General features: G+C 39.5%; 1 protein-coding gene across 2 annotated transcripts; it reads right to left on the bottom strand.

Annotated features, from left to right (window-relative positions):
* Positions 1-24812: 24812 nt before the first annotated feature.
* Positions 24813-55539, bottom strand: CHIC2 (cysteine rich hydrophobic domain 2). 2 transcript variants are annotated; one of them, XM_033059308.1, is made up of 7 exons: positions 55330-55539; positions 48632-48686; positions 48342-48497; positions 35097-35153; positions 34871-34930; positions 32411-32465; positions 24813-31977 (listed from the first exon to the last, which is right to left on the bottom strand). In XM_033059308.1, exons 1-6 carry the CDS (start codon positions 55446-55448, stop codon positions 32412-32414), a joined length of 501 nt encoding a protein of 166 aa, XP_032915199.1. In that variant the 5' UTR covers positions 55449-55539; the 3' UTR covers positions 24813-31977; position 32411. The 2 variants fall into 2 exon arrangements, with proteins under 2 accessions (XP_032915199.1, XP_032915200.1); XM_033059309.1 differs by lacking the exon at positions 32411-32465.
* Positions 55540-72089: the final 16550 nt, after the last annotated feature.

Below are 72089 nucleotides of genomic sequence, written 5' to 3'. Positions count from 1 at the left end.
CACAGTCAGAGATCACAAGCCTTATCTGTGCCGGGAAGTTTAGATAAATAGTGCAGTCAGCTTGCTAGAGAGAACCTTGGGTTTACAAAAAATCTAATTTTAACCATTTTGAACATTTGCAACTATCAGAGGTGGTACTGCATAGATTTAGCTCGTCCTTTATTCTGTGATGGAGGAAAACACCTCTGACCACTTTCAATCAGTAAAACTCATGCATTTGGAGAGTTAATAACAGAGAAATACAGAGAATAAACCCATCCTGCACAAAGCTTCACTCGACAATCTTTCTTATTATGCATTCCCTTGTCCTTATTGAAAAGTGCAGACTTAAAGCACTTAAAGTTAGTTAGAGGCCCATTATTCTCTTGCAACACACTCATTTTGTCACTGCCATTTTTAAACTGCTGGCTTCGATGTCCCAGCGTCAGATACCAGACAGCTGTATGTATTTGGAGTCACACAGGCAGATAAATTTGGCCTGGCATCTTCATACTTCTTTTGATGCTGAAACCAGCGAATTGCAGAGGAAGAGCAGGAGAACTGAAATCAGTCAGTTACTTCTGTGAAGCATCTTTCCAGCAACTTCACTCAACAAAGTGTTATTTCTGGCTTCCATCAACTGGCAAATGGCAATTTAGATAGTGGCAATTTAAACGACCTGGCCAACCATTCAAAAACTGTAGAGTGCTCACACTAGAACTAACACATTAAAAAGCCTTCAAAGGCTACACCTCTTCTTCCAAAAAGCAGAAACCTAAAGCCAGGCATAAGGGATCTCTGAACCTGCTAGAAAGGGACAGGTCTGTGTTTTCTTTCCTTCTTTAAAGTGGGCTTGAATCAAAATACGGCACAATTTTACAACTTCCACTATGTGCTACTGTCTTAATGATTTACAAAAGCACAGAAAACAGAAAAATACAAACGTATTGTTTATTGTTAGAAGGCAAAATGCATTGTGCGTTAGGGAAAACATTGGCAGAAGTAGGACTTTTAATCGAGAGGGCATTTGAGCAGTTCTGTAACTCAGTAACCCACAGAGTGGATCATAAAAATCAGTGAGAACCAGTAACAGCAAACACCAATGGCCAGCCAACTCAACCTAGATATTATTCACCACCATTCTTGCACTACAGTCCATTTAGCCCAGTTTATAAAACAGCTATTCTCCAACATTACATATTGTTTAAACACCATCTTCATTTTAAAAAAACCCTGTTTTATGGAATTTTCACATCCCATTTGGACATCTCTATTTATTCATGGTCCCAGTAGATAGTTTTGGCAACCAGAACCATGTCTTACACGGATAAGCAATATTTGGAAGGCATCAGTAAGTTTTCAATTGTTTCCAATACAACTAACATCTGGAAACATGCAGAGGAGCCAGTTCAAGAGAGACCACCAGCAAGTGCTGCCCACCAGAATTTCAGGGCTGTTGACACAATTATCTCAGCCCCCACAAACTGAACAGACTGCTGCAGGCTTGTGGGCACTGCCAAACACCCCATTTCCCTGGATGAACATCCTTCCCCAGGTACTAGCACCAAGTCACCCAGCGCAAGGGCTTATGGCACTGCTGTTGAAGGTTCTGCCTTTGGACTAAAAATAACCCTTTGATTGCTGGAAGCTGTGACCCACCAGTCTTTAGGGCACTGAGCTAGGTTCTGCTCTGGATGAATTTGTTCATGCAGGAACAAAACTGAAGCACTGAGAGGTTTCAGCCCATGTTATTAAGGAAGTTTTTTACATGCAAGTTTGAGGTCTCTAGAATCTTCTTGGCCTCATTTCAGACAGAAACCAAATTTCTGAAACTTTCAGGTAAAATTTTCCCTAAGTAGTTTTTCAGTTCCTCTAAGAGCTTGATAAATCAAAATGGAAAGAAGCACTCAAAAAAGGTGCATTTCAACTTCACATTTGAGCCAATTTGGGCAGAATTACAAGCAGAGTTCAAAAGTTGTCTGAACGAAGGCAGGAGGAGGCAATAAACTCCTTGCTTCAGGAGCAACAAGAAGTCACTACCCCCTTTCTTATGCAAGAATGGGTAATGTTGTCATTCAGTCTCTCATAACAACAGGATACTGTTAGCAAGGGTGGCCTGGTACAGTATAATTAGAAAGATGAAGCCTGCCCCCAGCCCATGCCAGACCCACATTTATTAGTAGGCCACGGACTGTGCCTTTAGGTGGCACAAACTGGCAGTGCAGCATGGAAGCCCAGAGTGCCCCGAGGGTGACTCACTCAGCGTAAGGGGATTGTGTGCACGGCTGTGCTCAGCAGAGAAGCCGTACGCGCTTTCTACTAAGAGGATGCTTGTTATGCTTTCCTAGAAGATCATTGCTTTCAACTTTAGACCTTCCTAATCCCCTGACAGATGCTTTAACCACAAGTTTGCTTTCATGCCTCAAGACATGCAAGCGACCACCAAATTCAGTTTCATCCCCAGAGTTTACATTATGGGCTGTTTGCCCATGCTGGAAAGAGTGCCTGACATCAGGATTAAATCAACTTCAAGGACTTCGGTAGCTGGCAAGTCAACTATACTTCCCTTCTCCAGAGTTTTTCAGATCTGGCTGATATCCCTCCCTCTTCCCCCTAGGAACAGTATCCTGCCCACAGGTGTGCTTACAAGGTGTCTGTATCTATTTTTTAAATCTCAAGCACCAGTTAGTTTTCTATCAAGACAGTTCTTAATTTCCAAAGGACAGAACTGCATTCCTGCTGAACAGCCCCAGGGCTAACACCATTGCTTTACTGATTTCAGGTACCACATAACTAAAGGTTGCAACAACACTGAACACCACCCTGCACACCACACTTGGAGAAGAGCAATAAATGAATAAAAGTGCAAGCATCAAAGAGCTGATAAAAGAATAAACACTGAGCAGCAGTTCATCACATGGTTTCCACCCCAGTGATCCAAGATTACTTAAAGCAACTGTTTTTACCCATGTACAGACCTAAGAATGCAGCTGTTATGCTGCAGCTCTGGAGATAAACTGGATTCACATATAACCTTCCAAAGGTTACCAGCCCAAGGGATAATGCAGCTTCAGGGCAAAAGAACGTAATTAGATTTAGAGAGAAACATAAAAGCTAGATGGACTGGGATGTGGAGATATGTTTTGCAAATATATCATAATTTCTTCACTTAAAAGACTCATTTGTGTCTGTGAGTGAAAATAGGAAGACTGCTTTTTTAAGTGAAAATATTCACTTGGGAAGAAATTTTTTAGTCAGGATTAGCCACCCATAACTGAAGGACTGATTCCAAGGAACATCAATCCTAGAATGGTTAACTTCAGACTATTGAGCCTTTCTAAAAAATATCTCCTCATAACTTATTATCTAGACATATCAAAGCATTCAGCTGCTCTAATTAGCCCAATTATCCTTAAGCACCTCCTGCTTCACATGGGTTCTTCAAGCAGGGAAGTCCAAGTCAGAATGCTGGCACATGAAATGTCACAGCACAGAGTGCTCAGTGCCACTGTGGGCATTGGCGTTAACTTCCATTGTAGACTAAAAAAGATGAATTCTCTCAGGCTTGGCTGAGGATGTTCAGCATCTCAGAGGAGAGACCAAAGACTTCAGCAAGAGACTAAGTCAAATGTTACCCAGAAAACTCAACACCTCATTCGATATGCTCTTTAGTTTAAATCCCCAGGTTGACAAGATGACTGGGACAGAGATGAAAATCCAGAATCCAGAAGGCCCTGTTCATCACTGCTTGCAGATTAAAGTCTGTGGGAATATTCAGCTGTACTGAAACAGCCATTCCTCCATACAATCCTCCATACATCAACTCCTTACAAGTCTTTTGATTGCAAACTACTGCACAATGCCTTCTCTGCAGCAGACAATCTTTATGTTTGTTCCCAAAAAATCCATCCTGCTTCTACATAAACTACATCATCAACTAAGAACAGTTACTTGAATCAATTTAGGGAACTGTAAGAAATGGGTCTGGGGAAAAGCAAATGCCGTCTGCCATATTATCTCCTTTTTCAGTGGAGCTGACAGGACAGCTGCCTGTTATTACAGTGCACCCCAGGAAATGCTTAGCTGCCAAAAAAGTCCAGAGCCAGCAAGGGATTAGCAGACAAACAGAATTCATGCACCTGGAAGTCATGCAGCTAGATATGCCATCTTTGTAAGATACACTTCAATCTCATTTGCAAAGAAACAAGAACAAACAGAAATTACTTAATATCATCATAATTATGATAAATCTAAGAATTAATATACAGTTTTGTGACTAGATTGGTGGGAGTAGTTTTCATTTAACTGCAGTAATCTGTTGAAAGACTTGTATAACTCTCATAAATATAATGCTCTCTATTTTACATTTAAGCTGTTCCTCATTAATGCAGCACTAATACCAGGTTAAGTGACCAGAATCCTGATGGCTCTAGAGATGAATGATCCAGATGGTGCATAGGACTTAATGATTTCATGTACCTGTGTAAAACAAAACTTTCATTTCCTTCACTAATATCTTTTTAACAGCAAAAGTTCTGCTAGACAGCCCTTTCCTCCTCCCAACACTGCATTTGTTCTTCACAGGCATGCTCTCACAAGCTGCTGGATCTATGTGTGCTGGGTTCAGGTAATGCCTAGTGCCACCCCCATGTGCCCAGCCTGTGTGTGAAGGACTGGACAGCAGCTGAGCTGTGTTCTAAGCAACTCCTTCACTGCATTCCCACAGACCCTCCTGCTCACTACCACCAGTTTAAAGTGGAATCAGCTTACCTCCACAAAAACAGCAGCAGCAACACTGACAACCTAAAGTGTCTTTTCTGGCATCAAGATGGATGACACACATCCATCTCAGTGTCAATGAACTTCTACCAAAGCTGCTGCACAGTTCACTGGGAAGTATTATACAAGCCTCAGTGTGCACTGGGGGTCAGACAGCCCAGGACAGGTCAGATGGGGACTTTTCCTTACAGTTATGTACATATTTATCATACCAACAGAAACAAGTCAGTAGAAGAGTCACTGAAATATTTAAGAAGTTAATAAATTAATTCCGCCCTTATTTTAGAAATACCTTCTCAGCAGGCTTATGGACAGAAGTGAGAAATGCTGTAAGAAGTCTGAGGAATGAAAATTCAGAAGAGCTGTCATGCTCTAGGAAACAACAGCAGAGAATAGCTGGAGAGCACCAGAGTTATCCCAATTGTGGCTTGAGAGTGGCTTTCAAAAATGAGCCACTACCAACTTGTCAAGGCAGTAGTTAAATCATCAGTATTGAGATTATGCATTACAGAAACTCCTGGGAAGAAACCTGTGGGAGAAAGCACAGTGCATCTTAACAAAATAGAAGATTTTTCTAACAAAGGCTACCAATGCCTTCAGTCACTGACTCAAACATCAGAAGCAGAAAACAGAGTCCGATGGATCTAACATAACTGTTTACTGGATTGTTTTGAGAACAGTGTCTGTGCACAGTAATAGCTCAAGGTTTAGAAATGGAAGTTAACAAACAACTCTTTCCTCTATTTTTCTGTAAGTATAAGTAAGCTGTAAAAGTTTTCTTGTATAATTTCAAGCTTACTGTTGTTATAAACTAAGAACTGGATCTACTGGATCTGAGCTAGCTCAGAGGGAGCTAACTCCCTGCTATGGGGGTGGGAGACCTTGAGGTCATATGTACAGAAGGGATAACAGCAGTGGAGAGCTGCAGCCGATTAAAAGTGCATTCACATCTATTGACCTTCCTTGGGAACTCAAACAAGTAAAATGAGTGGTAGCAATTCACAAACTTCATCAGTCCCATGAGGATTTTACAAGCAGCCTCTTCTCTTCATGAATCCCTAGTGTTCAATTTGTTTCCAGTTTTCTTGCCCAGACAAAATATTGAAAAAACAGAAAACTCGAGTCTAAAAATAACTTTCCCAGTTCCTTAATTCCACTAAGCAATCCCCCAACTGCAGCTTCCTCTTCCTTATGCAGTAGCATGACTAATGTAAATGCACTCCAATCTTCACAGATAAAACAAAAAAAAACCCCTAGCTTTATTCCTAAATCAAATTTAGTTTCAATGTAACATAGTTGCAATAAAGAACTTTCTCAAGGTATCTATTGCTCCACTCTTTAAAACCAGAGACAACCACAAATCAGTGAAAATAATACGTGCCTAGATGTTCTATATAAGCAAATTTTTTCCTAGCAAAATAATACTTAAAAGTCAAAGCAGATGGCTATTCTGGATGTAGGCCATGTAACACAATCACTGTATCAGTTTTTCTTGTCACTATTTTCAAGGTGCAATCACAAGCAATACCAATAATCAGTAGATAGAAGCCCTCACACATGTAGGCTTTTGGTGGTGATTTCTGCCCTGCCCTACTCCCTTGGTTTCACTTTGTAAAGTCTCTCTCTGGAAGCCTTGTGGAAGCAGAAGATTGACAGAAACTCATCAGAAATCAGCTCAAACAGTGATTACAGGGTGCTGATCTGCCCACTATCTTTCTACTCATTTTTCCATTTCCAGAAACCAGCCTCCTGCATGATGCCTGCAGGAAAGAGCTCCAGACTGCATCAGTCACTCTGTTTGCATACAGAGTGCTGATGAAGCAAAGATTTACCTCTTCTGAACCCATCACTCCTCTGCACTATTCTGACATAGAAATAATCTGGAGTAAAAACTCTCTCTGTGACAAAAAAAAAAAAAGGGCAGCTACACAGGTCTCGTTGTTAAGCAGTAAATCCAATGGTAAACAAAAGATCATCTTTCTCAAATTATTCATGTAACACAACACAGAAATAGTCATAAAAGTAGACATAAAACACAAGCCTTTTGACATTCCAGGACAAATGTATGGCTCCGTATCTTGTTGCCTCATGAACTTTACCTGTATTGCCTGAGGAACCCTGAATATTCTAAAATGTTGTCAAGTGAATACAGAGGGGGCGGCGTGTAGACGTGCATCTGTAGCACTCTCTATGCAAGTGGGATACCCCAATTTCAACCTCTCCTATACATACAAGATTTCAACCTTGGCTTCCAAACCTTATTCTGGCTTGTAAAATGAAATTGGAAAACTGGGATATTAACTGCAGTCCAGAAGAAGCAGAAGTGGCCCCGGGGGGGAGAAGTAATCTGCAAAGGGGGGCCATTATCCACAAGAAAAACATGTAGCCACAGAAGAGGTCACAGCTGCCTTGCATTTTGGAGAAACAGGAGCTTTTGCATCATTTGCATACACATACACACACCCCACACCCCCTTATCTTCTTTTATTGTTTCTGTGGCCATAAAATGCCTTGGTCTGGATTTTCAAGGACTCTCAGCATGTCTTGGATCAGGGAGAGACATGCAAGGCAGCCTACAGTAATTTCACTTGGGTCCTGGTACAGCTGATAAACCACCTCAACTCAGCATCCTCGAGCACAAGCACCTGAGCCACTGTGCTGGAAGCTACAGTGCCAGCTGAGAGCCCATGGCACTGTGTGGTGAGGTGGGCACCCCGAGGGCCTGACACTGGGACCAAAACCTTCATGTTTGTAGTCACCCATTGCTGATTCCTGACCTAGTAATCCTGGCCTCCCCTCTCACATTCTGCTTTTGTAATTGCATCTGCAGTGGATGCTGGCCCCCTCCTAAAGCTGTTGAAAATCAAAATCTTGGGTCCTGAAGCTGCTTGGAGAGAATATCATAGCAACTGCAATCCTGGATGTCGGTCCAACACACTAACTCACTTCATGCTACTAGGCAGGAAACATCTGTTTCTCTTTGCTCAACCAAGTTTTCCTTATAAAGTGGTCCTGAATGTGCAATTCTGGGTCAGTTTGGACATACACTAGCAGATGAGATATTTTTACTCTATTATATAAGTTGGAAGTGAATTATACTGGAATAGCTTGAGGAGGTCCACCTAGAAATGGTAGAACACACATGGAAGCAATTTATTTCAAAAATAGGAGAGGCTGAGTAAATTTACACAGTTCATAGGGGTTTTTTTGAAAGGCCTTTTTCTGCACTATTCCCAAGTAGGCATTTACCTAGAAATTACTTGGTAGACAGATGCACACTGTGCTTGAGAGTACAACTACTGATGTTTTGGTATCGCCCTTTAATTCCCTTTTCTCCCCAGTAATGAATTTGCATATGTCTGGGGAAAGATGGAGAAAGACAGCCTTTTACTTCAAGCAGAGTGATTCACACAGATGGACAGTACGTGACAAGTTATGCTAGATATCCTTATCCTTACTTTACTTTACCCTGTGCTTATAGGTAAGACTAATATATAATCACTACTTTTTTGTAATATTGACACTCATTAGGTAAAGTTTCAACTTTACACTTCAACTAGTGTAAAACTAGACTGCTGACACATAGTTTGAGAAGTAACTTTTAAGACCCTAAAGTAGCTGGAATCTTTAAAAATAATCAAATAGAAGGGAAATTTGAGCACTAAATTATGCTGTGACCTAGATTTTTTACATATCTATAAAATAAAATTTCTGGGTTTTGCACCAAATTATGCACATAAATTACCAAGTTATTTTTAAATTACCTAGAATTTAAAGTAGTTTTTCATAGATTTACTTCACAGAACACACCCGTTCACCTACTGTAGAATTCCAAGCTCACAGACAGCAACTGAGATGCTACCAGATTATGTTCCCAGCTACTGCAGGGAGAAAAAAACACCATGAGGGATGTGAAAAAGATGCCATCCTATAACCAGACAGTACATAATCTTTTTTCCCCCTCAAATAATAGGGGGTAAGGCACCTGCCCAAAATGCTAGTCAGACCATCTCTGGATCCATTTTAAAAATCAGGTAATTGCTATCATTTCCAAAAATGCTTAAGCTTACACAAGCATGGTTCCTGGAAAACCTTACAGTACAAAAAGGCACCAATGAATCAGTACAACAAATATCAGGAGTTCAATATCAATTTCATGTTCTGTTGTGAAAAGACATCAAAATTGCACAATCACAAGCCACTGAGAAGTAAAGGATCTGCAGAAAATATTCCTTTCTAAGGCCATAGAAGTCCATGCATAGAAAATTGGTAATAATAATTTAAAGTCAATAGAAGTATTTAAGATAAATTACATGTACAAACATGCATTATACCCTCCTGTTTTCCAAAGTAGGCAAATCAATATACAGAGCCATTAAGTGGGGAAAAAAGAGATCACAAGCCAAAAGACTTAGGTATTTTAAAAGAGAGGGAGAAAAAAAAAATCCACCTTCTCTTAACAGAATTTCTCATTAAACTCACTGCACTTCTCTATCAGGGTTTATTTCTCAAACTGGTAGAATCAGATGTCAGATTATTCTGTTGTGATATTTAAACTCATGCACCTTCATCCTGTCAGTGCCATAAAAACTGAGTATATCAAACACCTTTCAGTTAACACACAAAAGGGGGAAAGCAGGTCTTCAATGCAGCTTTCTGCCTTTCTCTGAGCCTTTGCATTTGTGACTGAGAATGGCATACCAGTTTTCCCAAAAATCATTCATGGTAACTCTTTTTTTTAGTATTCAACCTCAAACCATTTTTCAGGGCATGCTATCCTTTTAAACATACATTTACTATCTTTATTTTTAATCCACAGGACCCTGCTCTTCCTCTAGTGCATGGGATGAACTTTCTAGCAGTGCCACAGGGTCCCATAGTAAAACAGCTCTTAGAAGCAAGGTAAGTGCAAGAGAAAAGACAGTCATATAATTAACAGTACTGAATATTCCTGGGAACACCAGATTTTTTCTCTAAAGTTCTGACATGAAACAAGATTTTATGCTATAAAGGCTAAAGTATTTTTCAGAGTGTACCAAGCAAGGATGAAGAAAAAAATAAACAGTGTGTAAGAATAAATCATTTGAGAGCTCCAGAACAGAAGCCTAATTATGCAATTTTAGGTCAATCTTTGGACTGCTTGGCATTGGACTTTTGACATAATTTTTTCAGTGTATTTTGTGCACAGTATACATGGATAATCAGAGAACAATTTCCCCAATGTTATTCAGGTAAAGTTTGATTGCTTCTTTTGTTTCCAGATGGTGGCCAAAAGCCTGCTCAAATGCTTGTAAGTAAACCTGCTGAAGAAACATGGCATGTGTGTCTGATTACAGGTTAGCATATGCATCTCACAATAAAACCTTATCCTGTACCTTTTTCTGCTGCAGATGCGATGAATCCTTTCCTGCTTTGTGAAAAACCTTGCTTAGGACCAAGGCACTTTCACATCCTCAGTGAGGTGCTCATTGCTTTGCCAGTAGATATCAGGGTACAAGGTCAGAAACTAAGCACAAGGGAAAAAGAAAAACCACATCAGCCACTTTAAACCTCAACCCATCCCTGAAGCAGCTGTGGAAATGCTGGCAATTACCTCAGAAACCAGAAGCAGCTGGGTTCAGTTCCTGAGCCTTACAAAGCAAACAAGGAGAGGGAGGGTCTTATATAAAGAAGTGGGTTGGGAGTGGTGGGAGAATAAGTGATACTTGGAGAAAGTGTAGGGTTAACAGCCTGTTAATGTACAGTTGGACAAGCTGTCTAAAGGGCCTTGTGGTTAGTTACTGAAGGCGTGGGGGAGAGTATAGCCTCAATTAAATAAAAAAAGTGTGTTATCCAAGTAGAGATACTGAATGTGGATGTGTGGGTTAATCATGGTTTCTTTGGGAAACAGCAGTAAGAGCCTGGTGGTAGCAATGACTGAGGAAAGACAGTCTGGTGGTGGATCTGTGTATTTTGTTCATTTCATCTGCTTCTTCCAGTGTACCCTGCAGATGGAGGGGAAAAAAAAGATCAGAAGAATTTTTTATACCTGCTCTTTATCTTCCTGGCACAGGGTCATATATCTGTAGTTACCATGTGTATGGCTAAAAATGGAGCTTTGAAAAAAAGGAAGTTAAGATTAAAAGAATCACCTAGCAGAGTATTATCTATGTTCACTTTGCTTTTCTTGGTTATTTGCAGGGACTGAGCTTGCATGCGTAATGATACATTTGCAAGTTTGTCACTGGAAATACAATTTGTACAGAGAATGCTTATTTTGACTAGTGTAGGGTGCCAGACCAGTTGTAAGACCACTATGAGCTATTCAGGACCACATGATACTGCAGACATACACATGCATGCAGAGGGGATTCCCCTTTAAAAAGTGAGAGGCATTTTTACCTTTGTTTCAAATATGACTATTCTGTGTGATCCTTATTGTCTGCAACTGGTAATTATGCATTCAACATCTATGTATCCTACACTTTCATAAGGAGAATTGTGGCATGCTGGGGTGCATCAGGAAGAACATTGCCAGCAGGTCAGTTCCTTGTAGGAATTCAGACGCTCAGGTATTTCTATCCTTTCTGGTATACATTAGTTTCACAACAGGTAAGCAGGAATGTAACACTTCTCATTGCTGAATGGACTACATGGTCTTGATTGAATAAAAATATTCTATCCCTCTGTCCTAAATTTTTTAAAAATGTTGTAAATGTACACTTGCAAGAGGTTAAGAAGACAACTCCATAATGGGTTTCAAACACCTTGTAGTAGTACTTCCTAAGAATAGAATGCTAAAGATTATGTGAGTGGTTATGGGTAGTTTTCCCATTTTTTTTTTATTTCTATAGAGTATTTCTCATTTCCACCAGGCAAGTTAAAAATATTTATCTGCTCATATATACTGCAGATTCACACCACAGTTGATGCTCTTTAACTATAATCAGCTGTATAGCACATTTTACAAAGAAACAGGGAACGTATAGGCAAATCAAAAGACCAACAGTCTTCATTTAAAATAACACTGTCAACTCCAGGTCATTTGGTCTTTTATAGAAGAAGGGGAACTTGGGAGATCTATTTTCCATTCTCTGGCTTGATACAGCTGTTAGTGCTGTGGCTAAAAGCTGGCATTCATCTTTGAAGATAAGCTGCCCACATGTGTCTCTGGGGTTAGCCAGATGGTCGGAGCATGCTGCTGGTGCACAACTGCACTGTTAGTACAGGCTGAGTGGAACTAATGGGCAGGAGCGTGGGTGGGATACTCAATGACTTAAACATTTGTTTCTTCTGGCCTCTTTAGATGATACTGGTGGTCCATGCAGGCTAGCAAGCCTTAGCTTCAATTGAAGTTGTAGGTGTAGGTTTCACACTTCTTTGGCGATGTGTGAGTACAGACAGCTTGCCTCGTTGCACATCACCATCAGATATGCTGTACTCTCAAGTACCTAAACCACATGTAAATTTACATTTTGTACTTCCTACGAACATAAAATGGGGCTAAGACTTCTCATACAGTTAACATGTTTTTAATACGCCCTTTAGATGGTACATACGCAAAACGTCATTTAACAAGGATATACTGAATATTTATCAAAACAGCCAGTTAGAAAAGAACCCTGCACTGCACATTACAAAATTGATGCAATTTTTTCTGCAATTGGTGCTTCACTGTTCTTTTACCTAAACCATGTTACGACCTTTAAGGATGCTACCAAAATTCTGAGAGACAGCAATAGGGAAGGGAACAAGAAATCTCCCAGGATGACAAGAGCATAGAAACCCAGCACTGAAGAAAGCAAACAAGAGCCCTAAAAATCTGGTGGCTTTCTGCTGGAAGAAGGCTAAAACTGACTTCTAAAAACAAACCAAACCTTTCTGTTCCTCCAGCATTCTGCTTCATCATTACAGAATCTGTTCACATTACAGAAAGTTTCTTGAAGAGAAAATAAAGCTTTCCTAAGCATCAAAGTCCATTAATTCTAGGGAAAAAACCTCTCCTTCTGGGTGTTGTTTAGACTTGTATAAATCACTATTTTAAGCACTTTACAACTTAGCACTTCAAAATGGCATCCTACAAACTATCAGCTGAAATACAGGAATACTTACTTAGGGGGTACTTCACAGTCATTCAAATTTCATTCATTATACTAAAAATTAACCTATAACTAAAACAATATGTCCTTCAATTCCCTAGATATTTTATACTTTTCCACAATTTCTCTTTTCTAAACTAAGAAAACATGAAAAGAGTTAGACTGATTTCTTAGGAAAATGAACTGTCTACAGTCACAGCAGATCTACATCAGCTTATAGCCTGAACCACCAAACTTACATTCTTCACTGTCACTCATAACTCTCAGCTTATGTTTTCCAGAGTTAAATTCCTGAGTTAGACACCATAGTCCCAGCAGAAAATAATGCAATACATTGTAAAGGGAGAATTAGGAGTTCTTGAATGGGATTTGCAACTTTGAGTAGACTGACTGGAGAGAAGCTGAACACAAGACCCTGGGAACACCAGAGAGAAGTATGGCTGTAATTCAGCCATCTCTGAGACAGACCCTTCCTTGCAGCTTGAGTTAATCTCCTCTCTCTGAGGCTGAATTTCACAGCCTAGAAATTCTCCCCAAGATACTGGCCCCTGGGCGACATTTCTCATTTCAAGTTTGGCAGAAGAACAGCAGTGGGTTGTGGTTCTTCTTTCCTCCCCAAGGACACAGATACAGTCTTATGGCTTAAGCCTATTTCTGAAAAGTATTTTTCTACTTTGATTCCACTCTTTCAGCATACATGTCTGCCTCCTGCATACAAAATCTGATTTATCACATCTGAGATTATCTCCTAGCCCTCCTTTTGCCTTCCCACTACCCAAATACATGGGGCACAGAATAAACACATTTGCCTTGGCTCCTTTTTGTTTTCTATGGCCCCAAAAAGAAACCCCATAAGGGTGTGTTGTCACCTTTGACTACTGTAGCAATGGCAGCATTTATTTTCTGTACTGTTCATAAGTAAACCTCCAGTAATGTTAGTCTTTTGTCTGTTCTCACACTCTTTTATTAAACATGAGGAATGTGGCAAAAGCCTGTCATATTTACATGAGTTGCAATAACTTTATTCTTTGTTTTTCTATCACAGACAAAATATCTTCCAAACCATTCCTAACATTGACAGGAGGACTGGGTTCAAAACCCAGTATTTTTCTAAAGTTTTCAGTTTCAGATAAATAGCACTGAAATACTTGGTATATATCAAAGCAATCAAAACTACAAAGACCATCAGTTTTGAAAACAACAACTGTCCATATGATATGTTTTAGTCTTAGTTTGGATAATGAAAATTACCACAAGCTATTGCAGGGAAGCACTTATTTTTGAAATTCTCTGTAGGATGCCAATATGGTAAAACACAGGTGTCACCATAAAGCAGGAATCCATCTGGCCCCGCCTCCTACTGGTAGGAAGTTTTCCAATTACCATGAAGGGTGGCAGGCCTGCTCCTGAAGGTGATGGCTTCAGAAGATACAGACCCTGTGGTCAGTAAAAAACCTGAGACACGGCAGTAGCTTTTTACATAGTTTCATACTATACTAGATATCGGTAGAATTTTCCAGTTTTTGGAAGAAAACTTTCATCAAACTCATCCTTGTGGGGTCCTGCTGATGTCAGAGGTTAGAGTCATGCAGCTAGGTTATAGTCTTACTCATAATTATATCTGTAACCAACAGAGGTTGGTTATTACATGAGACTTATTTGCAGTCTGTTGAAACAAGCAAAATCTGATGCCCATAAAAACCCACTGATACTATATGATGTTTCCAAGACATATTATTTATGACAAACAGCAGCTGTGAAAGTGAAGTCCCTCCAAGTAAACGCAGAAGGCATCTTTCTTGGCAATTTGTCAGACTGGACTCTGGAGTCAGCAGAGGCTTGAATGCAAATGATGAACTGCACAGCAGCCCACTGTGTGTCTGCAGCCTCAGGAAGGGCAGGCACAGCCCTGACTTTTAAACAAGGACACATAAACAGAGCCAAAATGCTGAAAGCCATCATTATAAAGCCTGAGACAAAATGTAACAACAACAACAAACAGTTGGGTAACCTTTTTGAAGTGGATATACTCCTCTTTCTGTGTTTTCTGAATCTCCTTAAATTTTGATTGGCTTTAGATTTGAAAGCAGTTGGCAGACAGTCAAAATTTAAAATTGATGAAGTACAATTGGTCTGTTCATGGGATGCTTGGAAAAGAAAATAATGATCTTTCAGACAAAAATGTTCTGAGGAAGCTAAGCCTCCATGTCAACAGATAAGAAAGCAAACAGTGGTACTGGAATGACTGGAACAAACAGTATTTAAAAGAAGGTTTTGTCCTGGAGGAATTATAGCAAATTCAGAGGGCTCTGTACTTGGTGATCTTTAGGATATTCTTTTATGCTGCCAGGACATCCTGGCAATATAAAAAAGTCCAGGGGTCATACCTAATTTGTATAAATTGCATTAATCCAAAGGGGAGACCTGAAAATCTACAGCATATAGCATAGAGGGATGATGTGCCCTGTATTGATCCAAATTTTTTTTAAATGTCAGACCTAATTAGTACAGTCTTTTAGACCACACCCCCCAAAAAGGGAAAAAAACCCAACACCAAACCCACAGATGAGATGGCTTTGACTTGAGACAAATTCAAGAAGGCATATAAAATACATGTAAGTTTGCCTCATCTTGGCAAGGTGTGGGGCACTGCTGAATCACTGTGTGCCTATTATTACTGTCCTCCCTGAATGAAAAGCAGAACTCAATGGGACGGCTGCTGGGTTCTGGCTCAGCAAAGTGCTTGGCTTCCTAATCTCCCCTGGGTCCTGAGGCAACCTGTGAGATACTAGGAAACTGAAGAAGCTCATGGCTTCTGCAGTACTGGGGCTTGAATTTGTATATCAAATTTGATCTACTTTTGCATCTTGATGACGTGTCATTGTTGATGTTAAAGCAAAGCAATGTGTCAGAGAAAAATTAGAGGTGTGCAACTACACCACTCAAACTCTCAGCTACCTGAGGATTCAGAAGATTTGTCCTGTCTTCAATAACAAGGCCAATAAGATTTGGCAATCAGTGGGACCAGTGTGAAAGAATGTAAATATAAGGAAGAATTTGTTTTGTGAGAGTGGTGAGATCCTGGAACCTGTTGCCCAAAGAAACTGTGGATGCCCCATCACTGGAACTGTTCAATGTCATTTCACAGGGCTTTGAGCAATCTGATCTAGTGAAACATGTCCCTATCCATCCTGTAGAAGGAATGGATTTTGGAAGGTCCCTTACAACCCAAACCATTCTGTGATTTTTCTGTGTTGGATGATGAACTCTGTGGTACCTTATGGTGAAGTATTTGTGACATGGTGTTACACCTCTTCAGCAAATCCAGGCCACTTATTGGCATCTGTCAGACAATAAAGGGGTAGTTCTTAGAGTAAAAATCACAATAACAGCTTCCTTTCCCTTTCCTGACAATACATGATGTTAAAAAAGAGGACTTCAATTTATAAGCCTAGCCCAGGTGAATCAATGTCCCTTTTGATCAGCCAAGTTAACAGCTTGCAGGGGCACCAGCCAGTATGCTGAGCCAAAGCCTGGCTTTTCTTCAGCAGGAATGGAGGAGCAGGGACAGGATTAAGTGAAGGATCTATTCTTATGGGCTTATTGGTTGTCTGCTGGAATAATTTGAACAGGTTGGGGCAGTAAAGGGAGGGCAGCAGGCAGTGTGTGTAGTGTGTGGGGAGCTGGGAGTGGATGGAAAATCTGTAATTAATAGGCATCTTTTCATCTTTCTCACTCTGTTTTCTTTCCAGTGGAGCCCAGATAGGGAACAAATCTTCCCATAAACAGTAATCCTTTAGAAAGTGCTCAAGTATGGCTATTACTTAACTTCCTGATTAGTAGCAATCACCACCTGCTACTTCTGCTCCACATTGTCCAGCATAATGGAAGTGTTCATTTCCCTGGCTGTGAAAAAGTAACAGGAGGGGAGTCCCTCTTCCCTGTTTAGGAAAAAAAGAGCAACAGTCCCTCCTTTTCTTCTGTAACTAATCCCAGACCACATTTATCCAAGAAAATAAAATTTTATTTCTGATGAAAAATAGCTGGATAAGGCAGATTATGATCACTTAAAAAACAAACAAACAAACCAAAAAAAACCCCCACCAAACAGACCAAAACCAAAACAACAAAGAAACTAAATCACAAAAGCAATCATTCTGATTTCTCTGAAGTAATGAAGAGTTCCTGTTGCAGGGCTTTTTATTGCCTGACTATGGCTTTGAGATCCCAGAAAGCACCAAGCAAAGACAATATATTCAATTTTTTTGACAATTCAAACATGCAAAGACTTTGCAAATACTTCTGCTTCCTTCGAACCTTACAAGCTGAAGCTACGAAGAGAGTTGCACACGTTGCCTTGAAACACAGCTGTTAAAACAGTCTCCTTTGATCAAAATTCTTCCATGTTTATAGCTAGAGCAAGAGAAAGTATTATAGGATTTTCTTAGCACAGACTGAAAATCATAAAAAGAATGCAAAACCTGAAAAGTGCATTTGTCATGAGCGGGCATAACTTTTGAAATGTCAGTTAAAAGAAGACAACCCATGAATAGACTATGAGGATTTTCAGATTTTCTATTTCCCTAAAGTCCTCTTTTGTTTTACACTGGGAGTGGTGGTGTCCCTTCCTAGAGAAGCACAGGCAGGCAGTAGATTAGTCCTTATTTAGATGGTAAGTTCCAGCCTATTTGAATTGTATTAAGCATTCTCCTTACTTCTGTGGGATTTGTCATAAATCTTGAGTAAATATACTTAGCACAATCTCAAAGACTGAAGTTTTGATTTCTCAGAGGGCTCAAATCTTTCAGACTTAAAACTGCTCTTGTTTAAGAGAGATAAAGCAAAAGAATCTACTTGTCAAAACAAACATGGGGTAAAAAACCCTCAGTACAACCCTAGACTTTATCTCAATGGGAAGTGGCACTCATTCGAGCTATTCCACAGCATTCTTTGCCCAGGAGTGAAATCTATTACAGGAATTAGTACTGCCCCTTAAAATGGTAGCATCACTAAGAAGCAAATGAATCCTACTTTCTTTCCCTCTCTTTTGCTATCCATTCTCCTCCTTCTAAACAGTATTCAAAGGTTTGTTCAAAGGTCTTCATCCTATCTTTGTTGCCATGGTCTCTCACAGAGTTGAAACAACATTTTCAAAACTAATGCCTGCTCTAAATGCATTGTTGTTGGGATGCTGAGTCAGTTCTCTGCTGACTAGGGTGAAAGAAAGAGAATCTTTGAAAATCAGTTCAACTAAGGGGAAAAGCAAGACATCTATATGCTACTAGACAGAAGAGACAGAAGCAAAACTTTTCAGGGGTGAGATAACCTTGTATTTTGGAAAGAAACCCAAACTGTCTCTAGTTTTTTCTTGTGTCAGCTATGCTGATTTTACTCTTTCTTTTTATTCATACCAGACCTGAGAAAGACAATTGTTCCTCAGAAGAGAAAAAAAAAATGTAACAAAATAGAAGAATCCTGTTGGTTAACACACGCCTCCCCCTCAACGAAATCCGTGCTGTGAGTGAGGGTGACAGAGGATGCTTGGTATGCAGTTGTGACAGGCAGGGCTAGTTTTGGCACGGCTGAAATGAGTAGGGGGAAATGATGAAGAAGCACCATTATTTCTAAGGGAACTAACAAGATAGTTTGCTTGTATTCAGCTTCTCTGTTTGCCTCTCTTGTTTAACTACTTGCACATTCTTTGAAATAAGGTCCATCTCTAGCACACATATTTGTACAGCACAAAGGGAAACAAGCCTACTTTTCTAATTCAAACTTTTAAGCTTTATTATATAAATAACATCTATTTGCTATGTAAATTAAGGCATTGCACACTCTGTACACACATTTCAAAGAAAGACAACCTTTGTCACAGACTTGCTTACATCAACTTTAAATTGTTTTTATATGCCTGGCTTCAATTTTTTTGAGATCTTTTGAACATCTGTCCTTAGCCCGTCGTCTGGCATGGCATGCTAAATTCTGTATATTTGTTCATTATTCCCAGAGGAGGAATTTACATGAAAATTCTGTTGGTCTAATTATATGCCTCAGCTAGAAAAACTATTCATCTGTCCACACAAATTTCACCTTTATGAAACAGATGATGACTTTGCCAGAAACTTTCTGGACATTGTAACAACAGAAGGTTTTACAGCCTACATTTGTAGTATGGGTCATAAACTGAATTGAAGTGGAAAAAAAACCCCTTAGATCATTACAATGCTTCTGAAAACAACCCTTCATCTTCAGGGGGGGAAAATCACAGTTTAATGGGGAAAGATGTTTGCAGCAGCATATTAGGGGTAAAATGTAGCCTCCCCTGCTACTCGTATCTCCTGGAGTCAGGGAATTCAGGTTGTGAATAAGGAAAAGCTCTGCAAAGATCTGAAAACAGCATGTTGTAGGTCTCAGTCTCTGAGGCACACGTGAGACTGAATTCTGGAAGTGTTTCAGGGTGACAGGATGCAGAAAGAATAAATGGGGTGAGAGTTCTTCCTATAACATAAAAATCATGAGTGGGAAAGTGCATTTACAAAATGGGAATGATAAAAATCCTCCCTATTTTTCATCCTATAGGATGAAGATGGATACACCAAAAGAGAGCTGGTGATCGTGGGGTTTGCAGTTTTTAAAACTGTCCATATTTTGGTAAGTTTAAAGGTATTTCTAAAGACATGAACACAGACTGCTCATTGTGTGTACACTCCTTGTGCTCCTTTCCCCCACTTTTCTCTATGATCACGTCACTTTCCCCCCCCATGATTTTAATTCACATAACTCTCCCCTTTTTACTTCTAAAATCTTTCTCACCTGGTCTTTCAAATTTATTCTTTTTCCTTCTGTGCTCCTTGCTCGTAATTTTCTGATTTCCACTAAACTTTACTTTTTCTTGTTCTCTAAATTCCACACTCCCAAAACTTTCACATTCCCCTTTTCTAGTCTGTTCTTGGCTTTACAGTGTTTTTAAACCCTGTTTATATACTGTTGCTGGGGTTTCCATTGCCTATTTAAGGTTTCTCTATACATTTGCATTCTCCAATCAGCCACATAAATCCATCAATCCTACTGCCCAATCTACCACACACTGTTCTTCCTAATCAGTATCATAACCTGAAATCCATTTCTCCCTTTTGGATACCAGTGCTACACATCTGTATTTATCTTTTCCATTTCTGTGGCTTGGATCCTTCTAGGTTCATTTATTTACTGCCCAATAAGCTCCTCTTCTAATGAGTACATTCTCTGAGCTCCTCAGTATGTATTTCATTATCCTTATCTTCTTCCTAAATGAACTGCTCCTTTTTTTTTCTCCCCAACTTAACTAAAATATCCCCCCTTTTTGTACCCATCAGAGTGGCATCAGAGAGCCTAATGGCAAGAATGAGAGCACTCTCTGCTTTGCCAGCCTGGGCTTCCCCTGCCGTGTTACTTCCTCCTACCTTGTGGGCTTTCTACAGAAATTGTATTTTCCCTAGCGATCCATCAGTGGGGTTCACAGAGCCATGGGCAGAGGGGACAGTGCCTCTTGCACTGCCTGCCCAATGCACTTCAGCTGCGGGCTTTCACTCCTGATGGGTTGCACCAGAAGAGTTATCCTCATCCCCATCCTTGCAGCACAGATGGATCTCTCCTCTTCCTTAGGCAGATTCACTAACTGCTGCGGGACAACCTGTGGCACAAAGAGCGGGGTTTGGCCTCAAATCAAAGATCTCACCAATGTGTCATACGAGTTAGCACGAGTGTCTGTCTGTGCTGGGGAAGGGCTAAGAGCTAGAATAGCAAGGGTATTTCAGGTCAGGCCTGAGGCGAATTAGCAGACAAGTTGTGAAGCTTACACAACATGTGGCCACATTATGTGTGGCTCCAGTCAGCGCTAATAGCCTGTCATTGAGCTCCACGTTTAAACAATTTGAGCAAACAGCAAACACAGAGGATGGGAGGAGGGAAAAAAGACCTTCGAGGAATAAGACCAGGCTACTTAGTATACTTGACAAACAAATATTGCAGCGGTGAGGACAACGGAGTGTCTATTAGGTAGAGATGCAACCCAGTTCCTACCACGCAAAAGTTACATAAATACAAAACCAAAAATACACAATTTGTCCAATGTTAAAATTCACTTGGCCAGCAGTTTTTCAAGCTACATTGGAAACCAGTTCTTGGTTTAGGCTGTATGTGATCATGTGCATTATAAGAGAGAAAAAAATAAAACATCTATGGCTTTGGTTTAGCAGGAAACAAAAAAATGGGGGGAACAGAAGGAAAAAGAAAAAAAAAACAAACACAGTTTTGGCAACAACAAAGAGTAAAGTTCAACCACATCTATATAAATAACATCGATATTAGTGTTGGGATATAAATATTAAACATTTTATAAGAGAATTTAGAAACCATACTGCACTGTTTAATATGAAAAAAATAGCCTTTCTAGCCAGTACTGTTAGAGTACTTATTTAATCCAGTGCAGAATTGGCTAAGAAACCATCCACTCTACCATGGGAATGCTTAGCTCAGTATCTGGTAGGTTGCCAGCCATTTAAAATGTTTTTGTGTTGGTTTAATGATTGTTCCCATGAGCACTGACGGTAAGGGTTGACATTAATTAAAATACTAAGTCATCAGAGCTTGCATTGTGGGGAGAGAAAGAATGGGCTGGATCCAATTGTCTTCAAGGTTTCTTCAGCCTTCCACGTTTTTCTCTTAGCTGGCATCATACATGCCAAGTATCCTTTTAGCTGAGGTGTAACAATGTAAACAGGCTGTCTCCATAAATACAATCTTTTCAAGTTTTTCACATACTTCCATTTAACTGATTAGAGGATAGTCATTAAAATCGGCTAATCATGTAATGTGGCTGTGTTCTGAATGCTAAACAAAATGCCTAAATGAAAGAGGATTTTAAAACAGTGTCTACTTCTCAATTTATTTCAACTGTATACTCAATGGCCACAATACAGTATGAATTCTGGGCTTTATCCTCATTAACCTCAAAACTCATTATCTCATATAAAAACAGGCCCTCTCCATTGAGTGTGTTGCAAAAGCTATGAAAAAAAACAAACTAGAAATGTATTTTGGCACATACTCTGGAAACATGATGAAGTATTTCACTTAGAACTGTGAAATTAAACCAGAATGGCAAAAAATTCTGAGCAAGACTCACTGCTAAAATGATTTTTGCATGATTCAGGTAGAATAGTTATCCTTATTAACTTCTCTCATTTTATTAAAAAATTACTGAAGTTCCAGATCTTCAAAGGCACACAAATAGGAAGAAGTCACTTAACACCTCTAGTCCTCAAAAGGTCCCCTCAAAAATAAGTAAAAGAGGCTGAGTTGTTCTACTCCTATCCATTCAGCAAGCCTCTGTTTCCACCCTCCAAGCAGGGGCTTAATACTGCAGAGAGCAAAAATGCAAGACAAAGTTTATTCTACATATAACACCATCAGTACTTGAAGAGAAGAGACTTCTGGCTTGGCCAATACAAAGAAGCAAGCTGAGCCTACATAAATGCAATGGGACATTTTCACAGTAAGCAAAATGCATCGTAAAGGAGACTGCTGGTCCTGATGCAAAATATAGAGCAACCCTTTGTATATATGAATCACTTTTGCTCCTCTGGATCAGAAATCATGTGAATCTGCAACTCTGGGTCACCTCTGTCTTGGTGAAGACCAAAATCTAAATAAGGTGCCTGAAACCAGTTACCATCCCAGCTCATTCACCAGCACACAGCTCCTACTGCTCCCCATCACAGCAGGGAACTGCCCAAGAGAAATCTTCATCTCTGAATATGTGCAACCACCACTGTGCTTTGCACAAACTCTCTACCTTCTTTGTGGCCAGACACAGACCTGCTCTGCTGTCCTGGCATCAAACGGGGGCAGGGGTTTTAGACCAGCACGGGCTGATGGCAAACACTGGAATGTGGGAACGGTCTTTAGCTTCTTGGTGTAAAACGTTCTCTGAATAATCTTCTCACATAAATAAACTACCTGGACTTTGAGGCATTCAGGAGCTTCTGTATGTAATGTAGAAGAGCCAGAGCAGGCAAGGGAGGTCCTTGTCCGTGTATGTGAGGACAAGAGGTTTCATCCTCCTGAGGCTCGTCTTCAGTGGAGCCATCTATGGACACAAGGTTAAAAGGTTTCGGCTGGTTTAAATTTTTTTATTATTTTATTTTCAACTCTCGGCTTCGTTTGGAGGTTTTTAAATCTGTTTTTCTGGTGGAGTTGCTTTTTCAGGGTGGTGGTGTTTTTCTGTTTGTTTCCTTTTAAAGGACAGGCAGGCTGGCAGGGATGAGGCAGTGCCCAGAGAACCCCACCACGGCAGAGTGCAGACTCCCAGCTCAGCCTGGCCGTGGCGGTACATCGCTAAAGCGGGTCCCGCCGCTCCCCTGTGCCGCATCCGAGAGCCGCGGGCAGCCGGGGAACCGCGCACGGCGAGCGGCCCGGAGGGCAGGGGTAAGCCGGGCGGTGAGGACATCGCTTCGGAGGCCGCTGCCGCGCTGCTGCAGCTCCCAGAGCTCGCTGTCCCGCCGCTGCCCCGCGCCCCGGGGAGGTGGCAGGGCCCGCCGTGCCCGCGGCGGCGGGCGGGCGGCAGCGGTCGGTAATCCGCGGGGCCGGGGCGCGGCGAGTGGGTGGTCCGGGCGGCCGGAGGTGCGGGCTGTCCCCCTGCCCCGGCGCCGGGCGCGGCCCGCTCCCGTTCCCGCAGCTGGGCCGGAGGCGGCCCGCAGACCGCTCTCGGCACATTTCTTCATTTCTCACTTGAGTGCCCTTCTTTAGTTCCTTTTCAACTGCCCACTTTATATCGGCTTCATTACACCACCGCTCCATTTGTGATGTAAATCGGGAAACTCAGGGAAGTTTTTCTTTTGGCCTTGTCTACGGAAGAATACCGAGAGGTATTCAAAACGTATTAACACAAATCAATGGCACCAATAAAAGCAAAATCTCCTTAGCAACATAATCTTGATTGCAAAAGGAGAACTGAGAGCATTTAGCAGAACAGTGGCCCACATGGAATACGCATTTGTCTAGAAGAATGCAGCACAAAGCCTAAAAGAGAGATGCTGAAAAAATCCAAAATTAACTCACACTGAACAGTTACTCTTTTTTTCAAAAGTACACAATTGGCTACATTAAATCTATCGTGCGCTTTTCTGCTCAGCAACATTGTATCTACCGCTTTGCAAGCCCACATTACAACACCCGGAATGCTTCACAGCGCCGGGCAGGAGCACCCCTCCCCACCCGCACGCTGGGACATGAGCATGTCTAACACACCCTCTCATATATGTTAGAGACATTATACACACGCACATTATAGAGAGGCTCTCAAGACTTCCACACTAGAGTAACCAAAGAGCTTAAAATGTTTCATGCAAGGAAAAGCTGCCGGCTGATGAGAACCAAGGCCATCTTCGGCCTGGCTCAGAACGCAGGCTTAGTTTTTGTTCATAAGGTTCAGGTTAACCAGCATTTCATATTGGATGGTCTGAAAAACATGTGAATTGCATGGATGGGAATGATTCCCTTCTGAATAGGTGGCGTCTGCCTTAACTAGACGGAAACCCTATCTTGTTTGAGAGCACACATGAATAAAACATAAAAGCGTAGACACAGCTTCAAAATCACCATTCAACCATAATGATAGTACATTTAATAAATCCTACTGTCATTAGGGCTTGAAAAGCTTAAAGAACTCCAAATGTGGACTTAATGAAAAACCAGTTTGAAACACTTAAGGCAGGCAATGCCTGTAATTTGGTAACTCCAGTCCTAGAGTCGCCTAAATTACTTAAAATAATTTTCTCTCCCCTCTCAGCCATCCCCCCATTTAGACTAAAAGTATCAACTGGAAGCAAGATGAGACCATTGCACAATACAGCAGATTCTCAAGTTTTTCCTTTTCTTCCTCTCCCTACCACCCCCTCCCCCCAACACAGATGGAAAACAGTAAGGCTTAGAAGATAGGTTAACAATTATTTTATTAGTTTATAATACATACAACTTAAGAAATGCTTTTAAAAAAGTTATATTGGAGTCCATTCCAATTCTGGGTCAGGTCAGGAAAAACCAATGTCAATGTATTAAATAATATTCTATAATTCAACAATAGATTAGCCTCAGTAATTTAGCACACATGGTTAAATATTCTTAAATATGCATATATACAATTGTGCAGCCTTAAAAAAGTCCTTTGATTTCTATCTTCTCCTCCCAAAGCTGTGCACCCTGCAAACACAGTACTGGCTTCTAAGCTTTGAGTCTCTCACCTGGACTTAGGATACTTGAAGAGGAATGTTACAATAGTGGAACACCAACCCTATCTTTCTAAACTCTTTGTGAGAGGAGACATGCCCAACGGGCAAAATTAACATCAAGTCTCTCTATAAGTAGCAGCTTCTTTAATTTCCAGTTTTAGGTTAAATTATTGCTTATACACTTTCTGCTTGAAATGGATTTTTAACATACTACAAAATACTGTGTTTTAAGTTTTCCCTCTTGATGGCAACATCTTTTCAGTAACTTATTTACCATTACTGCTTCATACATTTAACAGGTCTTTCCTAAGCACACACAGTCCATCGCAATTCTCTACAAATTCTTTTAAAGCAACATGAGTTACACAGGTCTGATTTAGCGCACAGTATTTAGGCACTGTTTTGTAGTTTACTATTCTCTTTCAAATTTATGTTTGGAATGAGTTCATATTCTGATTGCCATACTCCATCCTTTATGAAAACAAGAATCTGGGTTACACTTTTCAAATCAGGAACTACTTTGCATTCCCTGTTATCTCACTGAAGCAAACTGTTCATTGACAATATTAACCATAGGTACACTGCATATTCCAACAACTTAAAAAGCCTATTGCTAGCATAAAAGGATCAGAGTTAAACACTTGGAGTGGATGAGTTAGGTATCTATATCAGCACAATGAAACCAGTTTAAACATACAGCCACTAAAAATATCAGTTACATTACATCAGGATATGACTTTTTGAAACATTTCTAAACATGACTTTAAAAATGTATTCATAAACCTAAAATACCGTAACAAAAAAAAAGTCTTCAGCTGACTACTAAGTCTAGTTTTCAAAATGAGACAAAGTAACTTTCAATTATTAAGCTATAAATGAGGAGCAAACAAAAAAGCATGTTTCAATAAATATAAAAATCTATTTGTTCTCTAAAAGTGAGCATTTGTCAATGGTTCCCTTCTCTGTAAAAAACTACAGTTAACTACAAAAGTCTTACTTACCTGAACTTAAATTGTACTAACCAGATCCTACTTGTGGGCCTTAGATATACTGTCACAAGACAGGAGCTGTCTGGACAGGTCAAGAATTTTCTTTGGAAACAATTAGCCACGCATTACAGGCTCCAGCTCAGGAAAAGACTGTTCTGCACTCAGTGCAGGTCTCATCAGCAATTCCATTTTGGTCTGGCTATTTTAAATGAAGAGATGCTGAGTTTAGAAGGAAGCTTACCTTCTGCATTATTATTCTGCATGATAGCAGAATTGTCTATCAACTAGAGCATAACCAAAATAAATTAGTAATACACCAAAATTAAAAAAGTGAACAGAATTTAACACACAATTACATAATGACTGAAATGGACTGCTAGCTTTCGCTTGACTTGCATCATCCAATACCATTTCATTCAGCTCAAAACTATTTTCTGTCATATTCACAGAACTCTAAACCTAACCCCCAAATCCAATCTTTTGAGTGTTGCTTCTCCTAATTCCCATGTTTCATCTTTTGCCTCACAAAATGTTCCTACTGGTCTGTTGTATTTTGAGGAGCCAAGCATTTATGAATCCTTTTTCAATAAAATAAATCTTAATGAAACATTAATGAGCTAAACAAATCAGAAGACTTTTTTTAAAGAACAATTTCCATGAAACCAGTAAAATCTAGTTTTACAAAAGATGTATATGACCCAGTGTTATATGGTAGGGATACATCCATGCACCAGCACAAGTGTCAATATATGAAGTTTCATGCAAGGAAATCAGGGGGTTTTCATTTTTTGAATATGGTTTCTAATCCAGCCTACACTGATTGAAACATCAATGTGCAGAAAGATGAAAGTTCAAAAATTAATGAACTGCAAAATACGGTTACCAACAAAATAATACAAACGGGTATCTAATGAAGAATAAATTAAAATAAATTTTTTCACTTCTGGAGTACTTCTCCCCTTGAAATTATTCTACTTCCTTAAGAAGAATTATACTGTTTTTTAGTACACCAGTATCCCCCAATTCACCCAGCCTACAGAGAAAACTTTACAAAGAATAAACACAGGATTTAAGAAGGTAGCACCATTAGAAATAATCACTTCATCCAAGTCAGAAAAAAACCCCCTTCATTTATCCTTATCCAACATACTTTGACATTCAGCAGCCCAGTAATACAGGGTAAAAGAAGCTCTCATATCTTTATATTGATAACATTCATAATGGTCATGCATATTACAATCAAGTTTCTAGGGTGACATTTGCAAAGTAAGCCTTCATGCAGATAGGCATTCAGCTCATTAGTTTCATATTCATATTTCCTATTAGTCCCTGAGAAGTTAATACTTCTACCTACAATATGGCTATTAAAGGCATTGTAATCATCATAGACTTAGCTGTTTGTCACGGAAATGCAACGCGGCTATAGGGAGAAGCACAAAAATTACAGCAAATTAGCAGTGATGAATACAGATTTCTGAAATGCTTTCTTTTCATAAGCAAGGTTGCTGAAGAGCAACATAAATGATTTTAGTCACAGATACAAAACTAGCCAGCGGCACTTACCCTTAATAAGTCACTACTACGAATCAAAGACATTTGAGGCTCTGAGACCTTTCTAATTGAGTGTTTCCTTTACACAAAATCATATGGATTTTGACCTAATGTAGGGTCATCATGATCCTTCTTCTAATTACACAACAGCAGTGCTGGGATAATTTAAAAGAACCATGGATTTTCTTTGCTTAACAAGTCTTTCACTTCATCAATTAAAGTGATCCCTTTAAACTGTTCAGAATTCAAATGGGGTTTTTGGTGGACAATTTGCATTATTGCCAGCTGCTCAAAACCCATGAACTAGGGCTCCAAAACAAGGGGACCAATTTAAAATTAAGACTTTGGGGTGGGGAGTGGAGAGAAGGGAATAAAGACAAGTTCTTTTTCCTTGGTTCCTGGCTTCTAAGCAGTTACAGATTGTATTTTAAAGTTCTTCCTACAACCTTTGGGGAGAAATAATGACTTTTAGAAAAAAATTTAAAAATTAAAACTGACTTAAGTAAGCTTGTATCTGAGAGACAGCATATTAGATTTAAACATCATGGTCTTGAGAATTACAAAAACATATCATTTAACAAATTCATTTAGAGATTATAATTTACAGCTAAGTACTGTAGAAAGTTTTTAAAAACTATTCTACTTGGGTTTAAATATTGTGGGAAATTTTGGATTTGCATAAATAGTTTATTAGAATTGCTCTTACTGACCTATTACAAAAAATTTACTGACTCCCTGTAGCCTATCTCTATAAACATTTTAATTTCTGGTGAAGTTTGTCAATCACAATATAAATTTCAAGTCACAGCTATTTAACAACAGATGAGGTCTTCAGAATTCTTCACGTAGGGCCAGAGAGGAAGTCTTCTCCCTCAGAACTTATTTCCACCTATGACTGAAAAATCTAAAAGAATTTGTTTTTACTATATTACAGTAAGAAAGAAATCTTTATTCACCAGTTAAAGGTGACTATATCTAAAAATAATAATTATGTCTCACAGGAATTCATTAATGCCTTCACCATTAGTTTAGCAGGCTAAAAATGGAACAGGCATAATTAACATCACTCGCTAAATGATTAATATCAACTTGGTACCTAACTCTTCAAGGAAATTTGAAATAGATAAGATTATTTCTAGGAATTGCCAAGTTGCAAGAAGCTAAAAAAGTTAGTATAATGTAATAGTTATTTTAGCAAAGAGTAGGCTGTGTCCTGGAAGTCCTACTATAGCTTCTGGTCTGCTCAAACTACAATTTCATTCTTCACCAAGTGACAAAAAAGGTAATATAATGTCTTCTTACTAGCAATTGAAATAAATAGATTTAGTATTTCAGACGCAACATCAAAAGAAAATCCTGACAACTGCCGCAGGCACTGAACAGTTGATTAAAGCTCATGCCATCTTCAATTTCCATCATTGCAATTAATGAATTGAAAGGGATTGTATGAAAATGGTTTGTAACATTCTTACCAGGTGAGTATACTACTACTTCAGGAGAGTACCACTTCTGAGATAAAACTCATCTCTCTATATAAAGAACTTCTCAAGTTTCTTGATTATATTTTAAGTCAGAGACGTTTTAATAAAATATCCAAAATACTTTTTGAGGGAGCAAGTCTGGCCTCCTTAGAAAGGGATTTAACTTTTTAATTGCTCAGAGCTCTACGCTGGATCTCTATACTATTTCTTAAAGAGAAAGTCACAGTTAAGATACAGAAATGCATGCTAACCAAGCCTGTGACTGCTAATGCACCTAGAAGTAGAGAAGCTCTTAAGCATCACTACCGATAATGTGGAAGCTTTACTAATTGGATACTCTGTAAGCCACACTCTGCTCTGGTCTCAGCACACATCACACCCAAAGCACCTCTACTGTCACTGGGTTTGGGTGCTGCTGGCAAGGTAGCTGTGGACATGGACAGAACATACGATGGAAGTTTGAGTAGTAAACTAAGGCAAATAGCTGCTATGAACATATCACAAGCCATATACTCCACCAGAGTGGAGGGATAAGTTTCCACATCAGTGGAAAACCACATCCATGACACAAATTATCTCCATAGTCAAATGAAAATTTTTATAAAATCTAGGCCTCATATGATCCAATATCCATTTTATTGAAAGGTGACATTTAAAAGAAATCAATATATACTTCTGGTCATAAGTATTTATCATCAGTTACCACTTCTGCTCAATTCCAACCTCTCCTCTGCACCTCCAACCTCCCCAGTTTCTGCTGCCATCAGTGTTAGGTTTCTGTCCCTGTCCTCCTGCAGGCTGAAACTAGTCCGAGGTTATAATTACTACTTCTGGGTGAGAGGAGTGCAGCAGACCCATATCTGTACTGAAGAAAGGTTGAAATTGATTTTTAGAAGATTATAAACATTTTTTTTCTTTGTAGAGAAATAATGGGTGGCACTCAGAAAACCAAGACCAGCACAAAACTGGGATTCATTAATTAAAAATCACACTCTGTCAAGTCAAAGAAACACCCTTGTAGGCTTGTATGAAAAGCATAGCAGAGCTATTTTCTAAGTGAACAGTAGGAATCCACAGATGACAGGTGAGCAAAGGATGAATTTTGGGAACAGATACAGAAGGCTTAGATTTAAGAAAACTTAGAACTTTCTAGACCACTCCCACTATGAACAGTTTAGGAATATAATACTCACTAGGGAATATTTTACAGAGAATAAATATTTTGAAGACATAGAAAAATAGTTCACAGCATCAAGGTACCTGTAATACATTACCTTGAAATAAAACTCGTATTTAAAAGTTTAAAAAGAGAAGACTATTTTTGTAGTGGTATCAACTTTTCATTCATACAAATATTAAGCAGAGTATATCTGGTTTTTTTCATATATTCACATTATTGCTTGCTAACACAACTGTACAAGGAACATGTTCTTAACATACATCAATTTTGTGTAGTTTCAGTAATTTTAGATACCTAAAGCAAATTTTACAATATGAGAGTTGCGATTAAAAAAAAACCCCAAAAGCTATATGTGAAGATATGTACAACTAAAGTATTATCAGAAGAAATGAAATATAACTGGCCTGACCCAAACAGACATCATATATCCAGTTTTAAAAAGTCTTATACTTGTGCAGAAAACAACCTTTGTAAACCAAAATGAGCAAAAGAAAGGGTGCAATAAATAACTGCCTGACACATCTAAACACCGTTGCCCAGTACACCCTGCTTTGACGACTTTTAGCACATGGCATTTGCATCTGGAACTACACTGTTCAAGAACTCTTCAATAACCTTTTTCTGTTTATGTGGCTTTAAAATAAACAAAAAAAACCCAACAAAACAAAAAAACATGAAAGGCCTTCTTGGGCAATTAAGTTTTAGTAAAACAAGTCCTTCTGCACCCCGGTGTACAGGATCTGGTAAACAGTATGAATAAAGCTGGCACATGGCAAATGACTGAATTAAAACAGCTACATTATAAAATGCAATAATATACTCTCGTGATCTTGAGTTCTACTAACCAGATGCATGCAATGCTCGCAGTGATTCTTCCAGTCTGAGTAAAATAATTCCACTTGGCTGCCTTTTTTTTTTTAAATTTTTAAAGCCAACTTTTTCAGAACCAGTTGACAGGACTTCATGAAAAGCATAGAGATTTCTACTAACAACATCTGGGTTCCAAAAATCACAGTTTCAAGAAGAATTTTGTCTCCTTTTGCTGGAAGGGATAGTCAATATCCCAAAAAGAAATAAAAGTATTTACAATTGACTAGTCACTGACAGAAGTTTCCAAACATCTTAGAAGGAACTTCAGTATGTAAATGAACGACTAAAGGGATTTACACAATGTACAGTCAATCAGTTGTATCATATTGGGATAAAAAAATACCTGTTCACTTGTATATAATTTTCAGCTGTGTATTTATAGTAATATATATGTACACACGCGCGCACACACATATAAAAGACTTCTGAAAATCAAGATACATTAATAAACAGAAGTAGCAAAAGTAAAAATAACTTAAGTAGTAATTAACATTTGTGTGAAATTACTTTGCAGAGTTTGACCAAATGCACTTAGAACATACTCTTATTTAAAAAAAGAAACCACAAAAAAACAACTAACCAACCAAAAATAAATCAAAACAAACACAAAAAACCAAAACAAACAAAAAACAAATGAAACCACCACAAGATTCTGTAGAATCAATGTTATGTCACTACCAGGAGAGCACCAAGCAAGGCACCATTGGAAAGACAACATACTTGAATAAGTCTCTATAAATAAATCAAATGCTAATCTGGTCGAAAAATCGGTGTCTTTGGTAAAAATTCTATAAGGATGACCTGTACAAAAAGAAAACAAATATGTATTAAAGATGGTAGCAATCCTATTATCTATCACAATGATAATTCACATGGTTTTGGCTTTGGTTTTTTTGTTTGTTTGGTTTTTTTTTAGTATATCAAATGATGAAAAGCAGAAATCATGGCATTTGTCTCAGGTAGGAGACCATTAGAAAAGTTATGTATGATAATTGGTTTGGGGTTGAAAATCAATACTCAAAGAATCAAGTTCAATTCGAAAAGTTTGTCTACTGATACGAAACACATAAACAAACTGAAGTAAGCTAATTATGTTAAAGAATTATTATGCAGAAATTTATTTATTGGGAAAAAATTATGAAAGCGATAAATGCATTCATTAAAAAAATAAATAAACAAACCTCCTGAATGCACAATGCATGAAAAGTTAATTTTCAATTGCAATTTCACTTACTTCAGAATTGTTGCCACTTAATACAGGATTCTAAATCATGTTTATAGTTCAATACCTGTATAAAAAAGTGTATCAACTTTTGCAAAGCTCCCATATCTATAAACGATCAAGTAGTTAACAAGAACTTAAATAATGGTTTTGCATGATTATTCTTATGGTCTCAATTCAAATTTAAACTATGTTTTTCTGAGGTAAGTACACTATGGGGTCCACTCCAGAACACAATCCAAGTATTCATCCTCTTTAAATAGGAAGTTTAAAGAAAATGTTAACTTGTGCATGTTCTTTCTTTGGAGACAGTCATAGCACAGCAGTATGATCTGATTTATAAACAAATGCATCTGGTAACATAAATAAGGATTTTATTTTCTTGTAAGGGAAACTCACCTTTTTAAGAAGTTAAAAATTACTTCTAAATGTTTTCAATTGTAAAGGAGAATACAATTTGGCTGCTTAGAGAATAAAGATTTTATCTCTGCAACCATACCAAGCCTATGAAAATGAAAGCAAGTCTCCAATTTCATTTTTAAGGCAAGTACTTTTGGATTAACAAACACTGAAATCAGGCATACATGTTTATTTCTTGAGATATTCAGAAGTGACTTATTTTCAGAAGTGATGCAAACTGCTCAAAATCCACTGATCACTGACCTGAGTCAACCACTGGACTCCGCAGAGATACAAGGAACTCTGATATTCAGGCAAATTTTCAAAAAGGAAGGAAGGAAGTAAAGCTGGAGCACTGTGTTTATGTCAAAGGTGTAAGATTATATTGTCTTTCTTAATTTATTTTTTTATTTAACATCTACTACAGAGGACTTTAAACCTCAATTTGGTGAAGCAACAAGTTTTGGGTACAAGAGTCTAATTTAAATCATCTGTTTTGTGTAAAGTTGAGGACAGGCATTTATAACTTAAAATTAAATCACAATCATATTAAGGACAGTTTTCAAAGCAAACTAGCAAACCAGTTCACTGAAAGTGAGAAAATGTCAAAGTGAGATTCTGGAAAAAACTTCCCATTAAGTATACCCAAAGATAATATCAGATGTTTCACTAATTGAAAATAAAATCTTTGAGCTTCATCCTGTAAAACTATATGCCCATACATATATTATTATAGTAAGCAGGTCAACTAATTAAATTATATTTAACAGAATGAATATTCATCTGTAAATGTTGCTGGGCCATAGTATTTACAAACTCACATTATGTTTTCTCCAATTGAATCTGCAGAACCTTGGGTTTGACAATATTTCCTGTAGAAAAAGTTTTTCAGCAAAATATAAAGGCTTCATTTAGGCAAAGCTTAAGTCTACTTTTTGAAATTTGATTTATTCCATTTTCAGTCATACCCATATATCTAACCTAAAAATTCAGCAGGATAAATTTTACAAAAAGTATTTATTCAGTGAACTGAATAGAGCCCATTCGGTAAAAAGTGCTTTCTGAAAATCTTCTATTTCAGGCAAGAGATAAGATCTAGTGGAGGGGTAGGGAAAAGGACAAGACTAAAAGATAAAGATTATTTTAAAATAATTTTGTACCGTTAATCACATTTAAAATTTGTATATGCATTATAGCTTTGTTATTTTAAAGAACAAAGTGTGGTGTAATGGAAGATCACAGATAAGTTAGAACTAATGCAGTAGGTATTTCTCCAAAGTTAATCTTTATTTTTAAAAAGATAGCCTTCCTACAGCCTACTTACTAAAGCATTAGAAGAAATTTTGGAAATTCTAACGTTTGTTACATTTTGCTAGCTTAATTTCAACCTATCCTGTGTACTTCCACATGGAAAATGGAAATAAGAACAGCACCAAAAAAGAACAAGTTGCAAGCTAAACAAACTGAAATCCTACAGAGGACATCATTCATTTCAAACCACACATAACTTCTCACTGTAGGGTTTATGGAGTCTCAGCCAAAGACTGAAGCAGATTAAAACTCCAAAGACTGACTTAAAAATATTTTAGTGAAACCAACAGGAGATAAAGATACTTTAAAGATAGTTGAGGTAAGGGGCAGTTAAAATCTAAAAAGGCTAAAGGTTTCTTAAGTTCCAACAGCTTAGTTGAAAGGTCTTCTTCCATACTTTTGGACTTGATTAGCATTATATAAAATAGCCATATCTGACTTGCTGCGTAACCAAAGTTGTGGTTATTCTTTATAGAGCATCTAAAATTTCACACTCCATCAGCACATGTTCAACCTATTTTATCTTGGCAATTAATTTATTATTTTTCAGAACACAGTGAAGCCTTGTTTTCAAGTCATTCATAACTTTATAAATCAGTCCTGCACATGAAACCATGCATCTGTGAACCGTAGAAAATCCTTGCACTCAGGCGATTAAGCTCCTGACACCTTTACTGATTAATAATCATGAAAAGAATAAGATCAGAAGCAAAATAAATGATCATTTAATAGAGAAACTCACAAAACAGCCCTTTAACTTACATATTCCATCATGTTATTCGTTTCACATTTCCTTTTGCTTAGTCTCCAATGCAAGCACAGCTAGACAAGGAGGAAAGAAAAAGAAGAAAAATGAGCTGTATTTTATTGCAGCACACAGACTAGCCCATTTGTTCACCTTTCATATTTTTCGTTCAACAAAAGCATCTGTTTCCATACTGTGCAATTCAAACTCCAACAGTACGAAGCTGCTCCCTGCGGCACTCACCTTGTGGTATAACCTATTGTTTTCCCATTCTAATAACTTCTCAATCGATCTTCGTGTCTGGAAGACAAATGAGAAAGAATTTTACTCTTGACTGGTTTTAGAAAAACTTTGTTTTGCAGCTGCTTTAGTGTGAAAAGGAGAGAGGTATAGGACAGTGACTGAGTACAAGGTGGTCTGTAGTACTATCAAAACTTGTCTGATATTAAATAGTATCTAATACAGAAACAACTTTTCATGATAGCCAAGTAAGTACCTTTAACCACTTTGGAACAAAAACTGTTAGTATGTATGCTCTCTGGTTCTTATGGCAGTTTTAACTTTAAAAATCACAGAATTTTCCATGTGATCTAAGTACTAAAAGCAGGAACACTGCTCTCCCAGGATCAGTGGTCTAAATGTACTGCTTCTAAAGGCAGCATATAAACTCACAAATGTTGTAAACTATTTTGTAATGCTGTAGGTCAAGTGCAAATACACAATACTCTAAATGTGGAGGTTTGTTACATTTATATCCAGATTTCAGAGAGTGAAAAAGCAAATGCAGAAAGTTACAGTAAATTCCACAAATAAGCATTACGAGTTTGTGAACTGTATAGAGAGCAAACCCAATATCCAGGATTCTAAAGGAAAGGCTTACTGCCTGTGTCATCCACACTTGACATTTCTGATAGAGAATCCTGAAAGCTGTTCTGCACAGCTTTTTAAGATTATGCATGCTAGAATTAAAGGACATTTTGTGCTGCAAAGTTTCACAGCATTTTGAATATAACTATTCAGTTATATTTACATTTGAGAAATACATACTGACATTTATGGTCATTTGACTGCCAGAATATATATTGCTTAGTTCTAAATGGGATTTGCTACAGACACTGAATAAAAAGAGGATAATTCATGGTGCCAGGTGTTAAGATGAGACCAACAGAGCTGCAGGTGCAAAAGGACGGAGCAATGACAAGGATCAAATACAACTTAGTGCAGCTGCAGCTTCCTTACAAGGCAGAGAGGGGTGAGGGGAAAGGATGAGAAAGCATCTTGCTGTTATTATTACAAAATACTAATACTGTAAATAAACCTTAACAAACCAAACTAAATGCTGTCATGAGAAACAAAAATGTCTGAGTAAAATAAAAATTAGATGACAAATTATTCATTTCCCCCCAAATATTAACATCTTGGTATTCAAAAATCCTCTAGTTTAATACTGAAGCAGTTGTGGGGAAACACAGCTAAGCATGTACTGTGGTCACATGATTAAAAATTAGATCATTGCTATCTATCAGTATTCATTACAGCAAATTTTTTATTATGTTTTATTTTAAAATCACAAGCCAAGGAATTATCAAAAAGTGGACATACCAGTGACTAATTTATCACATCAATTAGAAATTGAGTATTTTTGGGGTTATTCTTATTATTATGTTTTTAAAGACAGTGCCCTTTAACAATAATCAGTAGACCTCACTTGTTTCTTTGTAAAGATAGCCTTTTAGAGTCTGCTCTCCTTTTAAATGAAAATAGGGCAGCAGTTATGGTCACACTTTTGTTAATTTAGTTGCCAGTCAGCTCCAAATCAAAAGAAAATAAGGCTGCAGAGTGTAATTAACATTCAGTTCAGTCGTTTTGTCCCTTGTCTAGCCCCCAAGCTTTGTTAAAATTGCCATCTGAATGCTGAAGGCTGTAGGGAAATCGATTTGATTCTAATCGCACCATGAAAAGAACATGATCTAACTGCTTTCAGCCCTCCGTAAATCTGTACTAGGTCTTTAGCACAATGCAACTTCCAATTTAAAAAGCACTGAATGTCTCGTCAATGACTTTGTGAAGAAAAAAGAACAAGGAGCAGACATAAAAATTCCAATAGTTGTTTAAGCATTAAAGTTCATTTGCATCACAGCAAACCTGAAAAGGGCTGACCTCTCAAACCGCCTCTCAGGTCTATGAAGTTGTAGCCTTGACAAGCTCACATTGACAGAGCTCATTGACTCTGAAAGGCTACTCTATCAATGGTGAAAAATGGCAATAGGTTCTACTCTGAGCAGGCATCTGCCTGCCCACCCGCTGCTAAACCAATGGCAAAACTGATTCAAAACCTGAATCTACCTTGTAATCTTCCTTTCCAGGACCTTTTAATAATAGATTAAGATCACTATACAATTTAATTTCATTGTTTGCTGAAAATCATCCAAGCTTTTCAAATTCCAATAAAATTACATCTATATTACAACACATAAATATAAATAAGAAATTGATAGGTACTATTAATTGGTTTATTCAAACAACAGGACAGTTTAAAGTCATTTGATCAGCATGAGATAAAAAAACATGTAGACTCGAGACCATGATTCTTTATCTTCCCAGAGCCCTAAATACTACCCACTCTTCCTATAGTATAATCTGGGATAGTCATAGCTCTCAAACACACTACATTATTAATACAGAAATGTTAATGAAAATTAGACTGTAAAATATTTCTGCAAACCTCAGAGCTTGGAATAAAAAGAAATTAATTAAACAGCATCACACAATTCACTATAGTAAGTTTTCTTCCTACTTGACAGGTGAAAAAAAGCACTTGCACGTGCAGCTTAATTAATCACTGCTCTTGACATCTCAATGATTTACAGTGAGGAGCAGGTGAGGATATACAAAACCAGAAAGGAACACTTGATTTGAGTGTAGCATTTCCAGCACACTAGGATGACAAGCTTGTATATTCTATCAATGGTGTACAGAAAAACCCATACAGCAAATTATTTGTTAGCCACAACAAAAGCACAAATTAAGTGGAAGAGAGACTTGCTTATTAGGAAGATTTAATACTCTCCAGCTTTTAATTTTTTTTTTCTTAAAAAACCCAGTCCAATATTTGAGCAAAGAAAAAAACCTGCAATTTGAGTACACTTTCCAGCCTACCAATGATAAGAAGTATACTTTTTAACATATTTCACAAAAAAAAGCAGATAGTCTTCAATGCCATCCAAGAATTTTGTGAAATAGACCTCTTCAATGGTCTAGATGCAATGTTTAATGAAATATTTCTGTAAAATAACTGATTCTTTGAAGATATTAATGTCTAACAGTGTCTTTTGAAAAATCTGACTCTCAAAGAACCCCTGTGCAGAATACACCTTCACTAATCTTACCGGGCCTGATTCAATAAAATAAAGTCTTTCCCTCAAACATGGAAGAAAAAACAAAATCTAAGCCTAAATGTGAACTTTCCAAGCAGAAAGAAGGATAGTACTGAATATATTACCACCTGCAAGACATTTCTGTTACATCTTTGCAGTGTCTATCCAGTTAACTCTAGATGGAATTATGATGTGGACCGGAAGGCTGTGCAGCAACAGGGTCCCTCTGGCAGTGCGTGAGCAGGAACATGCACACTGCACTAAACCACACTAGCAAATGGGCCAAGGCCCCCTCAAGTCCTGCTGCAAATCAGTGAATGATTTGTACAGTATTAAACAAAAGGATCTTACATTACTTCCAAAATGGTGCTGATTTGACTACCTCCCTTTGTCTTTATTATGTGAGGAAATAACATGGATAGTCCTCCACTAACAATTGTAGTTGTAGTTGTTTGGGAAAAACCAAAGCATCTCTCACTATGCGTATTTGATCTTTATCATCTCATCTGAAAACATATGTATATATAGTGCACTATCAGTCCAATAAATAGCATGAGATTTTCACATTCCTTCATACAAAACTTTACCACAATCAAGTATTATTGGTTTTGAAAATCATCCTAAACATATACTTTATGCTTAAAATTCAAAATACAAAGAGGCAACACTAGACAGACTTTTGTTAGCTTCTCATATGGCCAGAATGTGTATTATACACTAGAGAAAAAAGTCAAAGGATCCTGCCAGAGGTCGGAACTATAGTATCTCTGCTCTCTCAAAGAAAGAAATTACAGAAGCAGGAATTTCTATTCATTCTGACTACAAAATTTATACCCAAGTAATTTAGCTATCAGCACAAATGATGAAATAGTTAGAAGATAACTGAGTCACATAATGCTCACTTTCAACACACCAGAACATCCCCCAAGCCAATTTTGAGGCCCATACTGGTACCACAAAAATGCCAAAGCTGTACTCAAAACACTTAACTGAATGATGTACATCTGTGCCGAGAACGTCCTCATCTTGAACACTATACCTCAAGTAAACCAACATGAACTGCAAAGTGGCAAGATTCCCATCTTGCTATGGAATTCTCCATTTGTGAAGGGAAAAGATCACAAAGGTGAAACTGAGTTGATTTCAGATCCTGACATCCTGGACTATCTGCTTTACTGTACAGTAGTTTGAAAAGATGTCTGTCCTACTACATGGAGATCTTCCATAATTTCTCTTAGTAGCTAGGATATTTTTTTAGACCTTTGTAAGGGTGCTCATACCAGAAGCCACTTCAGCATCCATGCAAGAAAGCAAGTGAAATCTGTACTAGACAGAATGAAGAATATCTGGAAATAAATGCAGCAGACTGGTGCTTTTTATACGATCTTGAAATAACTGCCTTGTCCAACAAGATTACCACTGTTGCATCTTGCCTTACTATATTGATTATTTTGTGCAGAAAGTGAGCCCAGCCTAAAGCACAGATCAAAGCTCAGATCATACAGAGAAATATACAGATAGAGAAATCAACAGAATTCTGGAGCAGGAGAACTGACATCAAGTTGATTTCTCATTCTGTAAGACAGCCCTGAGGATATTGTCTCACATGATCCATAAACTTAACCTCATTTGAGCGGGTCTCAACCCTGGGTCGGTACATCACAAAGAGATGAATTTTAAAGCTTAGTGAATCAAGTCACACCAATTACTTTCTAGAAAGGTCTCTTCCAGCAAATATTTGCTGATATGAAGAGAAGTTCAGTGTTATTTGACACTACTACATGTAACACTTTTTAATACCTAAACTCAAGATGATTCCTCAGTTATTCTGGTTGCCTTGATTGTCAAATTCCTGAAGTGTTAAAGAAAGCAGTAAAGCCATTAAACATGAGCAGAATAGAGAACGTGTACAGAAACATACACTCCATGCATATTAGCATGGAGGGATGTTGTATTATCACCAATGTACTAATTGACAGATACTGAGTATTTTCCAAAGGCATTTTGGTCTCAGTAGAGACACTCAGAGAGAAACCATCAAAGAAAGTTCCTAGAAGTTGATTAAAGACTTCTGTAAGTTTCCTCTCAAATATACAAAATCCAAAAGATTCAAGATGCTAACTGGTATTTTAACCACTGGATATTTCAGCTGTCTTACAAGAGTTAAGTCACCAACTAAGTGCTGCTAGCTACTTTCTATAAAGAGGTATCACTGACTAGAGGCAACCATCTGTGAAAGTATCATACTGTGGAGAAGCCTTGTAGTAGAAATAGTCTTGACCGTGGCAAAAATAACACATTTCCCTTCAGAAGGCCTTGTAATGTGGTTAAAAACACATTTTGGAGGCAGACAGGTGTTGAACTGATCCATGAAGCATCACGACTACACTTAAATGTTATTACTTGAACTTTTAAATAAAGACTTGTAACTCATTCATTCTAGGATTAAATTCGAGCTCTGATTCTGTCGTCACATGGAAACAAAACCCATGAAGCTCTGATCCCTCCAAGCAAATTATTCAAATCCAGCCATGACAATCTAAAGCATCCATCTCCTGCTGAAGGACATTCTCACAGAAAAGGCCACAGAAAATGAACATGTAAAATGGAATTCACCGTAACAGGGATGAAAATAGGATCAAATCTCCACCAAATAACTCATCTGGTGTCATTCTCTGTGGGAAATTTTACACTGAACATGAATGAAAATTCAATCTCCTCTTTTAAGGTTAGAAAAATGTTAATTTTGGTTACTGTCATTTATTTCCAAAATATCCAGGAGTATGCTATGGAAAATAGTTCAGGGCCAGTGTAGGTTGAGAAGCTAAGGGATCTCTGGTTACATCTCTATTAAGAAATGAAACCGTGCCCAGAAACTTTCCCATTCATTTCAAGCCAGCTGGCAGGGAACAGCTTACATCTCTATCAGTAAATTTTCATAACCTCCAAACCACTCATAGTGCCTGAAGCATTCTGATAATGCCTATGAATCGTTACACAATACAGACCCAGAGCCTGTCAGGGACCTTTCTAAAAGTACAAATTATAAAGCACCAATTCCTAGGAACACTCCCAGGATTAGTTTATTAGTACATAGGAATCCTTTGACTCCTGCTGTAGGAGTGTCTAAGGGCAGTGGACAAGAAGGGGAGAGAAGCTACACAGTCTTTCAGTCAAAGATTGAAAGGCAGCACAACCTGACAAAACTCCTTAGACGATTATAAAATCCATCACTTCACTAGTCTGCATGCTGAATAGAATGATCCCTCCCAAAGGGACAGCCTATACAGTCCTTTGTATATCTGAGGGCTGAATCAGAAAAATACTGGTTGATCCTGTATCATCATTATTATTCTAGATTCAGTAACTTATTCCAAAATTCAGCAAAAAATATTTTTATGAGCTACAAAATTAGAAGTATCTGGTCACTTCACACTTTACATGGGTTTGTATGGTACAAGATTTATTAATTAAGATTTATTAACTCCTTCACTCTTCTCTTTTGTTGAATTGCCCCCCTCATCCTCCCAACTGTTCTGTCAGTAGTAATGGTTCTTGAACAACTGTTTTCTTCATTAAATAAAACTTTCTTTATATGCTACTAAGAATGCTATACTTTAGCAGAAAATAACATTTTACTGTGATTTGTTTTTAAGTGGAAAAATTAATACTTTCCAGACCTAGGGTACTTTGAAAAAAATCAACAGAAGAGGCACAGAAGTGTGTCACTACTTCACACTTGCCAGAACTTCATTCTAGTTTTCTGTTTTACAGTAACAGTCTAACAAGCTATTGTTCTGTCAAGTGCTTTCTACTTAGTTTAATTTTATCATATAAATTTCAAGTAGTTTTGCCTTCTAATTCTTTCCTCAATAAGTTCTTTATTTGGGATTATCTTTAAATTGCCAAAGACAGAATCCTAAAAATGTTCCTTTCTAAACTGATTTCCAAATCTGACAACTAACGAGACCATTTTTAGCATGCTCTTTCAAAATAGCTCTATGTAAATTTCACCCAACTCACACTTGTAGTTTCAGGAACACGTCAACCTGGACAGGAAGAGCAATATAAAAAGCAACACTAAACCCAAACTGAATGATCCCTTTATATACCTTAGGCATCACAAGGTAAAAGAGACTTTAACATGGAAATGTTAATTTTACTCCGATGGTTTTGATTAATATGAAACTGTTCAGAGACATAATTCTAATTACAAATGTAATCAAATTTTAAATAGCATTTAGAATATTCACTATACATCCCGGAGATACACTGTAATTAGGATTTACACAAAAATTAACAAAATCACAAATTTAACTTCAGAATACATATTTTTGAAGCACTAAAGTGTTTGCATTTGATCTATAAAGAAATAAACTAATATTCTGTGATCTACTTTTATCTGTAAGTACTCTTCATGTCAATTTTATTGTCCTGTCCTCCACCAAGCAAGTCTGCAACTAAAAAGACATGGTAAAACTAGCTGCTTCCACACCCCAACCACTCACTACCACACCCTTTAGGAAAGCACATGAAAACCTGGTGAGTTTTTGTAGGTTGCTAAGAAGGAAATGAAATCTGATCTCAGATATAGGAAAAATAATGATTACACATTTATTTGTTCTACAAGCTTAGCTACTTGAGTATATGGACAACTTAAAGACTCTTCTGACCAAAATTATAGTGAACAATATCTAAAGCAAAATATACCAGGCCTGAATTTTCTGATTTTTTAAAAGTTTAATTTCATAGTTAATATTACATTTAAAAAAAAACCTCTGAATACATTTGGAAATAATGGTCATGAACGCATATTTGATACATACAAGTTATACTTTAAAAAAAGTTATACTAAGTTGACTAGAGCCAACACAGAGATGATACGTGCTCTGGTTAGGATAATCATAATAATTACATTACAATTTTAAAGATTCTTCCAAACTAAACTACAATGTAAACTGTCATAACAGATACTTCAAAAACAAGGCACCTTTTGTCTTGCAATTGCCTTGTGGAACTCCTCAGAAAAGCATTATGCTATTAAGAGTATCTCCAGGGCAAAGTCCCTGGCAGGGAGGCATACGAGAAAAACATACATTTTCTTCAGTTTTGAAAATAAATGTAATGTATTCATAAATTCAATCAACCGATCTAACGTATTTTAACATTAGTATCATCCACTGACAGCACTATCGGATTGAAGAAAATTCATTCCAGCTTCCCCACCATATATTTAATTTATACTTTGGAAGTTGCAATTAGCTATGTTTATACAGCACGCTGAAGATGTAAACTGCTATGAAAGTGACAAACTAATGATGAGGCTTAAGCAGCATTCCTCAGCTTTGTGTGAATTCACAAACAAACAAATCACTCTTGGAAGTATTAGTACAGATGACTCTGTTAAATATCTAATTCTATTCATTTTAAGAGATTGCCCATGAAGCATTTGAAACATGCAATTTACTTGTACAATACCAGCTTTTAAGAAATCTAGCAGTACTGCAATTCTATCATAGCTTTCATTGTTACTGTTTCTGTTGAAATTATATATCCTATTTACCCATCAGGAACTGCAGCATTTAGTTAATACTGAAAATGAATGCCAATTCATTTGAAAAAGTGGCTTCAAATGGACACCTCAGCCTGCAGTGCTTTTTGAATTATAATTCACTATGCCACTCTTTCTATTTGAAGAACCACAACTTAAAGACCTAATGTTCATTTGTACAACCTGGAATTTGTCCCAGAAAAGACGGTGCCTTCTATAAGTAAAACTGTTCAAGATCATTTATGATCTAGATCTGCAAATGAAGGATTGTACTTCTTGCAACTTTCTTGCAACTTTTATTCATTAAAATCAAATCAAGACCACATAAAAGGAGAGAAGCAATAAGATACTGAACCAAATAAAACACTTATTTTACTGCTAAAGAGTAGCAGGCTTTTTTCAAACATCTCAGTGCAAAGTAAGAAAGGAAACAACACTATACAAAGATTCCAAAATCAGTACTGAAAACAAAAATTCAGTGAAGGGAAAGCTTTCACTGCATGGAAACACACTAAAATTATGTAATTAACAGTTAAACTTACAAACATCTGTGGCTTCATAAATACCTAGTCTGAAGCACCGGCTGACTTAAGGAGACAAACCATTACCTTATTTTTCATTGCATAAAAAGAAGTGTGTATTCCAATTATACACAAACTTTCAATAACTGCAATTTCAGAAATTGCACTTACATTTGTGATAACTTTCCCGTTTTAAAATTTAAAAAGTCAATGAAGGGTAATAGAAATGTAGAATGCAGAGAACCACTAAGAAAATTATTCTAACTCTGAAGCAAAAATTGACATTTTGTCTATATGAACCATAAAAAAACCAAAAAATCTTTCTCTGAAAAAGAGCTGCAAACTACACCAGCAATTCAAGACCAGGGTATTTTGATTCAGACTCATTAAAACAGACACTTCTCAATTGGTCATTCTGAAAAAAATTCCTCTTCTATATTAAAAGTAAGCAATTCTATAGCCGAAACTGTTGTTTTATTTAATAAAATCCTTGAGAAACCCTCCCACTTGTTAGCTCACTATATCTGTAATTCAACAAAGCAAATTTTTTAGTCTTCTATTTCAATAGAAAAGGGCAAATATGAAGATTTGTATATTTTTGTTGTGCAATTAAAACACGATCTGCACAAATTTCAGGATGGGAACACTCCCACCATGCTTTCAGAAATCAAACTTTATAATTAGAAAGACTTGGGAGTCTTTTGTGATCACTGCAGCAAAGGACATAGCACAAGTCAGTTCCAAGTAACTGTCCTTTCACCGGGAATCACTTAGAACAGGGCTGAGCTAGCAAAGCTCTCTGGGGAACACTTCTCAGACAAGTGCAAGTAACGTAAAGAAGCAACCTTTTATTTACTGATCATTTCTTCTACACTGTGAGTGGGAAATAATTCATTGTATCTCAAAATTAAAGGGAAGAAACAAGCATACATCACCATGGACCCCATTTCCTCAAGAATCCTGGCTGTTGTGACTATACTTATGGCTGAGCCCAGCCAGGGAAAGGACAGCTAAAGAAGTCAAAGTACGGAACATAATTTGATCAACAAACCCTCTTCCAAGACACAGGTAAAATCAAACAAAAGCAGTTTAAGAGTTCAAATATGAGTAGTTCACACCAAATACATTAGACTTATGTATCAGCAAAACTGCAGTCCTAGCAGCAAACCTAGGGAGTAAATGAATTTTTATTTTTTTCCTTCTTTTTTTTCTTTTTTAAATGTGAGAATATGAAGTTGCTTCTTGCCACAGTTCTACTGGAAGCTACCGAGCAAATAACAGACTGGAATCTAGATGGACCAGGCATTCTTTACAACTGCTGCTTTTGCTGAGCAGCTCCAGGTAATTCCCAGTGCACTCTCTTACATTCCACACTTCTAGGAAAGTACGTATTGTTAGTTTCCTGCACTTGTCACAGCACTTTAACATAAACTGATGGAAAGTCCTAAGATTTTTCTTTTATGCAGAAAAGCTTGTGGATACAATCCAGTACTGAGATCTTACAGGGTTCAAGCCCTGTAATTCCATGTAAGAGGGATTAATATCACTTCACCTTTTCCTGCTCTGAGTCTACCAAGACAAAGTTAAATCCACTCATATCTATAAAAGTAACCCAAGTGGCAGTAACTTTTCACCATTTTTTGGTAAGTAAAAGTAGTAGCCCTGACTAGAATCATTAAAAAGTCTTCTCCTTGTTTCCTACACTAGAATTTCCAAACATGTCCTTGAAAAATACTTCACAGCTTTCCCCCTTAACTCCTATACCAAAGAAAAACATTTTTTCCCAGCCATTTCCAGGATTAAGAGTTAGGAATTCAGGAAAGCACTCTCTTCCCTTTCACTTTGTCTTTAAGAACACAAGTTAATTAATTCTCTATATATACTCTCCAGATGCCCAACAGACACCAAGTTCTGAGTTTTCTGTCTGAGAAATAACCCTGTAAGCACATGTTCATTTGGCAAGATGTTGACATGGACAAGTGGTACTGATCTGAAATCTCCACATTGATTTAAATTACTTTTACTCTGGAAGAATAATCAAACTGTCATCAGTGTCTAGTGCCATTGTGCCATCTGTGGTGGCATGAGATATTTTGTTCAGGCAACTGAGTCCCAAGTTGCACTAATGCTGGACATCCAAGCGCAGAAAAACATGTAAAGGTCCATAAATATCTTCTGGTTCCAACTTTAACAGGAAAAATGCAACATTTACTGATAGTCTGGGCCACACTCTACGATGGCTTACACAAGTTCAGTCACAAATCTGTGTCTACACTCCTGCTGCTCATACTCTTTCCAGAACTCTTCTCTCCACATGCATTCTATATTACAGCAGCAATGACACCACTATCCTCTCTCCAGCCTCCTCTGAACAAAGTATTCATGGTTGTGTTGGGTTTTTTTTTCCAGATTTTTCCTTTTGGAAGGAGCTTACCTTTTTACCTTATCCCACACAACTCCTAACTATTGCTTCACCAGGTTCCCACACAGAACCTCTCAGCTTCAAACTGTTTTCTGACCCCAGATGCTGGAAGCCCTTGTATTTTTTCTGACACTATTTAACAATGCATAAAAAGTTGATTAGATGAGAGTTTGTGACATCAGGCCCTACCAAGTTACATCCTGTTATCATTTCCTGCTATAACACATTATGTGAGAAAACTGGGTCAAACTTCATAACACCAGAAGCATTCTCATTTAGAAGTTAAACATGGACAGTAGCAATGGACGCTTTCCTTGTGTTTGTTACCTACAGTGCTAGGCCTTGAATGGTAAAGGTCTTCTCTGCAAGCTAGTTAAGTCACCTGCTTATCTGTTGAAGCAATCACCAGATTCTAATTTCTTCTGGCAGATTTTTGGGCTACGGATATACAATCATGGGGCAGGATACTTACTAGTTTGCAACAGCTTGAAGACAAAAAATTTAGGGTTTGATATAATTCACACTGACACCAATATTTTTGTTTTAGTTAGTTTCTCCACAAACTCCAACATTACCAGGAGGCTTTTCTACTTGATTTTGTATACAATTAAAACTACCCTTAAGTAATCCCTTAAAGGGACTAAGCAAAAGATCTTAACACTGATAGTTAGATGATACAAAAATGCATATAGGTTTTGTTACATTCAATGTTCATCCTATAAGTATTTTTTTTAGCATTCCTTTATTAACTCTAAAAATGAGGATTTTGATAAAATCATGGTAATGTTCAGTGTACTGAATTATACATAAGTTGTAGCATTAAGAAGTATTACACAAGGGAGAACATATACAAGGCGTGACATGAAATGGAAAGACGAACAATACTAAACAGTGAAGAGATGAAGAGGCACAGACACTTATTGCAAAGCAGTGAAATAGAACTAGTCAAAGACAATTTTTAGACACACAGAAACAGAAGAGGTGGAAGGGTAGCCTAATTAACCACACTGAGAAAGAGGAAGTGAAAACCAGGCTCGTGTAATGAGCTTCTGTTGTCAACAATGCTCTAAGTGTGAAGTGTACACAGACAAAAGGCTACTTTCAAGTTCTTCATGTTAAAAAAAGCATCTTACTCATCTACAGCTTGGAAGAAAAATTCAAAAAGAAAAATCAATTATTCTTTTTAAAAACTGCCTTTCTAACAAAAAACACGTGGTTCCTTGGGACTACAGTGTAATCAGAAGCTCCTCAAAAACCAAACTGCCACTCATTCACTGCCAAATTCTGATAATCTCAAACAGTGTATCACCGAGAAGATGCAACTATTAAAGAGTATGTTGAAAGTTAGTTCAACAACAATAATTGCTTTACAATAGATGCTCTAGGAGGCATTCAGCTACGCTATCTCTCATTGAATTATAAGCTCAAAGTCCTGACTGGTGTCTCCTGTAACTTTAACCAGTACAGCAGGCAACTGATACCAAAATGTTCAAAATAAGTGATTTAAGTATGTTCTAGCAACAGTTTTTAATGGTGAAGGAGGGAAAAAGAAAACAAGCAAAATGAGAACAAAACCAGTGCAATTTTATCAAAAATTGTATTAATAATTCAACTTACTCTTTTACTGAGGCAGATAACTGGCCACATACTACAACCTAAAGTGCAGCAGCAGCAAAGGCATCCACATAGTAGCCATCGCACATTAACTGGAAGATTCTTCTTAAGACAACTGTTAACTCTACTGATGCTGGCTTTGAATTCTTCAGGTGCAACCTACATGGGAAATTAAAAAAGAAACAAACTAGTACTACAGCAGTGCAATTTATTACTTTTACAGTACTTTATACTTGGAACACTTGTTTTTGTAATAAAACCTCAATTCCAAACTTCTCTTCAGAGATACTCACCTTTCCAGTTAAGGATGAAGGAAATTCTGCTTCGAATTTGTTGCTTAGTCCAAACCTGCAAAAACAAAATTTAGATTTTACCAAAATTATAAGTAACCCTAATCCATGCCACAATTACAAGCACCTCATAATACTCTCAGGGTCTGCATCAGAAACAGCATTAATTTCAGGGAAACACTACTGTTATTAAGAGTAATTCTTAAAATTATACTAACAAACAAAAATATACCATTGTACACAGATTGAAAACCATTGTGGCCATAGTCTCTTCTCATAGTTCTCTTGATACTACTGATTCTTCCTCAAAATCAGCAAAACCCATAAGCAATAGTGGCAAGTGAGGTAAGTGAAGTACTTAAGAGGAAAAGGAAGCAATTTAAGGCCACAGTTTGAACTACCTCTCTCCTGTACCAGTACAGATGTATCTTGAAGAAAAGCTCATCCAGTGCTAAGCAACTGTTCTAAGCATAAAAATGGAATAAACACCAGTTTGATTTTCAGAAAAGAAATAGCGTTTTGTGTTTTGAAACTTTATTACATAAGTAACAGAACATGGCTTAAACAATAACTAATTATAAATGCGAAGTTGTGAAGCAATTTGAAATGAGCTAGAGTTATTGAATCAACTGGGTTTCACAAAATCTAAAGATCAGAAGAGTGTCAGTTTATCTATTAAAAATATGTTTTCTACCTTACAGTTTTTGGTTGAATAGACAAACCTCAAAAAGAATCTGAATATTTTCTGGCATCTGGGCTGGGCAGTAACTTTTAGTAGAGACTATACAGACTATAAAATCATTAATAACACTGTGTGACTGGCTACTAATTTGGTATACAGCAGTCAGTGTAAAATTTAAGTTGTAATTAAAATAATTCTAAATATAAACCAGAGCAGTCTATCAGACACTACAAAGAAAAATCAGAAACTAAACTGCTCAAGACTTGAAATATTGGCAGCAGTAGCACCTACCACACATTGCTGAACTGAATGCAGAAAAGCTTACCTGAACCTTGACAGCTGAAGATTTTAAACACATAATTTGCTTTTGCAATATGCTCTTGAGCAGCTGGGTACTTTCCAGAATTTTGGTGTCGGTTTTCAATTTTCTTACTGAACTGAATGATCAGCATGCCAATGGAGAACTTTGTCCAAGTAATCAAACAGGCAGTTATGTGGTAAGCTACTGTGAAATCTCATAAAACCCAGTGAACAAAGTGGCAGATGAGTTTCTTTGTAAATAAATAAAAGGTGGTGAATTTTGGGATTTCTCAATTATGCTTATGTGACACTCAACTGAAGTTTGACAGGTACAGCTCACAGGATAGATCTTATATCACCACTCACGATTCTCTTAAACATCAGCTCAGTGCAAGCAGCAGCCACCAGAAATAGCAATAAAATACTGGGCACCACTGGGAAAGTGATTAATATCCTTTTGACTCTGCATGAAACCCTCATACACCCAGATATTCAGAACTGGGTGCAGCTCTGGCATCCATATTCCATGAGTTAGAAAAAGGCAGAAAGAAGGAAGGTTAGTATAATAAGGGGAATAAAGCAGCTGCCTCAATAGACTAAGGCTGGCATTAAGCTGGAAAAGAGAAAGCTGAGGGGGACATTTGATTAAAGTGCAAAGTTTCAGGAAGGCAATGGGTAAGGGGAGTGTTCATCACCAAATCCCACAACAGAGAGCACTGACTGAAATTAGTCAGAAATTGGTTTAAAACAGTCGAAAGAAAGTGCAGCTAAAAATAAGGTGCAAGTAGCTAACTTCTGGGTTTGTTTCCACTTGACATTACTGATGCAAACAGTGCCAACAGATTTGAAGTGAGATTACACAAGGTCCCTGACAAACACACTAAAGCAATACATTACTCATGTAGCTGCAGATGCCAGAGAGTACAAGAAGAATGGACACCAGGAACAGCCAGACTTACACGCAATCCATCCACAGCAACGCCTGTTGCCAAAGTTTGCAGCACCACAGTGGGCTACATAGTTTAAGGCTGTAGGTGACTTTTTCATTGGGTCTTCAGGCAAAGTAAGCAGGTAATTTTCCTATCATTGGTTACAAGCAGTAGAATCATAGAAACATAAAATGATTTGTGTTGGAAGGAACCAAAAATCATCTCCCAGTCACTAGATCAGGTTGCTCAAAGCTGCAGCCAACCAACACTTCCAAGGAACCAAGTGTTCCACTGAACACTTCCAATGATGGTGCATCCACACCTTCTCTAGACAACCTGTTCCAGTGTCTCATCACCTTCATCCTTATACCCAAACTAAGCCTATGCTCTTTCTGTTTAACACTCCCCATAGTCCTGTCACTATAGGCCCAGGCAAAAAGTCTTTCTCCACCTTTCTTATAAGCCTCCTTTGTATACTGAAAGGGTGCAATAAGATCTTACAGAAGACCTTATTTGCACAGATATTATCTACCATAATTCAGTATTTGTAACTAGAATAGTTGCACTGCAAGACCGTAAGCCTCTCAAAACTGGTAAAATAAAAATGAGAATTGTTACACAGAAACACATATGGCAAGTTTACTACTTCACCACAGAACAAAGGAAATGTAACTTACTGGAAACATGCTACCATTGAAAATCCTGCTGAATATTTCATGACAGGAGGACCATCCACCCTTTCTTCAAACTGCTGAGTGAAACTAAGTGCTGAGGCAAAAGTTATGTAAACCTCAGAGTCACGCCCTATCACTTAAGTGTCGTGCCCTACTTAAAATTGCCAGTAAGTTGAAGTGGAAATCAAAGTCTGAAAAAACCCCCTGGATTCACATACATTTTAGAAGCAGTCAAACTTGGAGAATGACTCCAAGTTCAAGATACACAGCTGCCATCATAAGTCTCAAAACTCAAAGGTAACACCACTTAACCATGTAATTAGTTTATTAAATCAGTATTTGTGAAGTATTCAAATGTTGACAGCTCCATCAAACACAAACAAATATTCATAAAGCTCAAAAAAGTCATGCCTGACAAAAGCAACCCCCACTGGAAAAGCTCTACAGCTATCTGAAATTACAAACACTGAGGCAGAGTGAGGCACAGAAACTTCCAATCAATGCAGTTACACTTGGCTGAAGTTATAGGCAAAGAGATTGAGAGCCTGTACTCATGGCTAGTGGTAATGTTTAATACATGGTGAGGTAGCGAAGTTGAAGCTAACTCAAACAGCTACAAGCATAATTTTGAGCTTGACACATCAGACTGTTGTCACCATATGTAGGTAGTAGAAAAGGATGACTTTATACATTGAAAGCATACCATACATTATAAGTAGTTAAGTGACCTCAGAATTATCACTCTTGACTGCAAGCTGAAATTCGGAAATAAAAGTACCACAAATTCCACAGAACACTAGTACAAGTTCAATGTAAATACATAACTGCTCTGACAAAAAAAAACCAAAAAACAAAAAAACAAAGCCTTAAAATAAAACCTTGGAAATCAACATTTCCTCAGAGCTATCCTACTATAGCACTAGATTTCTTTGCACAATACTGCATCTCCAGTGACATGGACCCTTCTCTGCTTGCTCTATGCCTTTCCCACTTTAATCATGTCTTCAACAGATCTATGCTCCTCTCATGCAGGAGTACTTTCTTCACTCTTCCTGGACCTGAACAAGCATTTCTGGAACCTGACTCCACTTGAAAGCTCCAGATAAATTCTTGCCCTCGTGTACAGTGGAGAAAAAAATGGAGAGAGGTGGAAACTTTAAAGTACAGAAGTTTACAGTATAGGACACAAACAATGTGGAACCTTTCCCAACATGCAACTCAGATCATCCTAACACAAAAAATAGACACATACTATCCTCTTCCTCTTTGTACTCTCTAATGGGGACACTAAGCCATTCTTTCACTGCCCTTAACTCTACTTTTTAGGTCCACATGTTCCCAACCCTTAAAAAAATAAATATATATTTCACAAATCTTAACATGCTCCATGATTCTCACATAGCCCTGTTTTCACACATATGTCCTTGATACAGAGTAAGGTTGAAAAATATATTAGAAGACTTCAGTTTAATAATAAAGAAACTTACTTGGGTAAATGCATCTTTTGTAAGTTCTTTCTTCCCCTACAAAAAGTTACCTTGCATTAAGATACAAGGTGCTGTAACAACAGCACAGAAAGGCATTCATCAACACATCCCAATGGCTCTCCATCATTCCAGTACAGCAAGAATAAATCCAGTATTACTAGTTAATACAGTCTGCTATATATATGGCACATGTCTCAACTGGTCCAGGAACAGGAAAACAATCACTGGAAAACACTACCAGACACCCATCATAAATATTCTCTTCATGATTTCAAACACATCATGTAACTGCATTCCCACCATAATGATTTTAGAAACGAGTATGAAACACCTTGGACTTTCCGTTCAGTTGTAAGTAAGGACCTATTTTCGCATCACTTTCAAGTTTTTTACCACTGCAAGAGTGAACCTCAATTTTTCAACAACCAGGTGATGTTACTCCTGTTACAAAGCCATAAAAACTCTGCTGGTGTGAAAACAGCTTAATTGAATATTTAACAAACAATGCTAAATTTTAGCATTGCCTGCAGCATGCTTCAAAAAGTGAGTTTAAGGAGAAAACTTAGTGAAAACCAAAAGCTCCACATCCCCAAAAGGCAAAGACTTAATATTTAACTACTTTCCTTTAATTGATTTTAATTACTCAGCTTAGAAGACTCACACGCTTCCATTATCTGTTGGATGAAATCAAGAACTGGTAAATGCCTTCCTGATGTTAATACATAGTCATGGAATTGACATATTTCAAACTCAACATTATGACTCCTATGTAAGGTCAGAAAGGATATGACAACAGACTATGAAAAGAGAGCTTCTGTTTAAATATACACACAGCAGAAGCAGTCAGCAACTCTTCAAACTGCAGAGCCAGGGACAGATCAATCAGTATTTGCTTAACTGCTGACCATTTTTGTCAGACCTTCAAAATGCATACATGCTTTTATACTGGCAAGACAAATTTATCATGGACACAGGATTTGACCTATTCCTTATATCCACCAAATGAATGTTCTAAAAGGGATCTATCTAACTTTTAATAATAAGCTTCTGGATCAACGACAGAAAAAGTTATAGGCTGTACAAAGGTATAAGTGGCTGATGCTATGTAGTTAACTGTTAACACCTGGCACAGTAAAGAATGTAGATGAAGATCAATTGCCTAATTTTGGAGGCACACATTGGTATTTCATTGCTGATTCAAAACCTAAAGAACAAGTACTTCAAAGAAGATCTTAAAGTAATAATGAGCTAGTAACTATTAATGAACAATGAACAAGGTAGCCATCCCTCAACCACAAGGCCCTTACTAGTCACAGCCAATGCTTCACAAGCTTCCCCAACATTCCACTAACGGGGCTTCATCTTGTCTTGCACAACTTACCTTCAAGTATTGGAGAAGAAACCAGTGCTTGTCTCTGTTTCAGTTATTTGTACTTTTCATTCACTAATACAAAAACTATCTAGTTGTGATTTTGCTCTGTTTTTCAGAAACAGACTAAGGCTACTGGCTTCTTTTCATGAATCCCTGAACACACTGACTACAGGCTTCTATTCTTTCAAGGGCCTCCTTGGCCTCTGGCCCCCTCTATGTCCTCCTAACTTTCCAAATCTCTCTCAGCTTATCCATACCTTACTTCCTGTTTTTAACTGGACAGCTAACTGCACTGCCCAGCTATTAGTATTTGAGTCAACCAGATAATAAAGCAGCAGTGTACCCAAGTGTCAAAAAATTTGTCAGGTCAGTATCTGAAAATCAGTACAGTTTATGAGACTCAGAGCAACAGACCACAACATCTTCTGCTTTTATGTCTGTACCATAAACCTAGTTCTGCTGAACACTGAATACAAAAAAACTGAAAGTTTGTACTACCATCTCTCGTCTCCAGGTTTGTATTTCAGCTTCTGACACTATACATTGTAACTGACAACTACTACACTTCAACAGAGTGAGCCTGACAGAACTGATGGAAGGAATGATACCCTCATCTCTTACATTATTGAGAGTACTACACAAGCTCCAAGTCACTCGCTGCTAGACTAGACACCAAACACCCACAAAACAAAGTTGCTTCCATGTCAAACACAGTGAAACAACACACACCAATCACAACATAATTTTACACGTAGCTATCCGATTAACTGATGCCTTTTCTTTGTTAAAGTCCTCAGAGCTATATTAGCAGCCACAAGTTAAATGGGAGTGGGTAACAGGTACATAAACAACCTTGTTCAATAGTCCAGCCGGTCATGTGCTAGCCCATACCAGTTATACAAAGGAACACAGGCACCTTACTTCCTGACAGCTCATCATTTTGGACAAATACTTTACATTCCTCTGCCAGTCACAGCCCAAGCCAGTCTTGTTTCCTCAGCACCTAGTTAGAGGTTTGCACCCGACTGCACAGAGTTTCCAGGCGGTCCCCAGCTGCCCGGTGGGGCCGAGAAGAGCCCCCTCGCAGCCTCACAGACGCAGGGGAAGGGCGGCAGTCCCGGCCCGGTGCTCCCCACACCTATCCCCGACTTGCCCCAAGTTGCACCCACGGTCTCGGCGCTGCCGGCCGCCCCCGTCCCGCGCCCAGGCCTCCTCCACCGCCCGCCCCGGCCGTGCAGGCCCCGGCGCGGCCCTTACACGGTGACATGGCCAGAGCCGCGCACCACCACCGGGTCTGGGGAGTACTTCAGCAGCTGTTCCTCCAGCGCCCGTTCCTCGTCCTCCTCCTCCTCGTAAATCTCATCGAAGTCCGCCATGGCCGAGCCGGGGCGTCCGATGAGCCAGGGGAGCCGGGGCGACGCGACGGTAGCGGGCCAGGGAGGCAGACGGGAGGGGCCGGCGGGGGCGCCCCGGGCCGGGCCGGGCCGGGCCGGGCCGGGCGGCAGCGGGGCCGCGGCGGCGGCAGCGGCTGGAGCGGCGGCGGCGGCTCCGGGCGGGGAAGCGCCCGTCACCCTCCGCGGGGGGAGGGGGCGAGGGGCGGGGCAGGAACAACAACAACAACATCCGGCCCCGGCCCCGCCCCGCCCGGAGCCGCGCGGGCCGGGCCGGGGGCGGCCGTGGGTGTGCGGTGTCCGGAGCGTGGAGGGGGCCGGGCTGGCAGCGACCTTGGCGGTCAGCGGCTCCGGCCCCCTGCTCAGTCCCAGAGCGCACGGCGCAGCGTGGTGTCCGCGCGGTTGCTGCGTATCTCCGGTGAGGGAGACTCCCCAGCCGCTCTGCACAATCTGTTCTGGAGTGTGGTCACCTGCACAGTAAAGAAGTTCTTCTTCACACTGCGGTGGAACTTCCTGTGCACCAGTTTCTTCCCGTTATCCCTTTTCCTATTGCTTGCCACCCCTGAGAAGAACCTGGCTGCATCCTCTGACATCCTCCCTGCAGTTTCTGATAGATACTGATTAGATCCCCTCTCAGACATCTCCAGGATGGACAGGCCCAGTTCCCTCAGCCTTTCCTCACAAGAGAGCTTCTCCAAGCCCTTATTCATTTTTGTTGCCCTCCGCTGGACCTGCTCCAGGAGCTCCATGTCTCTCTTGTCCTGAGGAGCCCAGAACTGGACACAGCACTCCTGATGTGCCTCACCAGGGCTGAGCAGAGGGGCAGGATCACCTCCCTCAGCCTCCTGGCAATGCTCTTCCCAAGGCACCCCAGGGTACCACTGCCTTTCTTGACCACAAGGTTTTAACCCCCTGGTGGGTATCCATCCACAGGAGGCGGGGGTTAGACACCTGCTGTGAGCTGAGAGATTGCCCACTGGTCCCTCTGGCTTATTGCAGGGAGATGTGGGGAAAGTGGCCCCTGGCCAAGGCTGACCTGCTCTCATGAGGCTGAGACCAGGTGTCTGCATGTCCCTTGGTGCTGTCACTTCCTGGATCTGCCATTCCTGTGGCATGAATGCTCCATGGAAAGCGTCATGCTAACACCACTGTTTGCAGTGCTGGTGAACAATGGATTTGGAAAGGAACAGCCCCTTTAGGATTACATTGATGAATGCTAAGCAGAAAACCCTAAAAATGGCAGGGATTCTTCTTCTCTCTTGGCAGTTTTGGTATTTGTCATAACCAAAACTTAAAACAAAGACTGGAAAATGCCAGTGTGAGCATAATGGCCTTAGCAGCAGGTAGGCTGTCAGCTGTTGTGATGACAGGGGAAGGTAGTGTAACATGGGATACAGCCGAAGGATGACATTTTAAAAAGTGGGAGAAGAGCTTTTTTATTTGACAGAGTGGACTGATGGATTATCTACTTCCAGCAGTATCTAATACAAATTTCAGAGGGTTCAGCCTGAAACAGTCAAAAAAAAAAAAAAAAGGCAAATCTGCCTATCATAGAAATCTGCCTATCTTAGAATCATAGAATCAGTGGCTTGGGTTAGACAGGACATTAAAGATTATCAAGTTCTACCCCGCCCTGCTGTGGGCAGAGACACCTTCCACTAGACCAGGTTGCTCAAGGCCTTATCCAACCTGACCTTGGACACTTCCAAGGATAAAGCATCCACAGCTTCTCTAGGCAACCTCTTCCAATGTCTCACCCTCACAATAAATGTAAAAATGTGTCTTTAGCCTCACAGAAAATAATTTCTTGCTAATGTCTAATACATGTCCTTGTAGAAAGTCCCTCATCGTCTTTCCTGAAGGTTTCCTTCAAGTACTGCAAGGTCTCATTCAGGTCACCTGAAAGCCTTCACTTCTCCAGGCTGAACAACCCCAATTCTCTCAGAATCTCCTCCTAGCAGAGGTTCTCCACCCCTCTAATCAACTTTGTGGCTCTTCTCTGGACTCATTCCAGTAGGTCCATGTCCTTCCTGTGTTGGGGACCCCAGAGCTGGATGCTCCAGCTCCAGTGTTCCAGCTGGGGTCTCACCAAAACAGAGCAGAGGGGCAGAGTCACCTCCCTCCCCTGCTGCCCACGGTGCTTTGGGTGCAGCCCAGGGCACGTTTGGCTTTCTGGGCTGTGACTGCACATGGCTGGGCCATGTCCAGCTTCTCACAGCACCCCCAAGTCCTTCTTGACAGGGCTGCTCTGGATCTACTCATCCCCAGCCTCTGTTGATACTGGGGATTGCTCCAACCCAGGTGCAGCACCTTGTACTTGGTCTTGTTAAACCTCAGGAGATTCCCATGTCCCCACTTCTTGTGCTTGTCCAAGTCCCTCTGGATGGCATCCCATCCTCCAGGTGTTTCGACCACACTTCTCAGCTTAGTATCATCTGCAAATTCACTGAAGCTGCACTAGATCCCTTTGTCTATGTCATCGATGAAGGCATTAAACAGTGCTGGTCCCAATACGGACTTTTGATATCACTTACCACTGATGTCCATCAGGGGTTGTTGCTCTCTGCCCTCTGGATGCAACCATCTAAGCACTTTCTTACCCATCTCACAGCCCGCCCCTTAAATCCATCTCTCTCCAGTTAAGAGAAAAGGATGTTGTGGGCTTCTGCAGGCTTTACAGAAGTCCAGATAAATGGCCTCTGTAGCACTACCCTTGTCCACTTTCAGGAGTGTGAAGGGAATTCTGCATTCCCCTTTACTTTTCTAGTACTTCATGTATCTCGGTTACAATAGCCTCCTTTTCATATTAGATATTTTTTCCTTTAAAACCTACAGTGCTTTTTTCCTGTCTTGTTTCATAGAATTGTAGAATCATAGAATGATTGAGTCAAAAGGGTCCTTAAAGATCATCCAATTCTCCTGCCATGTACAGGGAACCTTCCACTAGACCAGATCACTCAAAGACCCATCCAAACTGCCCTTGAACACTTCCAAAAATAGAGTATCCACAACTTCTGGGGGCAACACATTACAGTGCTTCACCACCCTCACAGGTAGGAATTTCTTCCCAACATGTAATCTAAACCTATCATGTTTCAGCTGGAGGCAATTTCCCCTTCACCTATCACTAGAGGCCCAATAAAAATTTCCTCTCCAGCCTTTTGCAGGCTCCCTCTAGGTACTGGAAAGCTGCTGTGAGTTCTCCACAGAACCTTCTCCAGGCTGAACAACCCCAGCTGTCCCAATCTATTTTCAACAGAGAGGTGCTCCATCCCTCCAGTCATCTTTGTGGCCCTCCCGTGGATTTGTTATACCAATCAGTTTATTTTCTGAAAGACTATGTTGCCACTTACTCTCCACTACTCATAAAGATCCTCATGGTGTATTTCTCAGGTGTAGAGTGCATACAAAAAAGTGTTGATGCTTACCACTCAGTGTACAACAGGGGTAGAAACAGTGTGATTGTGAGAGTGCATGACACTGTCTTTGCTGCAAAGGAGAAAGCAGCATTTTGTGCTGTCACACTAGAAAAGTGTGACAGTATGTCTATAATGAGCTACTTGTAACAGGATTCATTTCCTAAATAACAGAATTCTACAGAATAACACAGAATTCACCTGAGTAATACTGTACTTTCACACTAGTAAACTTTACTCATGTTTACTCATCGGGTTTTTACCTTGTTACTCTACTTACATGTCTTGCACAGAAATTGGATTTAGCAGGATTGATGGCTCATTAGTTCTATCTAACAGTCCTGAAATCGGGAAAATGGACTAAATTTAATACTGGCAAAAGCAAAAGAAAACCCAGTGGTTTCAGTGAAGTTGTGCCTCCTTGTTCTACCTCACTCAACAGATGAATTTGGTAACCAGTTTGTTTTCAGATACCTGTTTTGCAGTAGCAGATGGGTAATCAGGATTAATGCTGTGCAGCACAGCACCATGCTGGAAGTCTTGGAAATGACATTGAAGGGATGGGCTTACCTGCATCCCACTTAAGCCCTTGGAGCAGTGCTGCAGGGATCAGCAAATGTTTGAGGTCCAAATGTGTTGTGTGGCATGACAGGCTTGGTTACTCGATGGATTTGAGATAAGAGAAGGAAAAGTCGCAAGCCTGTTCATCACTTTAGTGTTCTTTACTTGCCTAACAAATGCTGGTTCCACACTCTGCAGTTTCCCAATGTTCAGTATGTGCAGCCTTTAACAGGTGAAGTGCTGTGGCAGGTGTGATGTGGAAGTCCTACATTTTTAGGCTGAGGTGCCCATGATACTTCAGTGTGTATTCACAGCACCTGGTGTGCTTGAAGCCTTCAGCACTGGACTCAGCAGTACTGGACTGCCCTCAGAGGCTGCAAGGAGACTCCTCATTTTGTGCAGCTTATTCTACTACACTCACTGAAAAGGCAGACCTCTCCTTTGTTACAAGAAGTGTCAGTGAGTTGACACTTCTCCACTGCTGATGTGTCCCTGCTATGTGCCAGCCCTGCCACCAGCCACATACTTCCAAGTCCATGCCTTTACATCACAGAGTTTGCTTGTAACTGTTTCGGTGTCTACTCTGTCCCAACATTGTGGAACTCCCATTTACAGTTCATTGTCCTTTCTCTGGGAGCAGTGAGAGTAAAGCTAGGCTCGTACTGATTGCATTTTAATGCAACTTAAACCTCATTATATCTAAATAAAGATGGTAGGGTTAAAGCCCAAATTGAGAAGCATTGTGCTGTTGTTCCAGGTAGGAATAACCTCCTTTTCCAGTGAATTTCCTTACTGCACTAGGGGAGAACTGATACCACATACAGATCTCTCTGACAGAGGTACTCACTGTCCTGAGAGCTGCTCTATACGAATTGCATACTGTAATCTGAAGGAGACTTTAAATAATTTCTTTCTATGCAAATCTCTGTTCCAGTTCCCCTGTCTTTTGATTTCTGCTGCTTTTTTTTACTTTCCTCTCCTTTATTGTTTTTCCCTCTCCTTTTTTCTGTCTTTCTATCCCAGTTCCTCCTTTGTAACTGCTTCTTTCCCCTGCTTTCCTCTGACATCTTCTCAGTTGTTACTCACCTCATTCCTCCCACAGTCTTTGTCTTGCTTCTCCCTGTCTTTTCCTTTGTTAATTAGTACATTGTTGGAACTTCTGAAGGAAATAATTTCATGCAACAGGGCATCAAAGAACAAGCAGCAGGTGCAGGCATAACCTTGTTCTTTGAACTCCTACCACTACTCAATGGCAAAGCAAAGCTGGCAGGAACAGCTTCTCTTTCCCTGATTAATTAAGAGAGGAGAGGTAGCCAGAAGGAAAACAGAAGTGGGTGGTGATAGCAAGGGAAGGGGGCAAACAGGGATGGTAGAGAAGCCAGAGAAGAGAAGATAGAAATACTATACACTGCAGAGAGAATTTAACAAAGCTACATAACTGTAGCAAACCTCCAAGGACACTCACATCAGGCTGTGCTTTTTTTGGTCTGCTCTGAGACCTGGTCATCAGTCCCTTCCCCTGACACAGAGCCTCTCACCTCTGGGTTGGCTCCTCTGTCCTGCTTGAATATCCCATTGCTCTTGACAAATCTAGATAAAGTATCTGATAATGTACCCATTTCTGCTAATGGCATATGTGACCACCATGCCCTGAGTTTTAACAAAATCAAATAAAATTTTAAAAATTAAATTATTTTCTGTATTGCAGAAACATGCAAAGGCAAAATCAAGAACAGGTACATAGCTGAAAATACTTACTGTTAAAACTTACTGTTAGTCACAGCATTGTATTTGTTTGTCTGACCAATTTCATTACGGCATTTCTTGCTGATTAACTGATTATTTTGAAAAATCCCTGTAAACCCCAAATAAACTAACTAAGATTTTCTATGCAAAAATCAAAGGGAAGTCTTGACACCAAATCATTATGATAAATCATATTTCTGTTTCTAACTTTATGATGCAGGATTGAGTAAGCTCTTAGAGTAAAAAAGTATATTGAATAGCTCCACTTTATATCTGTTTTATTAGGTTTTTTTTCCTTCTGTCAGACAATTTATTTTCCTTTTAGTCTAGCTTCCTATATGGCATGAGGTTAATGAGACGAGTTCAAAAGATACCTCTATATAGAATATAGTATTTCTGTAAGACACTCTTTAAAAGTCATAAATAAAGCACAGAAAACATAGATTGCATGTAAGAGAAAAGCAGATGCTTCCTTTTCAGAATTCTCTTAAATACAACAAAGTGAAGAATATAGTCCTTGTAGTACCGAGTGTGTTAAAACTGTAGATGGGTGGAGTTGGATAGTCCTGATCTTTCAAGGACCAAATGACTACATGTTACTGAAGGCAGAATCCCCTAATCCATAAAGAATTGGTGATATGCTTGACTTAAATATCTACTTGTGTTTCACATAACCTACAGGCGGGATAAACTCTTGGCTGTTTTTAGGCATTACACTGGGTTTTGTTTTTTTCTTGTAGGACTCATTGACATGAAATATACATGGCAACTTGTTTCTGCTCTTCCCATCAATACTAGAATCTAATACAACATACTGCTTAGCTTTTCAGTTCTATTTTTTTCCCTATAATCACATCAATTAAGCAGAAACAGATTTTTTTAGATTTTATTTAATATTGATATAGCACTGAAACTAATGGGGTTTTATTCAGTGCTGGGAGACCAAAACCATAAAGTCCACTAAAGCAAAATGTAAACACAACTATATAAACATACAAATGGAACAAGTTCTAGGTTTTAAAGACATTCTTAAAATAGCAGATGTACAATATCAATCTTTTCTTCAGAAAGTCACCTTTAGGAACAGTGTCTGCTGGAAGTGCTGAAAACAAGTATGAAGGAGTAATGCAGGCTGAGTCCTCTGCTGTATATATTAGAGATAAAGACACTGTAACTTGGGTAAAGCTGTGGTCAACTTCTGTTCTAAAAAAAATGAACCAAAAGATCCCCACACCAGTATGGTCAATGACAAATACAGGCTTCCTCCAGCTGCTATTGGAGTGAGCAATCCCACCTCCCTGAATACCAGCACAGATTTTAAATTAACGTCTTTATTTTTTCTTGTTTCTTTGTATTTCCATCCTTCCAACGCCTTCTTGTAGCTTATATTTATTCTGAGGACAGCTATTTCCCTCTTGGTAAATATGACTGAATGACTAAATTTTTTACTCACTGTCTTAAAGAAACAGTGGATGACTACTTAACTACTGTAACAGAACTATAAATCTCAAAGTCACGGTAAAAAGAAGTAGCTTTTATATGATGAAATTGTTAAAATAAGATTTACTAATCTGTATTAAGGTGTAATGCCTTCATGTAATATATTTTAGAGAATTAGACAATGCCTTTGTCCATTTTTGATTGAGAATAGAGAGTGCAAAAGTTTTTATCCTGCTTAAAGACAAATACCCTCTGCTATGCCACCCACATGTACCCAATCTGTTGGAAAGCTAGAACTATGTAGTCCTTGAGGACTGAGAACATAATTCTTTCCCTGTCAGATTATTCTGACAAATTACATTGTAATTACTTCCTCATTAGTTACTGTGAAAAATGTTGATCTTAAGAGAACAGGGAAGGATGTCTTTCATTTAAAATGATTAAAACATGAACAATTGAGATTTTCTCTGAATACTTTCAAGTTCATTAGTATTTGGGAATGCTAACATGTTCATTCCTATTGCATATAAGCAAAGAGAGATTTCTAGCACAGTCTCTTTCAAAAATGTCAATTTTTATTTCCTTTTGAATATCTTTAAAATAACATCCTTTCTGCTTCCAAGTAAATATTTTTTCTGTCTGATAATACTGGGCATGATCCTTAAATAATGAAAAAATAGATATTCTTATTATGCATTGTTTAAAGTGTGAAAAACGAATGTGTAGTGGAATCGTTCCTAGAGCATGATTTCCTCAAGGAAGTTAGAGAACAAATAACAATTCCAGCCAGTGGTAAAGCATGAGAGAGGGGAATAATTTGCAAACTCAAAATAAACTTATTTTCCTTTTAAAGCAAGAGAGACATTAGAAAAGAATTGCCTTTCTGCAGGATCCAGCTCCTTCAAGTTCATTTTTGACTGCTAGCAGTCTCACCCTAAGCATCACCTGAGGCATCTCAGTGAAAATCTGTGCTTTGTCCCATGACTATGAGAGTGCTGCAGTTTCTTGATGTGCATGTGAAGAAGCAGCAGAGGAAAACGTTGCACATCTGATTCGAAGGCACTTGGTGAACAGATTCACTGCAGCTCCTTTAAGACATTGGAGCAGAGTTTTGCTCCCCTCGAAGGGTATCAATTCCAGCCTGCAGCAGAGAATTAAATCAGTGAAGTTTGGGTAACTGATCTGTTTGCATACAATGGCCAGCTTGTACCAGAATGTTCTTGCAAGCAGGAGAATAACCTATGTTAGTTCTTACCTGCAAAGGAATGGGAAAGCTGCACTAGGCTTCTTCTGCCCAATGAGTTAGTAAAGTACAATCAGATTCATCAGACTCTGAAATTCTTCAAAGTGCCTTATGAAGTACTGAAAAATACTGCAAGATGCTGAAAAATAGGAGATTTTGGGTCAAATCTCAGTTCTGCAACTATCTTGCTCTGGCATCTTGGAAAAAATTGATTGCTTGAGTATGTACACCTTTCCCACAGTGGGTGAATTACTGGCAAGACTCTATTAATTGGGATACTCCCAGGGCTTTTTCCACTGGGCAATATCTTAACATACAAGTGTTGTTTCTATGTGTGCATCTAGGAAGTGTGATCATGGCTTTTATTTTTATTTCTTTGGTATCCTTGAAAGATCTTTTGTAGCTCTGGAGAATGACCTGACCTCTTTTGTTCCCCTAGCCTGAAAAAGGTCATATTTTGTTTAACTAACCTTTGAAAACACCAGGCCAAATTCTACTCCCACTGCACCATTCAGAATAGCTACAGAGTTATTCTGTCTCACAGCTCTGAACTGACAGTAGTATTTTATCCAAAGCTTTCCATCTTCTGACTTGTAACTAATCTGTCTTAGTAGGTCTGAGTGCAGACAGACACAGCTCTTATATACTGTAGTGATACTTGTATTTTGGACACATACATGTTTTAATAGGAACATTCGTGCCTTGGCTCAGCTGAAGTGTAAGAGAGAGAACACAGACTGTTAATGCGGACACAGTTGTGTCTGAATTACTCTTAAAACTTTGGACTCCTTTTTTGTCTGATGTTTTTTCATCTGGTCAATGTATCATAGTAATGTTTATGCAAAATAAATTTGTAACATATACCTTCACAGTTACATATTCTAAAAGTTTAGGTTTGAATGCTTCTTCCTTCTTCAGAAGGCTTCATACTGTTTTAGATTATTTGGTTGGTTTTGGGGAGTTTCTTGCATTTTAATGTATTTTTTTCCCTAGAAGAATGGTCTGAAATAGTAATTTATAAAATTATTTTCAAGACTTCTATAATTCTCTTTTCATTATATTTTGACATAGCCTCCGTATTATAGCATATAAAATAAGCTTTGAACTAATGTACTTACACAAGTAAGCTTCAAGTATTTATGAGCAAAATTGAAGAACATATGATGGCATGCTATAAATCATTATATTACATTATATTACATCATATATAGTAGCTCCATCAAGGTATATTTCCTGTTGTAAGATCTCAGAAATATAAGCAAGTTCCAAAGAATTAAAAAAAAAATCAACCACCAAAAAGTTAAATGGTGCTTTGCCTTTTGTTCTTCTGACACTTTTCTATGATTTACTCTCTTTCTTTGCACAATAAAACATGTGAAATTATTTTGTTTCCATGATTTTTCAAGCCAAAAGCCTCAAATACAAGGTTGGGCATTGTATTCATTAGAAATGAGAAGAGGCAGATTTTGCAAAACTTTTTTTTTATAAAAACCTTCATTTTGTTTTCATTTTGACATACTCATGTTGTGTCCTTTTTCAATATGTTACTTTCTATATAGGAAAGCAGAAGCAGTGTACCTCTAGCCTGTATTTCACTCAGACTCTGCTTCCTGAAACTTTTGGTTTTGTTCCCATATTTTAAATTGAGGATACAAATACCTGTAAAAAGATGAATGTGATAAAGGGCTGCTTCCAGCAGGCTTTAGATACTTGTTTTCACATAACAGCTGCTCAGGCAAAGCTAAGACTACTGTGAAAATGGAACCAAAGAAACAAGAGGATTGGTTTCTATCTCGTAGAGGTTTACAGATTGTATCAAAATCAGACCAAAGTTTATTCTGACATATGAAAACACCTGACCATTTTGGCACATATGGCTTTTATTACACATCATAACAGCAAGTGTAAAAATGGAGGAAACCCAAACAATAGCAACAGTTTCTGGTGGAGTAGAGGCAGAACACTAAGCAGGCAATGAACAGGGATGGTATAGGGTAGAGGACAGGAAGGATGCAGTAGAGCACTACTTCCACACTTGCTCTAGGTGCTCTGTGGACCTTAGTTTTTGGGAGTACAAATCCAGCATATTTTATAGACAACACCTTCCCTAAAACAATAAACAACTAAAAATTAAGTCAGTACTCTTTCAAAATGGATGTTAAGCCAAACTTGTATGTGTCTTCAAGAAAAAAATCCCGTAATATCAGGGACTGTTACATAGCAGTCAGAAATGTGTCAAGTTTTCTCTTAAAACTACTTATATTTCATATACCCATTGATAAATCCCACAAGGAGTTCAAGAACCTTATTTCTTTCAGAAGGGTTTTTTGCCTTTTTTCCATGCTAAATTTCTACATGGCCAGAGTATATCCACTGTTTTTATGATGATGCTCTTCTCTCTTGTGGATATCTACCTCACTGGCATAAATAAAAATCCTCTCTCTGAGTCCTCTCTTTTCATGGGGTTCCATGTTCCTCTGATACTATATTTCTAAAGCTGTTCACTGGATGTGCTCTGGTTTAATTTTTTTTCTGAGATGGACATGGAAAACTGTCTGCCATCACTGATGAGTTTCTCCACACACAGTGCTGTGGGCTTTGACTATCTCCATGGGTTTTTCTGTGTGTGGTTGGCATGCTGCAGAGTCCACATGCACAATATTTCTGTCTCCTTAGTGCAGTGGCCTTGTCTGTTCTGCTCTGTCATACCTGTCACCTGGCCACACCACAGCCATGCTTTGTAAATATGCGTTAATGTGCCCAGATGCCCCAGTCACAGTGTCACGTTCAGCCTTGGAGCTCCTAACTTTTGTGGCCTTGTCATTGCACTTCTTCCAGTACGGCATTCCGGCCTCCACAGGTACCCATTTCACCTCTTTCCTGTGAATAGTGAAGTCCTATTGGCTGTGAAAAGAAAACATATTAAACAAAGTAATTCAACTGCTTCTGAGACTTATCCTTGAGGAACTCCATCATAACTGTACTCCTCTCTGCTTTCTGAATTTGGAGGAGTGGTATCATCTCTCCTTAGGTAATTACATCATCAGTCTACAGTTCTTGAACTATCCCACATCCATTCTTTCATTACAGGAAAAACTAAGAAATTATAACCATTTTATTTGTTTAGGTTGAGTGAATTGAACTCAAAATTTGCACTTTTCTGACAGTGAAATAGCTCCAACAATATGATGATATGTTTGAGGACATCTCCATTTTTCCCACAAGCAGCATTTAATAATTCCTGTTAACCTGACTTTTAAAAATGTGGTATTTTCTCTGCTAGAAAATTCAAAAGGCTGCCTCTTGGCCACTGTCACGGAGAATGCTTCAACCTAATCATGGCACCTAAGGATCAAAATTCATGAGGTCTGAATTTCAAGGAGAAAAATGGAGAGGGATGTTTAATTACACACAATGGAGTGAGATGTTTAGTATTACACAGAATCTCATGTTCTTTGTTGGATTGGGGCCTGTATCACTAGAAAGAATCAGTCTTGTGTTGATTTGTGGTACATCACTGTAAAACCAAAACAGATCATGATTGGTGTGTTCTAGAGTCCACAGCAGCATTTTGAATCCTTATTCTGATTCACATGACCTTGATTCACACCTGCATCTCCCAACATAAAACTTCACTGAGACTATTGCAAGGGTTTAACTTTATGCCCTTTAAAGAGAGACCATCACAGCTTTCTCTTTCAAGTATTATGTGTAACACCTAGCAATTTTAGCTGTTAGCACTGTAAACAACAGCCAGTAATGAAACCAGGGCCCAGACTGCCTAGGTAGTCTGGCCTGATGCTGCCCCATACCTGGAGAGTACTAAACCATGTCAGACTCAGAGAAAATCAGACAATACTGTGATCTCACTGGGAATTTTCTTATCCAGTCTCCTTCACATGACCTCTTGTAGAAGGGCACTGTGGTGAGGAGATGCAGACAAGAGATTTTTGCTTCCAGACACTGAAGGGAGCCCATTAAAGTGCTAACACTCTTTTTAAGAGGGTTGGAGAGGGAGAGAATTAAGGCAAATTTATGAGCACACCTGATTGACTTAGGAAGAACCTCGCAAATTTTGCACTCCAAATAAAATATGTAACTGAATTAAGCCTTCTCCTTCTGGCTGCTCTTTACATGAAAGACAATTGTCACTGGAGGCCTGCAGGTGAACTGAATTGGGCTGTGAAGGGAGAGAGCCGATGAAGGCTCTTTGGAAGCACTCATTAACGCAAGTGATCATAGTCGCCCTGAAGGACTCATGTAGAAATTTGCTGCTAATCGTGTGAATGAGTAACTTTGTGAATAGCACCAACAACGTGGAGTAGCATCATCTCTCCAAAGGCTGGAAGGGCTTGAAAGACGTAGCAGGTTTCTTCCTAGGGAGAGGTGGCCGCTGCAGCTGGAGCTCCGTGTCCCGCCGTCCGACACTATCCCCACTCCGCGAGGTGCGAGAGGGCACTGGGGCAAGAGGGGCTCATCAGTCCCGGGCAGCGCAGCCGGGGTCTGTCCTTCCTGAGTGCAGGAGCGCCCCTTCGTTCCCTCGGAAACAGCCCCATTTCCTGGGGGGGGAGGGGATTGCCGTGCCGAATCTAGGTGGGGTAATTTATGACCGAGGACGGAGGCTAGGGAAGTCTCTCACGGAAGGGAAGGGCGCCGGGGGTCTACATCTGCGGGGAGAGGGGAGAGGCTGCCTTCCCTCTCTCAGACCGCGGTCAGCCCGCAAACCCTTGGGTGAGCGCACTGGCTGCTGCCTGGCTGCGAGCCGGTCTCGGTGAGAGGCTTCGCACCCCTACCCTCTGGGAGGGCAAGGCAAGGCAAGGCGGATGCCCGAAGATGGGCAGAGTTCGAGGAGTGCTGGGCTCTCGGCCTCCTCTCTGCCCTGTTCCCCCAGGCAGCGCGGAGCTGTGCAGGCGGCACGGAGCGCTCACATCCCCGGGGCACGGTTCCCCTTCCCGGCTTGGGCGCCTCCGGCCCCTGCACTTAATGAGATTCTTTGAAATCCAAAAAAGCGAGATTTAATGTTACATCCTTATCTTCGGAGGAGCGCGGTTTTCTTGCCGCGGCGACGTCACTTGTTAAACAATCCGCGGCTGAGCCCCTGAAAAGAGAGGCATTGCACCCTTCGTGCTGAATACGCTTCTCAGTGCGCATAACGCCAGAGCCTTTTGATGTCTCACAATGCGTGTTACGCCCAAAGATTGTCTCTTTGGACAGATCTACAACGCTTGGCTTCATGTTTGGAAGTTAAATGGACAGCGAGGTTGTAGAAACTCCCACGCTTGAAGCTGGCGCAGACACTCAGTACTTTCGCCTGTTACTTTCCATGAGTGAAAGCGGCAGGGGTGGAGGGAAGGGGCTGCTGGTTTAATCCGTGCTCCGAGGCAAAGGGAGGGGGGAAAGCAATCCAGACTTTTCCTCTCTTTTCTTTTCTTCAGTTTATTCTTTGGCAGCCTTAAAATAAGAGCTATGTGCAAAGCGTGCGCCCTGCCTAGGTAGCTTGTGTCTGGAAGTCGCTGGCAATGTTGCTGCTCCATGAAATCAAAATTTATGATTATTCAAATGTTGGGGACTGTGAAAAGAGAGGAAGAAAGAGAGAAAATTAATATTGCAGCTGTTCTTCTGATTAATGAGAGATAATTGCTCATGAAAAGTCACCCCTGTGGCATTTTGTTGTCTCCTGGATCTTTGTTCTTTTCCACTATTATTGAGGACTTTCTTGAAGACTAAGCGGTTCTTTTCAATTTTTGGTATTCAGAAAGTGTTGCTTGGTTACAGATAATGGAGAAATCTCGGGCTATATTGGGTAAGATGTGCCACAGACAGCAATATCACAATGCCACTTTCAGAAAAGGATGGATACAAGTTAACGATGCGCTTTCAATAAAACATTAATAGACTTGTTCACGCTTTTATAATGACCTCCTTAATGGGAGCTGGGGGCAAGTCCTGTCTTTAGATTGCGTTCACTTCAGAAAGGCCAGCGTCGGGATTGCCGATCACTTTGGAAACTAATAGGAAATCAATGTTAGAGGAGCGAATAAATGCGATTATAGCGCAGGAACCCGCGGCCCCTCGCTTACCCACGCACGGCTTTATTTTGAGCGGGACTTTCCCGTAGGGGAACTGCCCCAGCCCGGGGCGCAGCCTGCCCAGCGCCACCGCATGTCACCCCGGTGTGATGTTTGCGACCACGGCTGCTCTGCAGGTGTTGTTTTGGGGTTGTTGTTTTGTTTATGGGTGTTTATTTGGTTGTTGGGGTTTTTTTTCTGCTCGAAACGTGTCCCCGGGCTGCGGCGCTTTCCGCTGAGGCAGCTCCTCCCGTGAAATCCGCGGAGATGCGCGCTTGAAAGCCGACGCTTTCTCCGGGCGGGCATGGCTTTTTCTTCTGCCGGGAGCTGCCGGGGTTGGGGGAGGGAAGGGAAAGAGTTGCTTTTGTCATTTAAGCCGTGAATCTCTTCTACATAAAGGTGTTAGAGACATCTGGAAGAAAAGAGGGACCAGCACCCAGTCCTGCGCTCGGCGGACCAGGGGAGCGGCTCTGATGTTCTTTTTGAACTGCTCCACTTTCAAAAGGGGGCAATTTCGTTACATTCTCATTTGTTACACTGTCTTGAACTAAAGGCAGACAAAGCTATACTCTGTCACCCCGAGCAGAATGAAGGGAATCAAAGGATTTTCCCTTAAAAGGACTAATTTTCTCCTTGAATTATGAAAGTAATGGCTAGGTAACAGCCTGTGCTCTGTACCCAACTGCTTAATACCTTCTAAATCCTTCCACGTGGCTCTCCCAGTCGTAGCAATTAGAGCTCATTATAGGCTCATAAGAGCTCTCATTTCGGGGATTACTTAATGGACAATGAAATTTTATCGGACAGAATTATTGAAAAATAAAATTGTAACGAGGCCGATGTGATGTGGGCGCACGCCTTGCATCATTCCGCCTGGTTTGGGATGTCTTTGCTTTCAAATGACTTCTTTTCTTGCTCTGGCTTTCAGGGGTGGGTTTTTCTTAGTGATTTCTCTCTCTCTCTCCCTCTCTTTTATCACTGCATTTGGTTTATTATAACAATTACAAATTGCAATTTTGATCCGACTCTTGCTCTGTCTGCCTCCCCTTACGACAACCCCCTCCCCAGATCCACTCTATCACTGCAGACAGCTTTTACCACTGAGGTTAGGGATTGTATTATTATATTTTCATTTTCCAGAATAACCTCTCCTAAAGGGAAAAAAAATTAAAATAAAATGCAACTATTAGTTCCAATCTTCTCCTGATGTACTTTGCTTTAAACAGGAAATCCGAACTAAAAAATGCCACACTTGTGCACGGTGACCGTGGCTAGAATCTCACGGCCCCCACCGGAGCTCAGGAGGCAGAGCCCCCGGTATCCCCGGGCCTCGGCGGCAGCGCGGGCAGCGGTCGCTGGGGGTCCAGGGCCCGGCTACTGCGGGACCTCGGCTGAGCCCTGGGCAGCAGTTTGGGGAAAAGTAGGTGAGGTTGGAGCCGACCCGCCTAAACCCCGCGAGCCCCTAATTGTTGTCACAAGACGCGGGATTAGCGCATTGCTGGAATAGCTGTCTGTTTACACTCAGGAGCCCCCGCCGGCCGGTAAACACTTTCTAATTGAATTCTAATCACATTCAAATAGCCACATAACAGGCCTCAGCTGCAATTCATAAAACTTTAATTGCTATCCATAAATCCTCAGATCACCGAGCGCGGAGTGTCCCTAAAAACGCTGTTGCATCATGCCTGGCCGGGGAGGTGCGGGGGGAAAAGGGGAGCAAGGCTAGGGGACAGCCGGCCCCGGCACAGGGGGACCGCACAGCGGCACTACCCGCGGCAAGCTGAGGATGGGGACAAGGACGGGACAGCATAGCCGGTCGCGACCTAGCCCCAGCTCTTGCTCGAGTTGCACTGCCGAGCCTTGCTGGTGACAGGGGCGAGGAAGTGCCGGCTCCATCAGAAGGCGGTTTTATTTTGCTGGGTTTAACAGCGGGAGACTGTGTGTGCGGGAGGGATGGTAGGAAGTCCGCAGCCCGGCCCTTGCGCACGATAACCGCTTCTAAACACGTAAACAGCTATTGCTGCACTCCCGAGTTTCTGTTCAGCCTCTGGTAATCAGGCGTAGTCTGTGTTTTCTGCTTTAAAGCACAATTGTCACTTTCCTTTCCCAGTGTCAAGTGGGATGGGATCCGCAGTCTGTTTCAAACGCCGCT

This window comes from Catharus ustulatus, chromosome 5 (assembly GCF_009819885.2).
Source record: "Catharus ustulatus isolate bCatUst1 chromosome 5, bCatUst1.pri.v2, whole genome shotgun sequence".
Classification (NCBI taxonomy): domain Eukaryota; kingdom Metazoa; phylum Chordata; class Aves; order Passeriformes; family Turdidae; genus Catharus; species Catharus ustulatus.
This window is presented reverse-complemented; position numbering and strand designations above follow the sequence as displayed.

What these genes read in the sequence shown, in the direction of transcription:
- CHIC2 (XM_033059308.1), bottom strand. Translation starts at nt 55,448, where the DNA reads ATGGCGGACTTCGATGAGATTTACGAGGAGGAGGAGGACGAGGAACGG. An exon ending in GGCTCTGGCCATGTCACCGT is followed by an intron (nt 48,687 to 55,329) that starts GTAAGGGCCGCG and finishes TTGTTTTTGCAG; the next exon opens with GTTTGGACTAAGCAACAAAT. An exon ending in CTTCATCCTTAACTGGAAAG is followed by an intron (nt 48,498 to 48,631) that starts GTGAGTATCTCT and finishes TTTCCCATGTAG; the next exon opens with GTTGCACCTGAAGAATTCAA.